The following is a 72089-nucleotide window of genomic DNA, read 5'->3' on the forward strand; positions in this document are numbered from 1 at the left end:
GTCCCCTGATGGTGAGGCTCAAGTATCATTGGTCCAGTCCTTGGAATACTCAGCCAATAGAGATACACCAGGAACGTTTTCTTTCAACCTTTCAACCTTTAAATGTAAAACTTGACTGTTCTGCCCAACATACACTGGCAATTAAAAGTACATATTTGTATAATGGTTAGTTGATGGCTTCTGGTTTTAAATTTGCACACGCCTTTATTATTTACATGTATCATTGTAAGCTGTTTTGATCATTTTTTTAAATGATACACTGATATGTTTAAAAAATAAATAAAAAATACCATCAGGCCCAGCAAAGGAATACATTCAAGGTCATTTAATGCAGACATCCTAGCCCATAATATGAGTTGCCGTAGGCTGTCTCACTGCCTTTCTCCTCTCCATAGCCTTGCAAACAAAGCACACCTTCATTCCTCCAAGGAAGATATGAATAATTACTGATAAACTCCAGGACAGATTGCACCATGCTTTGGAATGCAGTAAATAAATCAGAGGACAAGACAGTGATATTGAGAAAATTGACTGAGCTGGAAAATTGCATCCATTCCAAAAGCTCATGCAAGTGCAATGGAAAGGAAGAAAAATGGAAGCTGTTTCCACTGAGTGGAGTTCCTTAGTCTTCATTGAGTCACAATGCTGAAAGAGAGTCATTGTCATCACACAATGTTCAAATCCAAGAGCCTTCTTCATAAGTATTGCTTATGAAGTTGCTTCTGGGAAATAACATGAATTAGCTGGACTTTTTAGTCTTCATACTGTGGTTTTTTTAATGTGGTTTTAATTGATCTACTTTGTAGGCAGAGTATGTTCTGCAATCCAATCCCATTCACTCAAAGTTAAGCCCAACTAAGTTCAGCAGGAACTTCTATGAAATAGGCTTGGGACTGGGGACTTAACTTTCTTGATGCCTACAAGGCTCAATGGTAGATCATTTGGCTATGCATGCAGAAGGTCCCAAATTCAGCATCTCCAGAAAGGGCTGGAACAAGGCTCCCTGCCAGAAACCTTGGGGAGCCACTGCTAGTCAGTGTTGACCACTCAGAGCTAGATGGACCAATTGTCTGACTCAGTGTAAGGCAGCTTCCTATGGTCCCATGGCTTTGAAACACACCTTTAATTGGTGGGCTTCCCTTGAAATTCTCCATGTCTAAGGGCTATCATTGCTCAGCCTAGGTCCCACCCTGAACAGGAAGGCTTTGTTGCCCTTTCCTTTGTGAAAGTGATGAGATGATAAAATAATAAACACTCAGAACAGCAAATGGTCAGCTTGGCTAAGTAGATTCACTCTTGTAGCTGGGACACCTTTTCTAGCTAGGAAGATGCTTCACCACGTATGGCAGCTGTATACAAAACCGTGAGTTCCCAGTCCTGATCTCTCAACTGCTTGCTTATCAGAGCATCTAGGTTATTCTGCTCTTCCCTATAAGTCATGGGTGGCCCACTTTTGGCCAAGGGAGTCAGACCTTTGCCTCCCTGCACGGACCAGCTTTGATGGGTAGGTGGGTCATGATGGTGTCAGCTGTCATGTTGGCATCAGCTGACTGATAGCAGACCACTACAGTCTTCCCACCCAACACTCTGACAGTCCTGGATCATTCTGGGTGGCCCAAACTAACCCAGGATGATCTAGAGTTATCTTGACCCAACTCAGGTCAAGCACCAATTTCCTTGAATCAGCCCTATTTTAAAGGGCCATCCTTACCATCATTGACCCTTGCCCAGTATACCCATAATACCTCGTCGTGTCTCATAAGGGTTGTTTTTTTTAAAGACCTTTTGACCTGTGAAAAGAAGAAAAGAGATTGTTTAAGAGCTATGGGAGATGTCTTGCGATGAAAGTTTTTAATAGCATCGACCTGCTAAGTTTTATTGAAAAAGGTCAAGTAGTGGCTTGACCGAGGGGTGAGCTCTTACATAAAGGATGAACACAAAAGGTCCCATTTGCTCTGATTAAAGCGAAATCCTGGCACTTTCCCCAATTGAGCTTGTTCAGTCAATGCTGGATGTAAGGAGAATGCACAGAGTGCACAGACTGTGATGGAGGTTTGAAATCCCATGGATTGGGAAACAAAGTGCAGCAATCTCCCTCTTTGCAACAGGTGAGAAGCAGTCATGTCACAGAATGCAGAGTGCAGATTTGAAGCCCCCCTAGCATTTTCTTTTGTCATTTACATTTATACCCTACCTTTCCTCCAGAGCTCGATACTTCCCCTCCTGCCCATTGTATCACCACAACAACCCTGTGAGGTGGGTTAATCTGAGAGCAAGTGGTTGGCCCAAGGTCACCCAATGAGCTGAGTGGGGATTTGAACCCTGGTCTCCCTGGTGCTAGTCCAGCACTCTAACCACTACACCACACTGGCAGAACGGGGAGCCTCTCAGGCTCAGAGGCCAACTGAGGTCCCCCTGGCCTGTTCTGTTTGGCCCTTGGAAATGTCCTCAGACCACACACCCTGCTCAGCCACATTTTCCTTGAGTGTCATTGTTGTTGTTTGCCTAGCTGGAATATATCCTCGAACACTCTAATAGCTCTTGCCTGCCTGGATGAAGGATAGTGAGGGGCGTGCAAGTGTGTGTCAAAATTAGCCCACACAAAGAAAAAGCTAAGGACAGAGCCATATGCTGAGGAAGGGTCAAGTAATGGTAGGGACCAGGGGAGAGGTGAAAATATGAGGGGGTCTTCTAGGGAGTTGAGGCAAAGAAATGGTCGCGATTAGGGGTGAAAGGATGAAAATTGAGGGGGGTCAAGAAATAACAGGCTGTGGTGGAAGAGGAATTAATAAAGCCTTTGGGTGAACACTTGATTTTTAAAGAAAATAAGAAAAGCTAGCCATATATTTTTGGTTGGTTGCACAGTCCGTCCGTTTTGTCTCTGGCCCCACCCACCAAAGGAATGTGCCCCTCCCAGAATGTTGTCTAGAAGATAATGCGGACCTTGAGGTGCAAGAGGTCTCTGTCTCCCCTATACCCATTTTACAAGAATGGTTGCTAAAGAAAACCAGACTGTAAAATACTTCTAGAAGTGTCTGGTTCACCCCAGAAAGTATTTTTCATGAAATAGAGCTGAGCAAGGATTTGCTCATCAGTCCCTATTTCTAAAAAAATGTGCAAACAAATTCAGTCTAAGGTCCCTTGCCTCTGTCCCTTGCTCTTGACACGCTTACTACCCAGGATAGAACAGGAAGGTGTACATTCCAATAGAACACAGCTAGAATGTTCCCCTGAAATATATCAAGAGATCTCTATGTCAGGGGACTGAATAGGATATTTGTAATGGGATCAGCCCTCCTTCTGCCTGTCTGGTTATCTGCATTGGATGTTTGCGATGTGTTATATAAGCACCATGATATCTGGCAGACTAGACTTCAACCTTTGTCTCAGGAGGAGATTAGCTCTGCATTGTACATGCAAATGTTTTATTTAAAAAGCTGGGCTCACTCACTCCACTTGCATGTCTTTTGTTAGAAGCTGTGGACCTCTTGGGGTGTGTGTTTGTGTGTGCATATGCAACCTTATACAGTGTCAAGACCATCTAGTTCAGAACAGCAAGAGTGGGGGACCTGTGGCCCTCCAAATTTTGTAGTCCTGCAGCTCCCACCATCTCTACGCATTGGCCATACTGCTTGCACATTGCTTTCCCACCCCATGCATTCATCTCCCCCGAACCCAGAGCAATTCAACCAAGCCAGCTGGAATCAGCACCACACATTCAATTTTGTTGAAGAAAATATTCCATTTAACATTTGTGAAAAAGTCTGAAGCTTTCTTGTTAGGGATTGTGGGAAAAGACCTGCCAAAGAAATTTAAAAAACATTTTCATGTATGCGACAATGGCGGCAAGAGTATTAATAGCACAAGGATGGAAGAATGAGGAAATCCCGACTAAAGAACTGTGGCTAGAAAAATTGATGGACTATGCGGAATTGGCAACATTGACACACAAACTACATGACAAGCATAACTGTGACTTTAAATATGAATGTGAACCTTTTACAAAGTACTTGAAGAAACAACAAAATGAACTGGACTCCCTTGCAGGTTTTGAATAAACATTCACAAACTCTTTATTGGTAATATACAGACAGATAAATTGAGGATCATTACAATTTTATAACATGCAGACAAAATTATGTACTGAGAAACCAGAGAAAGGAACTGAAGGAAGTCGGGGGGGGGAGGGAGGGTTTTTTCTTTACTCTTTTAGGGGGGAGGGGGGAAATGAGGAGGGAATAATGTGGATTATGTATGTCCGTTAAAATTGTTATGTTGGAATTTTTAATAAAAACACTCAAAAAAAACCCCACAATTGTATTGTCAGTTATCTTGGTTTATTATTATTTTTGCAGACGCATTTCACAAGGTTTCAGAATAGAGCTCAGCTGCTGTTCAGGGTCAAAGGGTTTATCCATACATGTATCAGAGAGTGGGTTTGTAACATTTGTGGTTGCAGGACTGATCTAGCCTGGCTGACAGCAGTTCTTTGGCGTCTTAAGGAGATGTCTCTGTTTCTCAGCTGTGCTGCCAGAGGTCCTTTCAGCTGGGAATCTCAGAGGATGCCCTGAGACCTTCTGCATCCATGCAAAGCAAGTGCTCTGCTATAGCTCTTCTCCTCCAGCTCTTACAGTACCCCGAGTGGCAATGGATTCTGCCCTGTCCATCACAGCTTGTAGGTTCAGCTCCTGGATTTGAAGACGAGAATTCACAAATGCCCATTAGCAGATTGCCAGTTTTTGATTTCCCAAGTTATGGTAGCTGGATGGAGCCATCAGGAAGAATGAATGACAGATCCAGGGCAGGCAGTTTTATTGCACATAGCCAAAGGCTGCCACAATGTAAACAGAAACATTCAACAATTAAAAGGAAATATACTGGATTGATACAAAAAACCTAAAACATTTATATTATCAAGACATTACCTACTCTAAACTATAAAAGTACTTTAATATACAAGTTAAAATTTATAAGCTAAGATTATCACATGGCCACTAATATATTAAGAAATAATGTTAACTGATACAATATGCCCTTGTGAGTTCTTTCAAAAAATTCCCCTCTTCCCCCGCATAGAAAAAGACTACATATTTGGTAAGTTTAAAATACTTTACTTGCACACCCTCCAAAGGTCAAGTTCATGTGCATATCTATACAGCGTTTAGAAAAAGTTACACACACAGTAAAACTTGGCTGAGCATCAGCGGTGAAAGTTCCTAAATTATTGGTCTAGGAACTCAAGAGTGACTTTTAAGACCCATGCAGTCTGAGCTGCAGCAACCAGTTCTGACCTCCTCACACATTGAGCTTCTCTGGTAGATTGGAAGCTTCATCACCTAGTCCCTCCCAAGGGGAACTAAGCCTGTCAGGACAGCTTCCTCTGTGGTGTTAACCCATTAATTAATTAATTAATTAATTAATTAATTAATTAATTAATTAATGCATTAATTAGACTACAATATGTTGGTTATATGAGACTGGTTAACTCACAATATTGATATTATATCTTAAGTATCTCTGTGTTAATTAATGCACATTAAGTGCATTAATGCACTGTGTCATTTTCACATTAGAAAAGCCCTGCTGGATCAAACTAAAGATCTGATTCTTCTCTCCCAGTGGCAATCAGATGTCCATGGGATGCCCATAAGCATGAGTTCTTTAGACTCTTCCACTAAAGATCTACAGCAACTGTTATTCAGAGGCACACTGCCTCTGATACTGAATGTAGTACAGTTTAGGGATGGGGAGAAAATTGATTTTGCTTGCATTTAAAGGTGTTCTAGCTTCTTCTGGGAAGATGCAGCTGGTAGTCGGGGAGGTCTTTTCGCAGGGAAATGTGATACCTAGTTCTCCTTCCTGCCCGATGCCCCACCCACTGACAGCCTTGGATCCCTTCCGGGCATCCAAACTGACCCATGGAGATCTGTGGCTGTCTCAGCCCAAGTTGACTGAGGCCCAGTTCCCTCCAAACAGGCCTGATTTGCATTGGGATTCGGGACAAATCTGGTACACAGTGCTAGAATCTACTCTTTTATTAGATAAATGTACCACATTGGATGTGGAAAGTACTGTCAGAAACAAGATGCTGCAGCAGAGGGACCACATAGGTCCTCTCTCTTTTATGTGCCAAAACCGAGCATTCTTAAGTTAATGTTTAAAATGGAATATGGTCTGGAGTCTGTCAGCACCTACCAGGGTCTGTTTGCCTGCCGAAGAAGCTTCGGTTTATCTCAGCCAGGCCAAGGATGCATGCCCCCTGCCCCACCCCAAAATTAATGATTGATCCAAAAAATTGGGAGTAAATAGATATAAGTGGCATGGCAAACTTTTCCGCCGCCTTTGTGAAGCAGCCCAAGGGAAGCAAACCACGATCATATCATCTTCCCTTTAAACTTGTGCAATTGTCAGGGGACAAAAATGAAGGCCATCGTCATAACTGCCTTGCTGCTCATGTTAACGTATAGCCATGCAATCGAGAGAGGTAAGGATTTTTTAAAAAATATACATATGTATGCAGGCACACATTGTGTGTTGCTGCTGTGGAAACTTCCATTGGAAATTTTGGGTTGCCTCCGAAGGCAAAGAGAAAGGGTTCAATTTCGTTCTTTCTAAGACCCTGTCAAGAGCTTCATAATACGGGCAGAAACGTTTGAGAGGATTTGATGCGCTTGGACAAGAAATTGCTGTTTCAATAGGTTCGTAAACTACACTGATTGCTTCTGGTCCTTGCTTGGCAGTGAGAAAGAAACTCATTATCACTTGCTTGGGAAAAATGTGTTAAGCAAGTGAATTTGTAAGAGTGTTCTGAAGAGAAATATTTTGTGTGTGTGTGTGTGTGTGTGTGTGTGTGTGTGAATTGCTTGGGCATTATATGAACTCCTAGATTGTGTGTTCCCTACTTCCACATGTATGTTAAAAGGTCTGAAAGAGATCCATCCTAGGTTACAATTTGTGAAAATGATTTTGCTCACCTACATCACTGGCACCCCTGCTTGTTCAGAACGTAGAGGATGGAGACCTTTGAACCTCTATGAACCATTGGGTCCATTTAATTAATAAATAAAACAATTTATAAATATTAATAAATATATAACATACAGTGGTACCTCAGGTTAAGTACTTAATTCATTCCGGAGGTCCGTACTTAACCTGAAACTGTTCTTAACCTGAAGCACCACTTTAGCTAATGGGGCCTCCTGCTGCCGCTGTGCTGCCAGAGCACGATTTCTGTTCTCATCCTGAAGCCAAGTTCTTAACCTGAAGCACTATTTCTGGGTTAGCGGAGTCTGTAACCTGAAGCATCTGTAACCCGAGGTACCACTGTAATGTAATAAATAATTGAAATGAATAAAATTTGACGCTCACTCCCATTAGCCCTAGCTAGCAAGTCCAATCATTATTTAGTTTCGAATATTTATTAAATTTGTTAGTTGCTTTGTCTTGCCCAAGGCAAATCAAAGCGCCGTACAAACAAAACAAAACAAAAAAAACCACACATAGATACATTAAAACAGAGTGTTGGGGGTAAAAACATACCACCCGCTTTTAATAGGCCACAGATAGTTAGAGTCCTGGTTACAGAGAAATGTTTTGGCCATGGATACTGGAATTTGAATTCCAGCAACAGCTGAAAGGCCACTGGTTCCTCATCCTCATATTATATAAATGTCCAGAGTCCAGGCAGGCATGACCATCCTCTATATGTTCATATGGGATTCATCTTTCAAACCCCATAAGAAGAACTCCCTTGCAAATACTTCCATTTGTACAATGGGGCTTTCCCCATCACCACCACAAATCCTCTCTCTGAGGAATTCACCATTGCACTAGATGAATGTTCCATCTGCACAAGCGTATCAGTTTACCAGATTAAATGAGCCCACTCTCCTCCCATCCTAAGCACCTTGTACACCCCCAAACTGGCTCTGTGGCAGTTGAGAGAACCCCCCAGAAAAGCACATGGGAAGGATAGCTCCATCCAGAAAGCTGATGTGCTTGTGCAGGCAGAACATTCATCTCTGCATGACATCAAATTTCAACCAATGTCTGGAACAACACCTCCCATCTTCCTTGCCCATTTGCCATTCCAGCTGAGGCTAATAGGAATTGTCGTTCAGCAATATCTTGAGGGCACCAGGTTGGGGAAGTCTGAATTTGATATCCCCTCTAAAGATGAAATAACAGTTTCCTAATTCATCCTAAAAAGAATTCAACAAAGCTGTTTCACTGAAACCTGAACCTCTACATGCACACAATCCCCAATTATGCTCACTGGTGGGTATAATATTTTTTTGTTTGTTGCTAATATAGAATTGAATTTAACAAGTGGCAAAGATTTCAACTGTAGAACTAGAGTTAAGCAAAGAGATTTTTTTCCCCACTATCTCCTGATTTACAAAGCCAGCCACCTACTCAATTCCTCTACCCAACCCATATTTCCCAGTAAATACCAGTTCTGAAAAAGGATTTCTTTTAAAGCATTTTGACACAAAGGGAAAATATTATATAAATATGAGAAGTAGTGGGAGAGGCAAAGGGGAGGGTGGAAGTCTCCTTGCAAAAGAGTGAGATTCCAGTAGAAAATTAATGTTGGATTAGAGAGCAATTCTAAAAGAAAGTTGAGCCAGGAAGGAAGTCTAAATGTGACCCCAACCTTGCTACATTTGTAAAAGAACACCCCTCCTGCAATGCCTAATTTGTTCTTAATATGCAAGTCTATCTTTAATGGTCAAATCTAAGATGGCTGTCTGGAGGATCCAACATTGGCCAAGGCTGCTCTAAGACACCTTGAACTCCAATATTTATTTATATGCTCAGAAAATCAGAATAAGTATTGGTATCAATATAGTTGTAGGTATGTCCAACAGGTAGATCGTGATCTACCAGTAGATCACTGGACGTCTGCAGTAGATCACAGGTAGATCATTGGCTCCCCCCCAAAGAAGCTGAACAACTGTGGCTCCTCTAAAAAAACTCAACATTTTACTTCCTTCCTGAAAAAACTCAACTTTGACCCGAACCCCCAAAAAGGGGGTAGATCACAGCCAGTTTTAAACTGAGAGCAGATCACAGTCTCTTGGGAGTTGGGCACCCCTGATCTAGTGGATATCAACAATCCTTGAATTCAAGAGATAAATCATAGAATTGCAGTAAGAAACCCTGATGATTATATGGTCCAACCCCCATTCAATGCAGCTATCCCATAGAGGGATCAAACCTGCAACCTTGGCATCATCAGCACCACTCTCTAACCAACTGAGCTATCCAAACAGGCAGCCTTCTAGCAACTGTTCAGATATAGCCTTCTAGCATTTGAACTTTCCGGTTGGCCTATCCCAATATGCCACTTGATGCAAAATTGCCCCCCTGTTTGCCCTTCACCTCACCACTCACCTGTGTTAGAACACACTGCACCTCCAGGCATATCCTCAGAAATTTCTGATACTGAGTCCATCTTGCTCAGAATCATCTACAGTGTCTGTCCATGGTTCTCCAGAGTTTCAAGCTCAAGTTTCTCCCAGTCTTACCTGGAGATGCCAGGGATTGAACCTGGGACCTTCTGCATGAACCTTCTCCCCAAGCACGTAGCCAAGCTCAGACGTTGAGTGAAGGAATAGAAGTCCTTGGAATATAATAAGATGCCTTGGTCCCTCTAGCCAAGTAACTGGCAATGACTATCCAAGGGGTCTCTCCCAACCCTAACTGGACATGCCAGGGATTGAATTTAGGACCTTCTGAAGACCAAAGATGCTCTACCACAGAGCTGTGCCCCCTTCTTCAGTTGCTAAAAGCACATTTTATTTCTAGGAGTTCCCAGGGTAAATGCATTATCTGGTGGAATTCCAATCACAAAAGGATGAACCCACCTTTGCCATGAGAATATTGTGCATTCCCTCTCCTTTTGATCTGCGTTCAGACACCGACAAGCTCTTTCTCTTAAGACCTTTTCAGCCATAGAACAATACAGCTCCCCAAGGCAAACGGAGGTGACATTTTCACGTTGCAAGTAGCTAACAAACAGGAACAGGGAAAACACAGGGAGTGGATTAGATGATAAAGAGCTAAATATGCACACTGAAGAATTAAGTATTGAAGCTATTCATACTTTAAAAAAATGTGTTTTGGAACAAAAGAAAGAAAAACGCTGCAGAGTCTGCTTAGAATACTTCCTTTGCTTCAGCAGCACATATATTAAAATTGGAACAAAACAATACAAATAAATTCTACCTCCGCTGTCAGATACAGTGGCTGGAAACTGCAGGAAGGGAGACCATTACTGCCCTCACGTCATAGCCATGCCTGCCAGCTACCCATAAGCATCTGACTAGCCACTGTGAGAACACAATGCTGGGTGAGATTTGCCTTTGGCCAGATTCAGCAGAGCTCTTCTTATGTTCACAGTGTGAGTCCCTTTTTTCTATTATTATTCTGCAATGTTACTTTCACAGCTGGCTGGAGAGATGAAGCTGGCATATTCTGAGTCAAAACTTTGGTCCATCTAGATCAGTATAGCTCTGTGTGACAGAGGCTCTTGGGCTCTTACACTGGAGGACCTTCATTAGACCTTCTCCCAGAGGTGGTCAGGGGTGAGGAACTCCCAGTCTGTGAAGCAGATGAGGCCTGTGGTCCCTTAGAATGCAGCTCACCTCTTCCCAGACTCTGCAGGTGGAACGTTCCACAGGCAAGGCATCAGGTCTTCCACTGGACTATGAAAGAGCAGCTTCCACCAGCCTGGCAACAGGAGAGCCTTTGAAGGATGCATGAGATTGCACCTGCAGTCTTGGGTATGGGAACAGCGTGCTCTGCTTCTGTCCTATGGTTTGGGTGGCACTGTAGTCTAAACCACTGAGCTTCTTGGGCTTGTTGATCAGAAGGCCAGCGGTTCGAATCCCCACGACGGGGTGAGCTCCCATTGCTCTGTCCCAGCTCCTGCCAAGCTACCAGTCTGAAAGCACGCTGGTACAAGTAGATAAATAGGTAACCAGTCCAGTGCCGAGGGCCTTCTGGCGGTTCCCTCGCTGCGAGAAGCCAAGTTACAGGGAACCAAGCAGAGGGCCTTCTCGGTAGTGGCGCCCGCCATGTGGAACGCCCTCCCACCAGATGACAAAGAGTACTACCAGACTTTTAGAAGACATCTGGAGGCAGCCCTGTTTAGGGAAGCTTTTAATGTTTAATAGACTATCGTATTTTAATATTCTGTTGGAAGCCGCCCAGACTGGCTGGGGTAACCCAGCCAGATGGGCGGGGTATAAATTATTATTATTATTATTATTATTATTATTATTATTATTATTATTATTATTATTATTTTCCGTGAGTTCTGGTTTCCGTCATGGTGTTCCGTTGTGCCAGAAGTGGTTTAGTTCTGCTGGCCACATGACCTGGAAAGCTGTCTGTGGACAAAGGCTGGCTCCCTCAGCCTGCAAGATGAGCGCCGCAACCCCATAGTCGCCTTTGATGGGACTTAACTATCCAGGGGTCTTTTACCTTTTCTTTTTTTACCTTTCCCTTTGTTTCTTTCACAGTTGCAACACAAAGATATCCTTGCACTGTTTTGCATCTGCGTTTCAAAATGCACAGTTATCCTGCCATATAGAATGAGGGCGGCATTAGCACAGCTAGGCCCATGATATTTAGGCAAGCTAGGCCAGAGATAGGGAATACAGTGATACCTCAGGTTACAGACGCTTCAGGTTACAGACTCCGCTAACCCAGAAATAGTACCTTGGGTTAAGAACTTTGCTTCAGGATGAGAACAGAAATTGCACAGCGGTGGCACGGTGGCAGCGGGAGGCCCCATTAGCTAAAGTGGTACCTCAGGTTAAGAACAGTTTCAGGTTAAGAACGGACCTTCAGAACAAATTAAGTTCTTAACCAAAGGTACCACTGTAGATGGAAGGGGCCAATATGTATGGCGGTGAAAGGGTGATGGGGCAGAACAAAGCTCCTTTTCCGCCCCCTCCCCAAGGAGGAGGAGATTGTTAAAGGAGGAGATTGTCTGTCTACTTTGGAGAGGCTTCTTGTGTCATTGCAAGTGCACCTCTCCAGTTATTTGGCAAACACATTTGTTCATGTGTTCCTGGGACAGAAGGCGTTCTCTTTATCACTCTCATGCCCTCCCTCATTAAGCCTCAGAGTATTTTCCTGAGCCTAAAGACTACAAATTACATGGTAATTAATGCTTCAATTGCTCTGGAAAGGCAGCTCAAGTGATGCTCTGTTTTTATCAACGTTTTAATTGGATTTTCTTGATGTGATAAATGGAGAGGTCTCCACGTTAAGCAGCCAAATGTGTTTTCAAAGCCAGTAAAAGTTCCGGGAGCTTCTTCATCTGCAGCTCTCTTTGACTAAGCTGTGTCCCAGGCCTAAGCAACAACAACAACTTATTGGTTGTTGTTGTTGTTGTTTGTATACCACTCTGCATTTCACAAGGCAAAATAAAGGACAGTGTCTATAGCGTGCTCCAATGGCTCAATTTGCCATAATTTTGCCTGGGGACCAAAAATGATTTGCTTTTTGACCAGGTCGTCATGTCCCATAATACACACACTCCCCCCCCCCATCTCATTGTTGTGTTAAATCGAGAAAGGTTTGCAGGTTCTTTTTGTAGATGGTGAGGCAGAAGTGGCTAAGAGCTAAGCCAAATTTTATCAGCATATACTTTTTATAGAAATGTTCTGAAATTTCTTTCTTTTTCTCACCCCTCCAACCCCCCCACCCCAGCCCTGACCTCTAAACAAGACTGACTTCTGGCCTTTTGTTCTCGTGTGTTCGCCAGTGACCTCACTTCCTGCCAGGGAAGTGAAGGAAGACCTGTCTTCTCAAAGCATCTTTAGCTAGTAGCTTCTGCGCCCTTCAGTCATGCAAAGAGATACTTAACGAAATTGGCTAGAGCCATTAACTCAATGAATGGATTGGTTTGAGCACTTAAGGATATACCCTTCAGCTGCAGAAGCCCATCTTACAGATATAAAACCACAGGCTTGAAGACATCACACCTAAGCCTTTCCTGTCCTGCCACCAAGCCAGTGTGGTGTAGTGGTTAAGAGCGGTAGTCTCGTAATCTGGTGAACTGGGTTCGTGTCTCCGCTCCTCCACATGCAGCTGCTGGGTGACCTTGGGTCGGACACACTTCTTTGAAGTCTCTCAGCCCCACTCACCTCACAGAGTGTTTGTTGTGGGGGAGGAAGGGAAAGGAGAATGTGAGCCGCTTTGAGACTCCTTAAAGGGAGTGAAAGGCGGGATATCAAATCCAAACTACTACTCTTCTTCTTCTTCTTCTTCTTCTTCTTCTTCTTCTTCTTCTTCTTCTTCTTCTTCTTCAAGCCCATGTCAATATTGTAAAATTGGTCATCTCTAGCCTAAATCAAGATTATCACCTTCGCAAAAATTACTTTTCAGCTTAAGAGAGGAAAACTCCATACCCTCCAACATTTCTTCGAGGAAAATAGGGGTGTCCTATTAAATAATGATGATGATTTTATTATTTATACCTCACCCATCTGACTGGCTTTCTCCAGCCACTCTAGGTGGCTTCTGAAATATATAAAAACATAATTAAACCTTTAAAAAACTTCCCTACACAGGGCTGCCTTCGAATGTCTTCTAAAGCTTGTCTAGTTACTTATCTCCTTGACTTGGGGGGGTCGCATAACTCCATACCCTCCAATGAAAATAGGGATGTCCTGCCATGCCCTCCAACATTTCTCCTATGAAAACAGGGGTGTCCTAAGGAAAAGCAGGACATTCTGGGATAAAATCAGAAACCAGGACGGCTTCTGTAAATCCCGGACTCTCCCTGGAAAACGGGTACAGTGGTACCTCAGGTTAAGTATTTAATTCGTTCCGGAGGTCCGTTCTTAATCTGAAACTGTGCTTAACCTGAAGCACCACTTTAGCTAATGGGGCCTCCGGCGGCTGCTGCGCCGCCGGAGCACAATTTCTGTTCTCATCCTGAAGCTAAGTTCTTAACCTGAGGTACTATTTATGAGTCTGTAACCTGAAGCATATGTAACCTGAAGTGTATGTAATCCGAGGTACCACTGTACTTAGAGGGTCTGAAATTCTCAGAGTGGTTTAAGAATCAATCCCACTTCCCAGAAAATTCAGAGAATTGTAGCTCTGGGAGGCAACTCCTGCAGCCAAGCTGGTACCAAATGTATTGTTTTCCTTTCATTTGGACCATAAAAGCAAGGCCTGGAGTGAGGTCCTGTCATCTGGGCAGCCCAGGACCTCCATCCACACTGACCAAGCTTGCATCCCAGAGAGATCACTTTGGTGCTGCCAACATCACCCATGATTATTTGAGGGATACCATGACTGTTTAAAGTGGTATGGTACTGCTTAAAATGTAGAGTGCAAACAGGACCTGAGACGTTCTCCACAGCCCTGGCTAGCCACCCGAAGCAAGCTCCTCCCCAATTATCCTGTGGCTGCAGCAACTGTTTTTGTAGGCAAAGGTCATTAGAGTAGGATAATGACCCTGAGATAACTGTCCTTCTCAGTTGCACAAGACGGCCTTGACCAAACAGAAAATACATGTGCAGGGTGTACTAGTCCTATGCTAGATTGAGAAATCCTTGCAGGAATTTACCAGAAATAAAAGGCATTTCAGTGCCGGAGTGATGCTCGCTTATTAAGCTGCAGATAAAAACAGGCTGTTGTTGTTGTTGCTGCTGCTGGATAGCATTTGTTCCAATTGCTGCCACTGCTACGCTATAAGATCTGTAAAGTCTCAATAATCTGTGTCTCCCAGTCCTTACTGGTGATGCCTGAGACTGAACGTGGGACCTCCTGTGTTATGATGATGATGATACAAATTAAATTAAATTTGTTATTAATTAAAATTGTATACTGTCCTTCATCTGTAGATCTCAGGGTGATTCACAGCATCAAAATAACATAAAAATAACAAAAGAAAAACACAAAATACATAAAAAACCAAGAACAAAAAAGCACAAACGAATACTACTCCCCCCCACACAAGCACATTTAAAAGGACATAGGATGTTAATCAGCCAAAGGCCTGGTTAAAGAGGAACATTTTTGTCTGATGCCTAAAGGTGAATAATGAACTTCCCCTGGGAGAGGATTCCAGCTCATGGGAAACCACTGCGTTCTCATGTTGCCACCCTCCAGATCTCTCGAGGAGGAGACACACAAAGAAGGGCCTCAGAAGATCATCATTATTTTTAATTTGTATACCACCTTTCTATCTTGCAATACCCAAGGCGATTTACAAGCTGAAGAAACAAAAAATGTACATCTTATAACAATCTAATGCAATACAAAAATGTGATAATAAAACATATCTTTAAAATAGGCAACCTCCATCAAAAAAGTAACATTCAACAATAATTAGAATATTATAAAATAATAATATCAACATATAAAAGTTGATATTTTAATCAATTTTTTAAATCAATTTAATTAAAAGTTGATATTATTAAAAAGTATCAATATATAAAAGAAATCCACTCAACAGTTACAATAATATCTAAACTATAATCAATAAAACAATGCGAAGCCTCAGTACATAAAACAATACAATACACATTGAGAAGCAGAGGGTAGAGCAAGGCAGGTGGAAGGAGGCCTTGCCTGATGGAGTCTCTCCCCTCACAGTTCTTCCTCCAGGAACAGCTCCCTTATGATGATCTTAAGATGATCACAGGGTGGAGGTCAGGGTGGAGACAGGTGGTCCTTGAAGTATTGTTACCCTGAGCCATTTAAGTCTTCATAGGTCAAAACCAGCACTGTGAATGCTCTAATTCTGTGATTCCTCCTCTACAAAAAGTCCCAGAGTTGTGCTCCCTTCTGCAGCACCACCGTCTCTCCCATGGCTACAATTCCAGAACCCAGTTAACCCAAAACCTTGTGGAAGAGTCATAGCTCAGTGGCAGAACATCAGCTTTGTGTGCCAAAAGTTCAATCCCCGGCATCTTCAGGTTAGCTGCGGTTTTCAACCTGTGGGTCCCCAGATGTTTTTGGACTACAACTCCCATCATCCCTGAGCTCTGGCCTTGCTAGCTAGGAATGATGGGAGTTGTAGACCAACAACATCTGGGGACTCAGAGGTGTGTATTCCTGCATTGCAAGGGGGGTGAACTAGGTGATCCTCATGTTTCCTTCCAACTGTATGATTCTATGACTGATCTTCACAAAAGGAGAAGAAACTTTTGAAAACTTGGAACTTGAAAGCAAAAAAAAAAAAATACTTGCGGATGTGTTGGTTGGATGGGGAGGACTAGCATACAAATCAAAACACGGTATGTATCTGCAAATATATGCAAACAAACCTAGACAGCACCTTAAAAAGCAGAGACATCACCTTGCCGACAAAGGTCCATATAGTTAAAGCTATGATTTTCCCAGTAATGATGTATGGAAGTAAGAGCTGGACCATAAAGAAGGCTGATTGCTGAAGAATTGATGCTTTTGAATTATGGTGTTGGAGGAGACTCTTGATAGTCCCATGGACTGCAAGAAGATCAAGCCTATGCATTGTGAAGGAAATCAGCCCTGAGTGCTCACTGGAAGGACAGATCCTGAAGCTGAGGCTCCAAAACTTTGGCCACCTCATGAGAAGAGAAGACTCCCTGGAAAAGACCCTGATGTTGGGAAAGATGGAGGGCACAAGGAGAAGGGGACAGCAGAGGATGAGATGGCTGGACAGTGTTCTCGAAGCTACCAGCATGAGTTTGACCAAACTGCGGGAGGCAGTGGAAGACAGGAAGGAAGGAGTTTGGATTTGATATCCCGCCTTTCACTCCCTTTAAGGAGTCTCAAAGCGGCTAACATTCTCCTTTCCCTTCCTCCCCCACAACAAACACTCTGTGAGGTGAGTGGGGCTGAGAGACTTTAAAGAAGTGTGACTAGCCCAAGGTCACCCAGCAGCTGCATGTGAAGGAGCGGAGACGCGAACCCAGTTCCCCAGATTACGAGTCTACCGCTCTTAACCACTACACCACACTGGCTCTCTGGTCCATGGGGTGCTCTGGTCCTGGCGTGCTCTGGTCCATGGGGTCACAAAGAGTTGGACACAACTAAATGACTTGTTGTTAGCCGGCCTGAGCCCGGCTTCGGCTGGGGAGGGTGGGATATTAATAATAATAATAATAATAATAATAATAATTAAACACATCTGCAAATATAGCCCAGGTTTCAATTCAAACATTCTTTTTAGGAGAGAAATACTCCATGGAATTGAATGTAAAAGTGGATGTAAAAGCCTCCACCATTTCCCCCAGATTCCCCACTTGCATTTAAACCGATGGCCGTCTCTCCGGAGGCCGAGCCGGCACACTTACGCAGCTACTCGGTGAGATTAGCTATTCATTAATAAGCCCTTCAGCACAAATGGAAGCTACGTGAGTTGCAATATTCTCTTTTGAGGTTTCATAATGGAGACGCAGTATGTTATTTCATTGGAATCATATTGACTTCTGTATGTTTCTCCGGATATTTCCAGCCAGAACAATATGCGCTAGCAAATCCTCTTTCTTTCTACAATGTGCATCACAATAGTGCCCTCTTTGGGTTCTTACCGGAACAGAAATCTCCTTCTTCCTTTTGTTAGCTGGCAATGGGCAAGAGAAGCAACAGGATAGTCTAGACCCCAAACCAGCCCGATAAGGCACATCTGCTAAGTGCGGGGTTCTCAGAGTGGGCAATACCACCCCCCTGTGGGGCAGTGCAATTACCTGGGAGGGGGCACTAAGAGGCAGGGGGCACTGAAGGTGTAAATGACTATGAGACTTTGAACAGCTAGTATCACTGAATCAAGTTCATTAGTTTTGTTGAATGAATTAAACTAAATAGTTTCAACTGAATTTTCAATAAATGTGCACCCAATTGTTACTGTCTTGAATTTCATTGTGTTGTTGTCTTCCTTAGTGGGTTGTGCAAACCGCTATTTGAATAATGGTAGGAGGCACAGGGGATATGTTTATGGGATGAAGGGGGGTCACCCTCTACCACCCCCTTGCCTCTTAGGAGTAGTGTGGAGGGGGCAACATGAACAGTTGCCCTAGATGCAAAATTGTTAGGGGCACAAAATTTCAACACCCGGTGCAGTCTCAATGTGCTTCTGTTGTTGGCCTCAGTTCTGTATACCTGAAGGAGCATCTCCAGCCCCATCATTCATCCCGGACACTGAGATCCAGCGCCAAGGGCCTTCTGGCAGTTCCCTCATTGCGAGAAGTGAGGTTACAGGGAACCAGGCAGAGAGCCTTCTTGGTAGTGGTGCCCGCCCTGTGGAACGCCCTTCCATCAGATGTCAAGGAAATAAGCAGCTATCTTATTCTTAAAAGACATCTGAAGGCAGCCCTGTTTGGGGAAGTTTTTAATATTTAATGCTGTATTGTTTTTAACACTCGATTGGGAGCTGCCCAGAGTGGCTGGGGAAACTCAGCCAGATGGGCGGGGTATAAATAATATATTATTATTATTATTATTATTATTATTATCATCATCATTATCAAAAACAGCTTCTCCATGCAAACCAGGAAGTGACCTTTCCTGACAATGGAACAACTCTTCTTTTCTTATCTCTGCACCTGCTATCTCCTGGGCAGGGGTTGGCAACCTAAGGCCCATGGGCCACAAGCTGCCCATGGGGGTCATTTAACTGGCCCACAAGCCACCCCCAAACCGAGCCACCCACTCAGTGAGTCTCCGCATGCTGCACTAAACTGGCACAGCGCCGTGCAGGGACTCGCTTTCGTGGTGCCAGAATTTGCGTCTGTGCAGACGCAGACACCAGAAATCACGTCTGCGCAGACACAGACACTGGAAATCGTGGGGAGGGCGTGATTCGGCCCACAGAGGGATCTCCGCTGGAGTGAACTGGCCCAGGCAAGGTAAACCTTGCCAACCCCTGCTTATGGGTGTCATGGGCGCCTTTAGGCAGTTGTATGCATGTACATACTCAGTACTCTTCCCTTCTTCCCACCCTGCTCTCCAAGCTGCCCTGGGCACTGGCAGCCCACGCTATGCCACTGCTCTTAGTGCCTCCTTTAGTTAATCCCACCTCCTCACACAGGAACCATTGCTCTAAAAGAAGGTGGGTACCACCACTCAGGAAGTGGAACACACAACAAAAAAATTGTAAAACAAGGTCTGAGTAAAACACTTTGAATTTTTCTCTACTGTCAAGCACTGTATAAATTTTATAAAATTCACAGGAATTCACTGTTGGACTGTCTCCTTTCCACTCTAATACCATCTTCAGCAGAACCTATATCCATTGTGAAACAATTTGAAATGTTCAATTTGGTACAGGGATGGAGCAGGGAGGAGGAGCCAGGAGCCTTCCAGTTATCTGTTGGACTACAACTCCCATCTTCCCTGACCGCTGGCTGTGCAGGCTGGGACTGATGAGAGACAGAGTCTAACAACTTCCAAAGAATCACTGATTCCACATCCCTGCCTGTAGAACTCACTTGCTTTTCAAGATCTTGCACTCATTCTAACTTTTTCTCAAATGTTGCTTCAAAAAGACGAAGAATCCTGCCTGCTTTTTGCAGCTTTTGGCACTTCATGGATTGCCTCTCTTTATTTATTTATAGACTTGAGTAATGCACCTTCAAAGTGAATATTATGTATGCTGCATTCTCTAACACTCCCATACTTTCTTATTTTCTTTTTATACTGCATTTAATGAACCTCTCTTTTTTCCTCTGCATCCTCCTCCATTTCTTTTCAAGGAGCCGAGTCTACTTTTCACTCATTTGTTTCCCTTCATTGAAAATACTGCTGGGAGCATCTGGATGGCACCAATATGTTGCTTTTAGTTTTACTTATTTTATTATTTCCCTCAAATACCATCTTCACATTCTCTCCTCTTTCTCTATTCTCCACTTCTGTAGACTAACCTGCAGTTTTAAGAATGCATATGTATTTTATCAGTCTTTTTTTCTAAGATGCTTGCTTTCCAAACTTATACAGGCCAACTCAGTATTGATTATTCTTCTGTTCCTGTCTGTTTCTCTATCTCTTTGCTAGTTTCTACTCTCCAACTCCCTTAGCCTCTGTGCTGAATGGCTTCCTAAAACAGAAGCTGTAATCTTTCTGTTTTCTCATGATTATTGCTCTAAGGCAGCGGTAGCAGAGGGTCATTCCCAGGGTCAAAAGTGGCCCTCCAGACCTCTCTATCTGGCCCTCTCGGAATGCATCCTAGACTAAACTCCTCACTGGTCCTGCTTCACAGACAGCCTCTGGCAGATTGCGTGGATGAGACCAAGAGTGGGTTCAATTTTCAAGAGAAGGCTGTTTCTGTATATGCTGTAGAGGGAACCGAGTGGCAGATGGGGCTCATCAACCTGGGTAGGTAGCCCATCTAGGAGAAAAACTCTGACCCTAAAAGAAAAGGCTATGGCGTAAACCCTACACACATCAGGAGTAGAGTCCCTAAGATTGTTGTGTTAGAATTCCTACTCCATGATTGCAGTCATGGGATTTTTGTCTTTCACATGACGGTGTATGTTTTGACTCCACAGAGTGGGATGTGACGGAGACAGGATGTTTGTGTTACTGTGTTCCGTGAAGTGGGACTATTGTCCTTTGTTCTTTTTCTCTTTGCTGTCTGATGCTTGAGAGAGAGGGAGCCATGTTGCAGTGCTCCGTGTGTGTTTATGTGTAAATAAAGTAGATTAGCCAAAATGCTGAGTTTCTGAGGTCTGTCACGTGCATGATGCACAAACTCTGCAGATCCCTAAGTGTGCCGGTGTCAGTTGGTACCGGCCGCTGTGATGTTCGGGCAGAAGAAAGCTTTTGAAGCTCCCAAACGAAAGACCAGGAGGGAGAGAACATGCCAGTCAGGCATGTATCTCTGCCAGGGTCCTACTTGAGTGTAGGCTGAACTCCTGACACGTTGGATTGCGCCTTCCAGCAGCTCCTAGAGCCAAGCTGGTGCCAAACGTATTGCTCTGCTTTCCTTTGAGCCTCACTGGCGAGGGAAAGAGAAGGGTGTTGTTGTCTGGGCAGCCCAGCACCTCCAGACACATTGCCCAGCCTTGCACCCCAGGAAGGTCACTTCAGTGCTGCTTCACTCCATTGTCTTTCAAAACAGAGAGATGTCAACGATTCACGAGCATGCAGCTTGATTTGCATGTGGGGTGTTTATACATCTTCTCATTCATCTTTCATTCGCCCGACACTTTTCTTGGCATTTTTCTTTTCACTCACCAGGTAGCAAAAAAATTCCATTGTTTAAAGTGGATTTAAACTGCCAGAGTATTTTCACCCACTCTTAACTGCACAAAACTTCCTTGAATCCCACCACTCTTCTGAATAATACCCTTCCCCACCCTCTCACTATATATAAGGGTCTGGTGACTTCTGTTTCAGAGTATCTGAAGAAGTGTGCATGCACACGAAAGTTCATACCCAGAACAAACTTAGTTGATCTCTAAGGTGCTACTGGAATGAATTTTTATTTTATTTATTTATTTATTTTATTTCGCCTGCGAAGAATGACAGTCTCAAGGCTCCCAGAGGAAAGCACAAATCCTTCCTTCATTGTTGCATGGGTTTCCATGCTCTCTCTCTCTACACGAAGCCTTCGTCCGGAATTAATGAGCAGAAACAGCAATTTCCCTTAGAAATTCTCAGCTTTTGCTTCTAGAACATAACATACCCATTTCCAAAATGTGCACTGAGGATGAAAGAAGCAGCAGTAAAAAGGATGCTGGGATTTTTTATTTTATTACATTTTGCAGCCCTATTAGCCTTAATGAATCAAGAGGAGACGAGAGAGGAATTGTGGAAATTGGGGCCCTGGAGGGGAGGAAACGAGAGAGGTGGGTTGAGGATAAAATATCTTCCCCTTGGTGATTGTCAAGACTCATTTCAGTGCCGTAAGCACTCAGTGGCAAATACTGAAACAGTGAGCTGCCTTTAAGTTGTGACTTACGCCTCTCCAAAGGTGTAAGCCATCTTCCAGAAACTGTTCCTAACCTGGAGTTATTGAAGAATAAACAGCAGCATGCTTTCTTTAAGCTCAGCCATTATCAAGCAAGCAACCTCCGCCCCCAATTTTTATTAAATTTCCTGTTTTACATTTTTGAATATTCATTTAAACAACCTTAAAATATCAATGACTTCCCTTCTTCTTCCCTTCCCATGGTTCATTTTGCATAACATAAATCCCTGCATATTTTATATAAGCTAAACCATTGGGTATTCCATTATTGCATCCATGAAAACTTATTTACAAGGTTGAATTTATCTTAATGCTGCCCACGTTTTCAAATATACACAATTTTCCCCCATATATTCAATAAACATTTCCCAGTCTTCTTCAAACATATGTTCTTGTTATCAAGCGGGCAACCTTGCAGAAATCTGGAGAAGGGCACATCTTTGAAAGATGGACAAATGCTTTCAGTTGTGTTGTGGGCCACCCCACCTACATCAGGTGTGACGTAAAAAAGAAAAAACAGAGAACACAGTTGAAGTATGGAACTTCTTCACAATGGTGGTCCCCAGCTGTAATGGTTCTAGGGGTTGCTCGTGCGTAAGTTGTCGCCACTCCTGGCTAAGTTACCTGGGTGAACCCTTTCTGTCTGGACAGCCTCTCACCCGTGGCTGTCTCAATTGCTGGCAGAATCCATCAGTGGGCATTTCTTGAACTTCTTCCAGCAAAGAAGTTCTTTGACGCCAAGTCTCCTCCTACTCTCCCTGTGCGGAAGTCTTCTGCACAGGGAGGGTGTGGGCAGCGGAGGACCCGTGCTCTCCCCACTGCTCTCCGGCGTGGAGTCCTGGAGCCTCCTCTCCGATTCCCCCATCTGCCCCCCTTCACCCCTGGTGTTACGCTGATTTCCTTCCCCAGCAGATGGGCTGCCTCTCTCCCTACTAGGACCCTCTCCGGCATCCCTCTGGAGCCTTCCCTCCGCCTCTGGCTCCGATGGCAGTTCCCTGACACCAGCATAGATTGCATTAAAGGAAGATTAAACAAATTCATGGAGGGGAAGACTTATATATATATATATATATATATATATATATATATATATATATATATATATATATATTAGCAATTTCAACATAACAAATAATCAAACCATATAGTCACATACATTATTTTTCCCTCTCCCCACCCTTCCATCCCTCCCTCCCCCCCCACCAAAGACTTCTCTCAGCTCCTCTCTCTGATTTCTCAGCACATATTATTCTCTGCATGTTATAAATTTATACATATCCTTACGTTATCTATCTATCATGTTATAAACCAATAAATTTGTGTATGTTTATTCAAAACCCTTCCAAGGAGTCCAGTTCATTTTGTTGTCTTTTTAGATAATTTGTAAAAAGCTCCCATTCTTCCTTAAAGTCACAGTTGTCCTTGTTCCGCAATTTGTATGTCAATTTAGCCAGCTCTACATAGCTCATCAATTTTTCTTGCCACTGCTCTTTCATTGGGATTTCCTCATTCTTCCATCCTTGCGTTATTAAGACACTTGCCGCTGTTGTAGCAAACATAAATAGATTCTTTGTTTTTCTTGGCAGGTCTTGTCCTACAATCCCTAACAAAAATGCTTCTGTTTTTTTTGTTTTTTGTTTTTTTTACAAATGTCATTTTAAACATTTTTTTTCCAATTCATTATATAGTGGTACCTCGGGTTAAGAACTTAATTCATTCTGGAGGTCCGTTCTTAACTTGAAATTGCTCTTAACCTGAGGCACCACTTTAGCTAATGGGGCCTCCCGCCACCGCCGCACGATTTCTGTTCTCATCCTGAAGCAAAGTTCTTAACCTGAGGTACTATTTCTGGGTTAGCAGAGTCTGTAACCTGAAGCGTCTGTAACCTGAGGTACCACTGTATATCATTTTCCAAAAAAAATTAACTTCTCTACTTTCCCACCACATTTGAGGGGAAGACTATTGATGGCTACAAAGCCATGATGGCTATGCCCTGCCTCCACAACTGAAGAAAGCAAATGTTTCTGAATACCAGTTGCTAGAAACCACAGGAAAGTGCTCCTCTGCTCAAATCCTGGTCACAGGTTTCCACCAGACATCTTGTTGACCACTGTAAGAACGGGATACTGGACTAGATGGACCACTGACCTGATTCAGCAAGCTCATATTATGTTCTTATTATCAAACTCCATCATGGCTCCGGAGAATTCAATCCTCATATTATTGATGACTGGTGACAATGATGATAACAGTAACTGGGGGTGATATGGTAGCTCTTTGAAATACAAACGGGCTTTCGAATTAATTGCTCTTCCTCCTGTTTGGTTTTTCAGGACGGGATTACATGAGAGACAAAATCTGTCAAGAATTCAACCACTTGGGGAAAGACAAATTCCGTTCTCTGTACGTATTTTTGAAAGCAATGCTTATTCAGAGCCGCACACCTGCTTTCTTTCAGACCAGCCAAAATGGGGTAGCTCTGGTTGTAAAAGGGAGATATCAAATATCTGTTTCTGAACAGGGCTGTCCCTGTTTGGTTTCAAAAATACTGAGCTAAGCCGGGGGGGGGGGGGGGAGGAGCCAGATCAGAACCCAATAACTTAAGGAGAGAGTTTGGTGGATCACACAGCCATTTGGTAAGGCAGGCTGAATCTGAGGGAGAAATAAATTAATAATAATAATAATAATAATAATAATAATAATAATAATAATAATAATAATTTATTTATATCCTGCCCTCTCCAGATGAAGCCAGGCTCAGAGCAGCTAACAACAATAAAAGTAACACAGTTTACATAAAATCACAATCAATTAATTGAAATATATTCTAAAATCAATTCATTCTAAAATCAATTCAGAATCAAATTAATGACAACCATTGGGCTAGAGTTCTATGAGGATTACCAAAGGAGGGGGTCAGACTGTGCCTTGGCCAAAGGCCTGGTGGAACAGCTCTGTCTTGCAGGCACTGTGGAAAGATGACAAGTCCCGCAGGGCCCTAGTCTCTTGTGACAGAGTGTTCCACTGAATCAGGGCCACAGCCGAAAAAGCCCTGGCTCTGGCTGAGGCCAGCCTAACCTCTCTGTGGCCCGGGACCTCCAAGATGTTTTTGTTTGAAGACCGTAAGGTCCTCCGTGGGACATACCAGGAGAGGCAGTCCCGTAGGTGCGAAGGTCCTAGGCCTAGTGCATTGTGGGTGGAGACTGCCAGAATGTGGAATTGAATGGCTTTTTGTGTCTAGGGTTTTGGGGGCTGCTGGTGGTGGCAACAGTATAGCATGGAAATGTTTATTTTATTTTTACCGTTATTAAACAAAATTGATATATTGCTTGATTGCAACAAAGCCCTTGGAATCCCTCCCAACTCCACAATTCCATGATTGTCATTTTGCTTGTCTGTCTGTCTGTCTGTCTGTCTGTCTGTCTGTTTGTTTTGCATTCCGCCCTTCATCCATAGATCTCAGGGTGGTTCACAACATAAAAGTGCAAGATAAAAAACACAAAGTACATGATATAAAAAATAAGAAGAAAAGTAAACCAATGAGCCCCACCCCCTTCCCACAACACATTTTAAAAGGTATCAAATGTTAACCAGCCAAAGGCCTGGTTGAAGAGGGAAATGTTCACCAGGCTCATAAAGGTATATAATGAAGGTGCCAGGCAAACCACCCTGGGGAGAGCATTCCACAAGTGGGAAGCCACCACAGAGAAGGCCCATTCTCATGTTGCCACCATCTGGACCTCTTGAGGAGGAGGCACATGAAAGAAGGCCTCAGAGGATGCTCTCAGGGTCCGTGTAGGTTCATATGGTCCTTGAGCCATTTAAGGCTCCATAGGGCAAAACCAGCACTTTGGATTATACTAAGATTATTATAATACCCTTTCCCTCCTGTTGGTTCGCAGAGCAATTATCATGAACAGCAGGAAGTATACCAACAGCACCTTTGAGGAAGTCAAGAGTATCGCGGTGGAGATTGTCGCCCTTGCGGAAAAATGCTGCGTTGAGGGAGCCGACCCGGAATGCTACACAACAGAGGTACACTTCCACAAGCATATATGTGCACCCAACCCTTCTCAGTGCTAAGTGGTACCAACTTGAGGAGACCATTGGGGGGTATGGCAGGTGACGGGGGGGTTCCCCTGCCCCCTCCATGCCCCCTCATCATGCCATGATCCTTCCAAGTCGAGGTCAGGCCAGCGTGCACTCAGGCAGGCTCAGTGAGCAACAGTTGGTGGCTGCGTGGACGTCAGCATCATGGCCAGGGCACTTGCTGTCCTTCCTCCCTTCCCCCCCAGTCAGCTGGCCAGATTGTGCTTGTCAGAGCTCGGACTGCCACCATGGTAGTTCAGGGTAGCTCCCAAGGGGGCCGCTGTCCCTGCCGTGGGATGGGGCTGCCTCTGCTGGTTCACCCATGTGCTCTGGTCAGACCTCACCTGGAGTACTGTGTCCAGTTCTGGGCACCACAGTTCAAGAAGGACACTGACAAACTGGAACGTGTCCAGAGGAGGGCAACCAAAATGGTCAAAGGCCTGGAAACAATGCCTTATGAGGAACGGCTAAGGGAGCTGGGCATGTTCAGCCTGGAGAAGAGGAGGTTAAGGGGTGATATGATAGCCATGTTCAAATATATAAAAGGATGTCACATAGAGGAGGGAGAAAGATTGTTTTCTGCTGCTCCAGAGAAGCGGACAGGGAGCAATGGATCCAAACTACAAGAAAGAAGATTCCACCTAAACATTAGGAAGAACTTCCTGGCAGTAAGAGCTGTTCGACAGTGGAATTTGCTGCCAAGGAGTGTGGTGGAGTCTCCTTCTTTGGAGGTCTTTAAGCAGAGGCTTGACAACCATATGTCAGGAGTGCTCTGATGGTGTTTCCTGCTTGGCAGGGGGTTGGACACCATGGCCCTTGTGGTCTCGTCCAACTCTATGATTCTATGATTCTATGATTCCTGCTGGGCTGCTCCATTCTAAACTGTCAGAGATTGGCGAGACGGATGAGGAATGGTGGAGATCACACACACCTCTTCTTCTGACGCTGCAGGAGAAGAGGGATGCAGCACTGATAGCAGGGGTTTGAGGAGTTTGAGGAAGGTCATGTGGGAATGTTCAGGGATGCAGGAGGGCATCTATTGTTTGATTATATCCTTTCCAACTTGTGTTAACAAGTTCTACAATTTAGCAGAGTAACATTCCTCTTTTTAAACTCAGCGGATGCGTTTGCTCAGGCTCACCAAAGCCTCTAGAATAACTGTTCTGGTATTTTCCCCTTATTCCCTCATAAAAGATAAGACACGACGCAGTCTTCTATAAAAGTATAAAAAGAATTTACTCACATTCTGTTCACAATTGGATCCCAGAAGGCAGACTTAGCTCAGAAAAGTAACACACACTTGGAAACTATCACATAAAGAGACAGTCCCTTTGTCCTCTCTTGGCTGGAAGCCACGAGAGCATCTTTGGCTAAGCAGATGTTGCTTTTTTGATGCATGTGGTCAAAGAGAGAGAGATGGCTGTCCTGCCCTGTGCTTTTGTCATTACCTGCACAGGTGAGGCCACGCTCACCTCTAGTCACATGCAGAGGTAATCTGTCCCAAAATTCAATGTATTTTTCAAAAGGTTTTTCAAAAAAACATTTTCACAGTGTTTTTTATGCGCGTGTAGATTCCACCTAGATTTCCCTTTGATCAGACAGTGCTTTTTCTTGTGATCTTATGTATCAGAGGCTGTAATACTTAGGCAAACCTATAACCTTTCCCTCTTTTTTCCTTCGCTCTCTCTTCCTCCCACCCAGTCTTTGGCACTCTCGGCCAAATCCTGTGACCCAAATAACCCTTTCCCGAAGCATCCAGGGACAGCTGCCTGTTGCCGTGAGGAAGGCCTTGAACGAAAGTTGTGCCTGGCAGCTTTGAAGCACCCACCCAAGGAGTTCCATACATATGTGGAGCCATCCAATGAGGAACTATGTGGGGCCTTCAGAAAGGACCCCCAGGACTTTGCAGACAGGTGAGTCATGTGTGCATTTCAACTGTGCCACTTACCTATCCCATTCAGGCACCAGAGTCCATCTCTGATGGCTGTGCCACTTACCTGTCCCGTTTAGGCACCAGAGTCCACACACTGATGGCTGGTCCAGGTCTCATGGGCTCAGGGGAGCCATGGAGACAGATCCCTGCTGTTGGAGAGAATGCTAAAGGTCCTAACTCCTCCATCTACTGATTATCCTATCATAATATAGTCATACCTCATGTTACATTTGCTTCAGATTGAACATTTTCAGGTTGCGTCCTGTGGCGACTCGGAAGTACTGGAAAGGGTTACTTCCGGGTTTTGCCACTCACACATGCTCAGATGCGCAAAATGACGTCACGCGCATGCACATAAGTGGTGAATCGTGACCCACAGATGCGGGTTGCATTCTGCTCATGTTGCAAACGGGCCTCCGGAATGGATCCCGTTCGCAACCAAAGGTACCACTGTAGTTCTGCTGAGTCAAGATCATTGATCCAGCTAGCTCACTCCTGTCCACCAACAGTAGTCTGTGGGGTGGGGATTTTTCAGCCTAGAATTAGTTTTCTACTCTCAACAACAGAGAGGAAAAGCTGGGACCTTCTGCACTCAAACCACGTGATGTGCTCCACCCACTGAGCTATGGCTCCTTCCTGGGTCTGTTATAATGCAAATATACCACCCCATATATTTTCCTTCTAGAAACTTGTTTTTTCTCCAGTTTGCCCAAAGTTCTTTCCAGTGAGGTGTTTGTGAAGCAAGAAAGAGCTTTAAAACCACAAACAGGTTTTCATCTCGTTGTTTTGCACAGCTGGGGATTTAATATTGGAGGGATTTGGAGGTTGGATAGGATATTATTTATTATTTATCCTTCCTCTTATCACTTCTATGAGTTAACATCCTGTTAGGAGAATTTAAAATTTACCATCCCTTTGCAGCATAAAATGTGGAAACTCAGCACTTGGAGAAGTCTGACAGCGGAAATAGCTGCAAAGATTTCGCTGACCTCACTTGTGATATGCAATCACTTATGTTCTCCTTTGTGGTCCATTTTCTAGGTTTCTGTATGAGTTTTCCATTGACCATAGTCATACACCTTTGCCACTCTTGATCGCCTCCACAACGACCTACTTGTCCATCGTCGGAACGTGTTGTACCCATGCGCAACCCACAGTCTGCTTCTTAAAAGAGGTTGGTGCTTTCTTTCTCAGGACTAAACGCATTGCATTTCCAATTCAGCTGCGGCCCGATGCCGGCAGCCATTTCCCTGACAAATGAACTTTAAGCACCAAGCACATCAAATGCCTTCTCAGTGATGCTTCACAATTTGTAGCATTGCCAGCCACCTAAGGGCACCATGTTGTGCATATTTGCAATGGGTTTTTAGAAGAAGAAGAAGAAGAAGAAGAAGAAGAAGAAGAAGAAGAAGAAGAAGAAGAAGAAGAAGAAGAAGAAGTGCCAGAACTCACACTTCCCTGCCATTGTGCATTCCTTGGAGTCTGGATCTGCTGCCTGTGTGGATCTTGCCACCTGAGGCAGTTGCCTCACCTTGTCTCATGGGTGGGCTGGCCCTGCTCCCAACCTCAGTATCTGTCAAAAGCTTAAACCCACAGAGTTAGGAACATAGGATACTGTCTTATACTGAGCCAGTCCATTGGTCCATCTAGCTCAGGCTTCCTCAACCTCGGCCCTCCAGATGTTTTTGGCCTACAACTCCCATGATCCCTAGCTAGCAGGACCAGTAGTCAGGGATGATGGGAACTGTAGCCTCAAAACATCTGGAAGGCCAAGGTTGAGGAAGCCTGATCTAGCTCTGTATTGGCTACACTGATTAGCAATGGCTCTCCAGGGTTTCAGCCCAGGAATCTTCCCAGACCTACCTGGCAATGTTGGGGCTTGAACCTGGGACCTCCTGCATGCAATCAGATATTCTTCTACTAGGCTACAGACCTTCTCCATTGGAGAAGTTGGGTGGAACTCACTTTTTGCTGTCCTTGACTCATGTGCAGAACTATTCAAAGTACAGGCAACTCCCAATTTACACGGCGGTTATGTTCCAAGGTTCCATGGTTACGTGAAATTGCATATATTGGAAACGCCATTGGAAAAGCCTGCAAACACCCTCTAAATCTCCGGAAACCCTTGAAAAACCCAGCAGAACTTACCAGACACCAAACTCTCACTACAATCGCTCCCTCCAAACCTCCTAGCTCAAACGCCAACTCTCCACAGGCCTCAAAGGTCGGTGCAAAGGCTCCTGGGATTGCCAGGATTTTGCAAATTTTGTCCTTTCTGGGTGCTTTTAGGGGCGTTTTTTGCCATTTTTAAAGTCGCTAATGAGTTCGGCACAATGCGCATGTTCACAGTCACGGTGCCCATTGGATGTGCGTAAATTGGCCGTTGCCTGTAATGCAGTTGATGGAGAGACACCACAGAGATTCTCACATCTCTGTGAGGTAAACATTTGATTCTCACTGTCAGGATTTACGATCTCCCTCTCACACCAAGAGACGGCAGGCCGGCGTTTTCATAATTTTCAGATTTATTGGTATTTACACAATAGTTCATTACGAGCACGCAGCTCAGTCTTCCGCCCTCAGTAGGTCAGATGAACCCAATGGGGGGGTGAGCTCTTTTCCAACAGGAAATACACCATCTGCTCCTCCTTTTGTGGGCTTGACACCAAGCCTGAACTCTGGCCATCCTTCTAATATGAGGGGATCCACGAGCAGCTTGTGCCTCCTCCCCTGAAAGCGTGTCTGAGAGTTGCGGCCCCTCTGCCTGCCTGACACTGTCCTGAAAATTTACGACTTGCCTTCCGGGATGGGAGTGTTAGGATATAGTTCCATTCCACCTTGAGAACAGATGTGTGGATTGTTGTATGTCACATGTCTGTTTACTTCCAGCACAGTCTGCTGGGAACTTCCGTTGTATATTGCTTTTGCTATACTGCTGTTTGCTTGGACACGAAAGGGAAGCAGACATGTTTTTCCCTTTGTTCCTGATGCTGAATAAATGCCTGTAAATAGACTTACACATGTCTCTGTCCACCACTTTCGTTGCAAAGAGTTCTTATCTCTGCTGGCTTCCGCCCGGCTGCCGGCCGGTGGCTGGAGCCAGCTGGAGGCCTCCCAAATAACAATAACAACAACAACAACAACAATTTATTATTTATACCCCGCCCATCTGGCTGGGTTTCCCCAGCCACTCTGGGTGGCTTCCAACAAAACACTAAAATACAATGACCTATTAAACATTAAAAACTTCCCTAAACAGGGCTGCCTTCAGATGTCTTCTAAAAGTTTGGTAGTTATTTTTCTCTTTGACATCTGGTGGGAGGGCATTCCACAGGGCGGGTGCCACTACCAAGAAGGCCCTCTGCCTGGTTCCCTGTAACTTGGCTTCTCGCAATGAGGGAACCGCCTGAATGCCCTCGGCACTGGACCTCAGTGTCCAGGCAGAATGATGGGGATGGAGACGCTCCTTCAGGTATACTGGACCGACTCCCTGGACGCATCCCAACAAGGAGGGGCTCGCTTCACTCTCCGCATGTGAAGGAAGCAACGCTCTGTGTCCTCCTTCCTGCCACTCCCCTTGTTCCTCAGAGCTCTCTCTTTCACTCTGGGAAGGAATTTTCCTAACACCCATTTTACGGGTTGGTATTCTATGACGGAGTACTAGGACTTCCTCGTGACCACTCGCCTCACATCCCTGACAACTAAATTGAGTGAAAATGTGTGATTGCAAAGCTCTGTTATATTTCGGATTCCTGTTAACAGGAACTTCCAGATCTGCTAGAAGCAGATCCCTTCACTAAGTGTGTCAAGTGTTTGATCTCACCTCTTTCTTTTATGCTGCAGAAGCTGGAGAGGAAGTCTCTCATGATGCTCACTGATCTGTCCAACAAAGCGTGCTCCCGCTATTCCGTGTTTGGGAAAGAGAAAACAAAACTCAGGTACAAAGCAAACCTTCTGCATCCTATGTATTTATGGCAAGTCAGAACTTTACCTGTTGAATCTCTGAATTTTTGGTAGTTCCTGTTCATTGTGAAAGCTTGGATAGATCTATCTGGGTTGGAAGAAGCAAACTGCAATGGAATTTCATGGGATAGTACCAAATTTGCTACCATATCCAAATGTGTCTTTCAAGTCGTGTTTTTCAAATGCAGCAGGACATAAGAATTCTGTCTAGGGCACACACAAAAATGATTCACTTCATATCTAAAGGTAAAAGGTAAACCTACCTAATTCACATGTTGCAAAACAATATGAGAACTGAAACACAACCATCGTTCCAATAAATAAATAAATCACACTTTACTGAATTTTGCAATGCAATTTTCAACTAGACAATAATATAAGGGGGAGTTTGCATAAAAATGAATGTATTAGAGAAAATAACATGCAAACATGCATTATGTTAAGGGAAATGGTTTACTAAAACTTGAACATTAGCCCAAACTGCATACAAAAATGTGTTTGTCTGGCGAAATTCACACTAAAATGCTAATGAATTTTCATGAGGATTTAAACAAAAAATCACTAATTGCTGGAGAAATGTGGAGAACTGAATTTAAGAATGGAAAAATGAGAAACTGGGAGAGCCACAGTCTCCCTCTCTCCTTCACTCAGGAGCTTCCAAGTTGGGCCAGAGGTTCCCTATAGTATAGATCCTCTATAAACCTTTTGGTTCTCCCATCCACTGTGTCCAGGTCACTGCCTGAAGCCAGATCATGACAATAGACCTATTGTTGCCTGGACACATATTAGGGACTGGGATTCTTCACACGTTTAGCTTAGCATGGTTAGAATACACCACACTAAATGTGGGAAGGTCAGAGAGTATCAGAGGATTTGGGAAATGGAGCCAGTCACTGCCCCCTTTCCTACACTGCTTCAGACAAGAATGCCATATAGGGCTAATAGGCATGTTGCAGCAATTCTGTGAACTGTCCTGAGACCTCTGGGTATAGGGCAGTAAATAATAATAATAATAATAATAATAATAATAATAATAATAATAGGAGCTGCACGGCCAGGGGAAAAACAATGCTGTCCAGGGTTGTAAAGACTGCAGAGAGAATAATTGGCTGCACTCTTCCCACCTTGGATCAAATCTATGCTTCCAGGTGCCATAAGAAAGCTGCAAAGATAGTGCAGGATAGTGCACACTCCTGAAATGATCTCTTTCAGCTTCTGCCTTCTGGAAGAAGGTAGAGAGTTACAAAGACTAGGACTAGCCGCCTGAGAAAACAGTTTCTACCCAAATGCAATTCTGGTTTTAAACTCAGTATAAGGAGTCTCTATAGGAGTACAGTGGTGCCCCGCAAGACGAACGCCTCGCAAGACGAAAAACCCGCTAGACGAAAGGGTTTTCCGTTTTGGAGGCGCTTCGTAAAATGAATTCCCCTATGGGGTTGCTTCGTAAGACGAAAAAAATCTTGCATCCCCCCGCGGGTTTTTTTCGCTTTTTTCTTCCTTTTTTAAAGTCGCTAAGCCACTTATCAGCTGTTCCGCTGATAAGCCGCTTAACAGCTGATCGCTGGAAGCCGCTTGACAGCTGTAGCGCTAATCCGCTAAGCTGTCAATGGGCTTGCTTCGCAAGACGAAAAAACCGCTATACGAAGAGCCTCACGGAACGGATTAATTTCGTCTTGCGAGGCACCACTGTATATTGTATTTTAAAATGGGGTTTCAGAGTTTTTAGGGGTTTTTGAATGGACCATTTTGGGATAGCTACACTAATTTAAATTCCCACTTATTTTCTCTGCCCATGTCTAGCTATTTCATAACATATACTCAGAAAAGTCCAAATGCTTCTGTTGAGGATATCTTATCCCTTGCTGAAGATGCTTCGGAAGTGCTTGCCAAGTGCTGCGATTCATTGGAAGAAGACTGCGTCCAGAAGGAGGTGAGCGTTCAGGAGCAAAAGGCCGTTTCACATTGATGACCGTTGTCATTCTGTTGAAAATAGTAGAGCATTCTGTGTCCGACAGGAATGGCGGAGTCCTCTTATCTGCAGAATCAGGTGAGATGGCTCTTGCTGGGTTGTACCGCTTCCAACTCCACATGGAAAAGAAGCAAATCAGAGAGATGGGCTTTAACTGGGCCTTCTCAACTAGTCTTCTATGTGCTGGTTTTCCATCTGCAGAACAATTTTTATATGGGGCATTCAGAACTGTGATCCTGCTCTCCACTGGTTCCAAAATGGTACAAGACAGGAAGAACTATGTCATGTGATCATGCCGACTACGTAACACAGATTGAGCCATATACTTGGAAGCAAGTTCTACATATTTCAATACTTACTTCCAAGGAAGTGTGGATTTAGTGCAATGAGTCTATGAATTCCAAAAAAGAATATCCAAAAGTTTACCTATAGGAAGGTAGGCATGTTTCAATCAGTTCATTTTTGGTTTGGACAACGTATAGTGGTACCTCAGTTTTCGAACGTAATCCATTCCGGAAGACCATTCGAGTTCTGAATTGTTCGAAAATGGAAAACTCAATATGGAAAACTCAGTACGGAAGCCGTGTGGCATGTTCGACTTCCGAGGCGCATTTGAAAACCAAAGCGTTTACTTCCCGGTTTTTGGCATTCGAGTTCTGAAATGTTCTTCAACGGAGACTTTCAAAAACCGAGGTACCACTGTATATGTCAGGGCTGGTTCAGATGTAGGTCAGCACTCAAGACGTAGAGACAAGCAGAAAAGTTAGCTCTTTATTCAAGAAAACAGCATCCCAAGCACCAAGGACTGGCCCCCATGGAATAGTTGCCAGGACTGAAGGTCCTTGTATAATAATAATAATAATAATAATAATAATAATAATAATAATAATAATAATAATCATAATAATAATTTATTATTTGTACCCGGCACATCTGGCTGGGTTTCCCCAGCCACTCTGGGCGGCTTCCAACAAAAGACTAAAACACAATAACCTATTAAACATTAAAAGCTTCCCTAAAGAGGGCTGCCTTCAGGTGTCTTCTAAAAGTCTGGTAGTTATTTTTCTCTTTGACATCTGGTGGGAGGGCGTTCCACAGGACAGGTGCCACTACCGAGAAGGCCCTCTGCCTGGTTCCCTGTAGCTTTGCTTCTCACAATGAGGGAACCGCCAGAAGGCCCTCAGCACTGGACCTCAGTGGAAGGAGGTGGAGACGCTCCTTCATGTATACTGGGCTGAGGCCATTTAGGGCTTTAAAGATCAACACCAACACATTGAATTGTGCTCGGAAACATACTGGGAGCCAATGCAGGTCTTTCAAGATCGGTGTTATGTGATCTCGACGGCTGTTCCCAGTCACCAGTCTAGCTGCCACATTCTGAATTAATTGAAGTTTCTGGGTCACCTTCATTTATTTATTTTTATCCTTCTTTTTATTGATTATTTCCAAAAAGCATACAAAGTAACACACAAATACAAAAAAAGAAAAAAAATACACAGAAAAGAAAAATTAAAAATAATAAACAACAATTATCATTTCCATATCATCCATATAACATAGTCATCTTTTGCGGGACTTCCTTCAGCCTGTCCGTAAATCATTCGAAGCAATAAATAAGGTTACACGTTTCATTACTTATATTGTCATTATGCCGATTCCTAATTCCTGTTTGCTTTGTACAATAACTCTTAGTCTTTCACAGTGCGTCTCTAAATCCCTTTAGCGTTATTTGTCCTTCACTAATACATTCCAGATAATCTACATACTTTTCCCAATCTTTGGTGAACACTTGGTGTCTTACGTATCTTACTTTTCCTGTTAATAGATTCCGGGTCACCTTCAAAGGTAGCCCCACATAGAGCAGATTGCAGTAGTCCAAGCGGGAGATAACTAGAGCACTTCCCACTAACTCTCCTCCCCAGCTGGATGCCTCCAAAGCAGCCTTAAACATGGAGGCAAGGGAGGAGGGGAGCTTGCTGCAGTAGGAAAGGCAAGCTTGGTGAATGCTTCTGCTGCCTCTAGCCATGAGTTATTTCTGCATCTGGCTCCTCTCTCTCACTCAAGCCTGCTGCTTCTTCAGCCTCCAATCATTCTGCCCCTGCTTCATCCTCTGACTTGTTCTCAGTGTCCCACCACCACTCCCCGGGTTCTGAGCCTTCCTCCTCTGAGATCGCCCTAGGGCAGGTATAGCCAAACTCGGCCTTCAAGATGTTTTGGGACTACAACTCCCATCATCCCTGACCACTGGTCCTGTTAGCTAGGGATGATGGGAGTTGTAGTCCCAAAACATCTGGAGGGCCGAGTTTGCCTGTGCCTGCCCTAGGGGGTTCTGCCACTACTCTTCAGCCAGTCCTTGATGGTATATTTCTCCCCTGGGACATTTCAGGTGAAGCAGGGACATATGGCTCTTTTTTATCTTGAGTAAAGTCACTGGTTTATCTACTTTAGTATTGTCTACACTAACCGGAAGTTAAGTCTCTGGCGGAGATGACTGGCAGAATTCGAGACCTGGGAGAAGAAAGGATCGAAGAAGATTGGAAGAAATTTAAGATTTATTTACAGAAATATTGTGATTTAGTGGAATGTTAAGAAGGATGCTTGGTTATAAATAATTGGCCATCACTAAAGTGGATCGGAATTTGATGATAAGTGAGATTAAGAGAAACAAAATTTGTTGGAGAATTGTTATATTATATTTAAATGAGTGGTTACAAAATTGCAAATAAGATGATAATTTGCTTGGAAAAATTTATTAACGATGTAAGTGGGAGCGGGAGACGTGAGGAAGTCTAAAGAAGTTATGAAATTTTGTTAAAACAAAGCAATGTTGTTTATTATTTTTGTATTTCTTTTATTAAAAATCCCAATAAATATTTTTTTTTAAAAAAGGAAGTTAAGTCTCTGGGGTTTCAAACAGTGGACATTTCCAGTCCTGCAAAGCAGATGCTCTACTACTGAGCTATGGCCCTTTCCCAAAAGGTGGATTTTAAAAATGTTGAGTTAGTTAATTACTTTGAAATTGGCCTCTGTGGCTGGACACGCCACATGAAATTGGTCCCTCATCCTTCCACACGAACCATCGCATGTGGTTCAGTTTTGTTGCGGAATCATTGGCTGCCTTTCCTCCCCAGGTGTCGAACCACACTGCCAAAACCTGCAATAAACTCTCAACCCAAGATAAAAGAATTAGCGACTGTTGCCTAGACAATGCTGGCTCCTTGCAGAAATACGTATGCATATATTCCTTGCCATGGGACAAGAATACCGACAGTTCAAATGTTGCGCGTCCGACTCCTGAATGCCTGTGTAATGTGGACTGTAGACAGCGGGAAATTTATAAGTAAGTGTGCCCCTACACACACACACACACACACACACACACACACTTTCCTAGAGATAAGCTTTTTAATTAGCTGTAATTTAAATGTGCTTATTCATTATTGGCAACACCTGCTGGTTCCAAACTCAAAATTGCAAACTGACCTTAATTCCCACTTCAACATAAACCTGCGTCAAAAAGGTGGGAGAACCCACTTATATGCTTTTTTCCCACCCGACTTGAAGGTAACAGGACATTTCTTAATTCATCAGTGATAGGACTTGTGGAAGAGACTGGGGCCTTAGGCACCAAGGAAAAACATTTAAGTTCTCCCAGACAAGCTATGATGTGTTGTAATATGCAGGACTGAAACTGAATGTGTTTATTTTGAAGAAAAAAGTAGCCACGCAGCCCTAATTATCATTATTATATATCTATTTTTCACAACCTGCATTTTCCCCCGGACAGGACTCAAATGCAACTTACAGTTAAAAACAAGAACCGGTACAAACATTTTCTCAAAGAAGCCAGTCATTTAAAAACAATTAAACATTGATAAAATTAAAACTCTATACATATGTGAAATCTGTTAAACCCAGTGCTTTTTTTCTGAGGGGACACAGGGGTACACATACCCCTAAACATTTTGTGAATCTAAGTTTGGCCTGATTGAGGGACAGTATTTCAATATGAGTATTTTTTTTTTTTTTTAGGGAAAAAGCACTGGTTAAACCCATACCAATAATTAAAATAGAAAGAGAACAGTATAGTGGAACCTCAGGTTGCGTACATGATCCATGCAGAAGGCACGTTCGCAATCCGCAGTACTGCGTCTGCGCACGCATGTGACGCGATTTGGTGCTTCTGCGCATGCGCAAAGTATGATTTAGCGTTTCTGCGCATGCATGAGCCCCGAAAACCAGAGGTAACCCGTTCTGGTACTTCTGGGTTTTGGCGCATCCGTAACCTGAAAACGCGTAACCCAAAGCATCTGTAACCCGAGATACCACTGTGCCAGCCTTGATCCAGAGCCTTGGGTACTAATTCATTTGTAAGGTGAGGAATGAACTGGAACTAATTCCTTCCTAAAACAAACTTTTCAAGTACTTATTCATGAAGAATAAAAGGTTAGCTGCTTGATAAAAGTCCTGGTTAGCTGCATATATGGTCATATATATATATGATATATGGGACGCGGGTGTCGCTGGGACATGGGTGGCGCTGTGGGTTAAACCACAGAGCCTAGGACTTGCCAATCAGAAGGTCGCGGTGAGCTCCCGTTGTTTGGTCCCTGCTCCTGCCAACCCAGCAGTTCGAAAGCACGTCAAAGTGCAAGTAGATAAATAGGTACCACTCCGGCGGGAAGGTAAACGGTGTTTCCGTGTGCTGCTCTGGTTCGCCAGAAGCAGCATAGTCATGCTGGCCACATGACCCAGAAGTTGTAGGCCGGGTACCTCGGCCAATAAAGCAAGATGAGTGCCGCAACCCCAGAGTGGTCACGACTGGACCTAATGGTCAGGGGTCCCTTTACCTTTATAAGAGCATAGGAAGACCTAGCGCAAACGTTCTGTGAAATGTTCTGAGACGCTTTTCTCTCTGTTGCAGCTATATACACCGCTTTGCCCAGACATTTACGTATGCCCCAGAAGCTCTTCTCGTTGCTCTCTATGACGATAGCCTAACAGTGGCAAACAGTTGTTGTGGCACGGAGGACCCCGCTGCTTGTTTTGCCGGAAAGGTAAGATGCAATATAGTTCTGAAAGCTTCTTTTCATTTCTAAACAGAAGCCCAGCCAGCTAGCATCTGCATTTTGTTTTTGCTTTTTTATTAAATCATTTTTATTGATTTTCCAATAGAAAACACCCAATTAATATATCCAATCATAATGCTCCAATTAAATAAATTAAAATAAAAAACTAAAATAAAAAAACACCAAGTTATGGTCCAAATTATAATTATTAATTTTTTGGAGCTCCCCACGGTCTGGATCTCTGAAGCATATCTCCACATCTCAGTCCTGACTCTCCTCTTTGTTTCCATATTTTCCACATCTCGATTTTGACGCTTTATAATTCTCCGTCCCTGAGTCCACGATTCTCAATCATGTCAAACATCATGTACTTTCATCCGTCGAATACAGCTTCGTTAGTATATATTTTTCCAACTGTCTTTGCATCAGCGCAGCTTCCTCTGTCTCCGTTCCAATCCGGGATGTTGTCCAAGCCTGTTATCTGAAGTTTAATGGCTCAGCAACTTCCAATCATTAATTGCCCAAACCTTCCTTTTGAGCTTCATTCAACCAGTACCTTCCAAGTTAAATTGTTAGGCAAAACTGTTTGGAATATTACAATGTAGATAAACCTTATTCCACAGTTATCAGTCATTTGACGATCCATCAGCCTTTGGAGACCGCACTCTCCCCCCTCTGGGCCCTAGAGGGGGGGCTAGCAGCTGCATTTTGGACCAGATGAAGGTTGCATGTCAAGGGCAGCCCCATATATAGTGTGCCCTAGTTTTAAAACCTGAAAGAGCCCGGTCTGAAAGAGACATAGAGTTGGAAGTAATCCATCAAGGGTCATCTAGTCCAACCCCTTTCATTGCAGCAATCTCAACTAAAGCATCCATGACACATGGCCATCCAACCTCAATCTTACTTTCAGGATAATGGGTTCAATCCCTATGTTGGGCAAAAGAGGGCGGTTGGACTAGATGACCCATGTGGTCCCTTCCAACTCTTGGATTCTATGATGTAATAAACGAAAATCTGCCCTTATTCCCTTATGTGGGACACAAGAGCCCTTATAGAGCCCTTTGTAGGTTCTCCATCGGGCGGAGAAAAGAACAGAGGCCAACCAGAGAATATTGAGAAGCAGAGCAGCTTAGAAACCTGATCTTTATTGAACTGTTGCAACAGGGTGCTCCCCTCACATGCAGGAAAGGAGAACAAAGGTGTGTCTGCCCTTATATAGACATTTTAAATTGCCTGCCTTGGAGTCCAAGACCACCCTCAGAAACATCATACCTACATCACAGAAGAGGTGATCTACAACAGAGTGCATTGTTTATCTCCTGTCTGGCAAGTTACCTGTTAATGGTTACTTGATTGGATACCCTGGAGAGCCTAGCTAGTCTTTTGTAATGACAAATACTTAGTTCCTGAGCCAGGTCACAGGCTCACCCTATTCATACACAGACAAACCCTTAAGACAGGATTTGTGAAGGAAAAGGCTCCCCCACCTCCTCCCTCCTTGCAGAGAAAACATGTGGTCAGTTTGGGAGTGAAAATGGTTTCAGGGTGGTCCTCCTGTGCTGCTCCAGACATGTGGTCCACACATCTATGTATGCGCCTGCTTGGTACATTTATGAACATTTATATTATATATATATATATATATATGCAGGTTTTGGTGTCCTCGGGTGTCTTCCCGTGTAAAAGTTGGGGTGTCTAGGCGACGTTTCGACGAGGTCTCACTCGTCATCTTCAGGCTGGTGCTTTCGGCTTCTTGTTACTGGAACAGAGCAGGATCTCAGTGTTTGAGTTCCTATAAATACTGTTGAGGGGGTGTGGTGTATAGCCTCCAATGTTCTGGGCAGAGAGGAAGTTCCCAGGCTAGTGTGCCTTTTCTTCTTTTGTTCCTTAATTACTTGAGGGATATCTTGAGTGATTTCTTGAGTGATATCCTGAGTACCACTTAGGTGGGTCATTAGGTGTGGATTAGTTGCTAAAGTCTTTGTGTCTTGACCTCTTGAACTTTGTGAAGAGTTTTTCTGAGAAGATGGCTGTACTGCACTTAGTTGTGCTCTGGCTTGGCTTCGTGTATAGGGGCGAGCTGTGGTTTTGTGGCCTGTGTCAGCCAGATCTGTGTAGGGATTGCAGGGGGGTGCAGCATCCGGAGGTGCCACCATGGTTTGGCTACTGGATGGTGTCTGTAATTTATCTGTGGAGAGGGTCTGGGTTTGGGTCTGGTGTGGTTGATTGGTGATGGCGTTCTGTGTGCCTCTGGATCTGGTGTCAGTTTTTGTGGGGAGGGCTAATTTCCAGATGTCTGGCAAGCGGGATGTGTCGTCACGCTTGTTCATGTTGTGAGGGTGTTTCTCTATCTCGATGGCTTCCATGATTATTCTCTTGTGGTGATGTTCCATGTTAAAGAGCAATTTGGAATCTGCAAAATTAATTTCGTGTCCTGTTTCTTTCATGTTGTGAGGGGGTTTATCATTGAAATAAAAAAAATTAAGGTCATATATATATATATATATATATATATATATATATATATATATGACCTTAATTTTTTTTATTTCAATGATAAACCCCCTCACAACAGTGAATCTCACTGAGTTACCTTGGGCCAGTCACGAGCGATCTTCTGCCTCCATGGGGTCTCCAGAATATGGCATGGCATATTAACATGAAAAACTGCCCTAAACGAAACCATTTCCGCTCCTCATTTCACATTAAAAATAAAATAAAAAATATGAGGGTAATGTGGGCTTCTAGATATAGGCTTCTAGACTCTAACCCCCATCAGCCCCAGCCAGCATGGTCAAGGATGATGGTAACTGTAGTCCGACAAATGACTGTATGACCACGTTCCCCATCCCTGCCCTAAAGGGAATGCTGAAAGAACTAGTACTGCAAACGGAAACCAGTTAGTTTAGTCTCAGCCTGATTATTATTGACTTGCTGTGACACGGAGACAGGTTTTTTCACTGGCGGCATCAGCATTGCAGAATTTCATTATTGTTGAAAAAGCACTTATATACTGCTTAATATGACTGCTGTTCTACATTTTTCCTTATGAACTCCAGAAACCACCGACAAAGTTATTTGAGTTGCTTTCAAAAGGAAATGAAATGTGCGGAGCTTACACAACTCATAATTTCCTGGATTTCAAGAAGAGGTGAGAGCTACCTTCTAGATAAGGAGTGGTTGTATAGTAAGCCCGAAATTTGTGGGCATTCAGTGTTTTGCACGTGGCAAAAATAAATAGGTGGCAGAAAGCAGTCTGGGTTTTGGGGAAAATGACTTTGGCGATCCCAGCCACCATTGAACCCAGTGTGTTATGACTACAGTGGAATCTTGATTCTCGAACGGCTTAGTTGACTAACAAATCGGCTCCCGAATGCTGAAAACCCGGAAGTAAGTGTTCCTGTTTTCAAACATTTTCGGAAGCCGAACTTCTAGTGCGGCTGTCAGCTATTGTTTCTGAGGTACCTGGGCCAATTGGAAGCCGCACCTTGGTTTTCAAACGTTTTGGGAGTCAAACGGACTTCCGGAACAGATTAAGTTTGAGAACCAAGGTACCACTGTATAAGCAATATTGGCTTTAGGCATGATCCCCAGAATACACTGTAACCCCCATGTAATTTACAGTGGTACCTCTGGTTGCGAACAGGATCCGTTCTGGAGCCCCGTTCGCAACCTGAAAGGAACGCAACCAGCATCTGTGCGTCTGCATACGCGCGGGTCATTTGTGCGTCTGCGCATGCGCGAGTGGCGAAACCCAGAAGTAACCTTTTCCGATACCTCCGGGTCGCCGCAGGATGCAACCTGAAAAAAACGTATCATGAAGCAAACGTAACAAGAGGTTTGACTGTATAGGCGTAGCTGTATTTCTTAAGATTTTATTTCAGCTTGTAGATTGGAAACCTCAATTCCTTTTTTTAATAAATTTTTATTAAGTTTTCTTTTACAAATAATTTTGACAACCATGTTTACAAATTTACAATTTTTTGAACTTCCACCAGCACCTCCCTCAATCATCCATTTTTCATATCTTTACACATTTTCTATGTAATATTGCCGATTTGATATTAACCTTCCATCTCAGTTTCATTCTTACAATATACCTTGTATTATCACAAAGCCTCTTTAAAACCCACTAGCGTTGTCTGTTAATCACATATAGTTTTCAGATATTCCGTAAACTTTCCCCAGTCCTCAAAGAATTTGTGATCTTTCTGATATCTAATTTTTCCAGTCATTTTATCCAATTCTGCATAGTCCATAAGTTTCATTCTCCACTCGCTCAAGGTCGGTAATTCCTCTTGTTTCCATTTTTGGGCCATTAGTATTCTTGCTGGGAAAACCTCAATTCCAGGTGCCAAAGGCCACCCTCCAAGTCTCCCTGTCTGGTCCTCATGCCTCTCATCAGCCACACCAAATTCTTACTCTGCTTTTCACTGTCCTTGAGTGTTTTTGCATGGCTGGGATGTACCTGATTATGTTTCCTGCTTGTCTGGATGAAGGGTAGAGAGGTGGCATGTTAGAAACTACCCTAGTTCACAAAGGTAAAAATTTATATCCATTACTCCACCCACTTTACCTGTCTCTTCTGATCAATGGCATGTGCCCCCCCACCCCAAAAATGGTTGGGTTGTAAAATGTTCCCTAACCCGATGTAGATGTTAAGGATTCGATTTGGAGGTGGGGTTCCATACAAAGTGCTAGCGACACAGCTGTATTGCTTTCTCCAGTTTTAATCAAAACTGGAATAATCAAAACATTTTATGATGCAACAAAACCAAGAACCAGTTGGTGACACGCCATTAAAAGGTTCAATCCAAGATCAGTCAAGAAAAAGGGAATCTTGTTTTCATAGGTGCAATGTAGGCTAATAGAAGTGAAATTTCACATGTGATCAGAACCAAGTAAAATCAGATTTGGTAGGAACCTGCCAGTCATCTGTTGGGTTTCTAAATATACATTTAAAAAATCCACTATGTAGCAGTATAGTCCATTGGCTTAGTAGTGCCTCATGAAACACATATTGAATGAGTCATCCCCCCCCCCCCGAAATTGCAATATGCAAGGCCTTCTTTAACCAGATATTATGCCCATTCTGCAGGCTAAGAGAGCACTACCACAAGGCACTTCCCAGTGCCTCTGAAGATACCATTTCTGTGCTGGTCGAGCAAAGGTCTGCATTTGCATCCACCTGCTGCCATTTGAACGCACCTCCATCGTATTGCGGGTTGAAGGTAAGAAGTCGTCTCTCTAGCTCAGCAATTCAAGGAAGCAGCCCTTGGATTTCTGGTTCCTAGGACCTACTAGAGACATTGCTGAAATGTCCAGGAAATGTATGTCCAGAAGTATGGCAACCGATGTCTAAATTTTGGCGAATTTCATAAAAAATAAAAACTTCAATCTCTTCTGAGATTTCGCAACAACTTTGCCCCAAAAAAGAGCTCAACGACTTTTTGTTTCTGAATTTTCACTTTTTGAAATATGGCAACCCTAGAAAATAGAGTTATGAAACATTCCTCCCCCCCCCCCCCATTTTCAGGTTCAAAGTGAAGTGGCTTACACATGCACCGGGGATGACTGCTTGGCCCAGAACTAATTGTGAGAATATGATTTGTGTCTTCTGGAGCGGGGAAGGCTCAGGTAGGTAGGAAAGCAAAAATAAACTCTGTTTGTGATGCAGGGTACGGTGTTGTGCCTGTGTATGCACTGAGAAGTTTTTATTTCACAAACATCTCTTTGGGATGTGTCAGGAGTCCAGTCCCCAGCTTGATAACACAGTGAGCGTAGTTAATTAAAAAGGATGATTTATTGTCAAAACAAACAGATAGCTTCAGATGGCTTTAACACAGCCTCCTCCATCATCGATCAAGATGACCCTTCTGAAGATCTCTTCCGGTTACAGAAGATATTGAACTTTCTCACTTTGCGCCCTTTGCTTTGTTTTCTGTCTAACAGCCCTCCCTTTAGCCTATTCTTAGGAGGGATTGGCTCAGCTCCCATCTCATCTCATTCTAGCCAACGCTCGTCCTGCATGGCAGTTAACCCTCTCTGCTCCTGGCTGCTTTCTTCATTTGGCTGCAAACCTTCACTGGGAGCTGGCTGCAAGTCTTCCCTGGGAGCTGGCTCATTCATGACAGGATGCTACACCTGTGCTGTTGCAAGTGACTGAGAATTAAAAGTGTAGCATGGCAAATCCTTTAGGCTGATCATGTATTTCTCTGCACAAATGTATTCAGTGCTAACACTGCACAAGTATATCTTTGCTAATTAATTCATCCCTTTCCCACAGCCATGAAAGAAACATTCTTTTTCATATTTGCAGGTGCAGCGAGAAAAGACTTTCTGTGACTTCAGATTGCACACAGACCCTAGATTTTGCTGAGTCAACACTGCTGACCTCTGAACACATCTCTTTGTCTAGTTTTCTAGAAACCTGATTAGGGCATATTGGCATCTTAATAAAAGCTGTATTCATATTTCCAGCCTTGTGATTGTTTCAGTACAGGTGGGGGGGAGGGGAGAGAGAGCCTTTAAAAAAAACGTTGTCTAAGTGCATACCTAGAAATGATAAGAAAAATAATCCCATTCATTATAATTTACGGATTCTGCTTACGTTGTTTGTATAGCTCTTTTGCTTCAGAGGGTGAAATGCTTTGCAGTTGTGATTCGGCATCACACACAAAAACGCCCATTTTACAGACAAGGGAACTGAGCCAGAAAAGGAGTGGTGGCAAAAGCAGAATCATGCTAGACAACAGATTCGAAACCATGTCAAAATAAAAATAGAAAATTCATAGGAGAACAAAGGCCAGAAGGCAATGTTGCCAGGCAGACTCAAGGAGAACTCAAGGAGAACACCTCAGATGAAAAGAGTGACTTATGTACTTTAGTATCTATTGTTCAGTGCATGTGATATGTCAAAGCTTGCCAGAGGTTCTTTCCCACCCACTCTTCACCATCCTTTCCCTGGCTGGTGCTTTTCAGATGTTTTGAACTACAGCTCCCTTCATCCTTGAGTTGTAATAAAAAATACTTGGAGGGCACCAGGTTGGATAAGGCTACTTTACACTATATATCCAGCTGTGGCCTAGTAATCCTCCACACACATTTTATATGTGCTAGAGCAGGGGTCAGCAAACTTTTTCAGCAGGGAGACGGTCCACTGTCCCTCAGACCTTGTGGGGGGCTGGACTATAATTTTTTTTTGGGGGGGGGGAGTAAAATGAATGAATTCCTATGCCCCACAAAAAACCCAGAGATTTATTTTAAATAAAAGGACACATTCTACTCATGTAAAAACATGCTGATTCCCGGACCATCCGCGGGCTGGATTTAGAAGGGATTGGGCCGGATCGGGCCCCCGGGCCTTAGTTTGCCTACCCATGTGCTAGAGGTGTGTTCTTCTTGCTACATTTCCAGAGACCTGGGAGAAAGGTTGAGGCCTAATGCATGTGTTCACATTAAATAAAATAAAAAAGACATCCTCAAACTTTTTCTAAAAAACAACAGGAACAGGAGCAGGACTGTCCACAGTACATAGGGGCAATTGAAGCCACCACTCAAAAGGTCCTGCTCCAAGCAGCTACCAATCTAACCTCAAGAGGAAATAGGCATGCTTGGAGAACTTGTTCTTTGTGGATTCTGATTTGAAGAGCTAATCTGATGCACACCTCCTGAGCTAACATACTGTGCAAAACTGAAGTCCCCTTTCATCAGAGGCAGATTTCGGAAGACAATCTTTCTGGTAGCATTTAAATTTCTGAGGTAAGCGACACTACCCCCAAGTAAGGTAAAGGTAAAGGTACCCCTGACCATTAGGTCCAGTCGTGGCCGACTCTGGGGTTGCAGCGCTCATCTCGCTTTATTGGCCGAGAGAGCCAATGTACAGCTTCCGGGTCATGTGGCCAGCATGACCAAGCCACTTCTGGTGAACCAGAGCAGCGCACAGAAATGCCGTTTACCTTCCCGCCAGAATGGTACCTATTTATCTACTTGCACTTTGATGTGCTTTCAAACTGCTAGGTTGGCAGGAGCAGGGACCAATCAACGGGAGCTCACCCCGTCGCAGGGTTTCAAACCGCTGACCTTCTGATTGGCAAGTCCTAGGCTCTGTGGTTTAACCCACAGCGCCACCCGCGTCCTTTACCTACCCCCAAGTATTTCATCCCAAATATCAAACTTCAGAATGCAGGACAGGTTTTGAGATAGGAGATGAATCTCAATATGCCACAAGGAAAATGGAATAGGCCCTCTGAGTTCTGGAAGACTTCCCAACATCTATGTAAGGCAAGCTAGAAGACCAGCCAGCAGAAAATGAACCAGGGAGGAAGGAGGGGCAACAGACCTTCCCATTCACATTGTTTGTATATCTGGGTCCAAAAGGTTAATCAGCTCAGACTAAAGTTACTTAATATGTGTTGACTTGTACCATACAAATCAGCATTGGAAAAGGAGCTCAGCCCTTATTATGAAACACGTCTCTATTTAGCCATTCCCATGGTTTGAGGAATCTGTAAGCTTTTGGGACGCAAGAGGCAGAACTAAGTTGAGTCAAAGTTGCTGCTGTTGGCAGAAGCTGAGCCCCATGTACTCATGCAAAGACAGACAGGCCTTAGTCTAGCACCAGGTCCCTATTTGAAGGAATACCCTGTGTGGTCCATGCCCTATGCAGCCAAGGACCCACATACCTACGGGACCGCCTCTCCTGGTATGCCCCCGCAGAGGACTTAAGCTCCACAAATAACAACACTTTGGAGGTCCTGAGCCTCAAGGTGTTTAGATTGGTCTCAACTAGGGCCAGGGCCGTTTCAGTACTGGCCCCAACTTGGTGGAACGCTCTGTCACAAGAGACTAGGGCCCTGCAGGAATTGACATCTTCCTGCAGGGTCTGCAAGACAGAGCTGTTCCGCCTGGCCTTTGGTTTGGACTCGGTCTGACCCTTATGTTTCCCTCCCTTTAAGGTTTTGATGAAGCTGCATTTTAACTTGTATTTTAAATTGGTATCCCCCCCCCCTATTTCTCCTATTATGTTTTTACTGTGATTTTATTGGTATTAGCCGCCCTGAGCCCTGGCTCTGGCTGGGGAGGGTCGAGGTATAAATAAAATTTATCATTATTATTATTATTATTATTATTATTATTATTATTATTATTATTTTAAAGACAACCATAAAAGGAAGACCCAGTGTGGTCTAGTGTTTTGAGTGCTGGACCAGGACCATGGAGACCAGGGTTTAAATTCTCCTTCAGCCATCAAGCTCACTAGGTGACCTTGGGACAGTCGCTCACCCATCTCACAGGGTAGGACGATAGGTATGTACACCCTCTAGAGCTCCTTGGAAGGCCATGGAGATGCTCTTCCACATATCTGGACAGTAGAGAGAGAAGGACACAGATCACCTGGCCACAGTTTTCCCCAGTGTAGTGAAATGTGTTGCAGTGGTTGACAGCCCTAAAACCTAAGTTTCCAATAAGGAACATGGGTAGGCAGTGGCGTAGCGTGGGTTGTCAGCACCCAGGGCAAGGCAAGTAATTTGTGCCCCCTAACCCATGGATTTTAGCACTCAGAGAGCTGCGAGTGCAAGCGCAGCCCCCCAGATGTTGCGCCCGGTGCAGCCGGGCCCCCCTGCACCCCCCCACGCTACACCACTGTGGGTAGGCAAACTAAGGCCCAGGAGCCGGATGTGGCCCATTGCCTTCTCAATCCAGCCCATGGACAGTCCGGGAATCAGCATGTTTTTACATGAGTAAAATGTGTCCTTTTATTTAAAATGCATCTCTGGGTTATTTGTGGAGCCTGCCTAGTGTTTTCACATGAGTAGAATGTGTGCTTTTACTTAAAATGCATTTCTGGGTTATTTGCGGGGCATAGGAATTCATTCACCACCACCCCCGCAGGAAAAAAAATAGTCCGCCCCCCCCCCAAGGTCTGAGGGGCAGTGGACCAGCCCCCTGCTGAAAAAGTTTGCTGGCCCCTGCACTAGAATATCAGGTTCCTAGGATTCTTGAAGAGATCTCTAGTCCACCAAAGCCTGAATAAACCTAGTTTTATTTCATGAAGAAATGTGTATTCTTATTGTTTTAGCCTGCAGATGGCAACATTGCACTATCTGTGAAATAACAGCTGCAGGTCACAGCTCTAGTCTTCCTCTGGCCTCCTGTCTCTTCTCTTTGGGGCAAAAGGAAAGCTTAGTAAAAATCTGACCCACTGCTTGAATTCATTATGGAGAGTATCTGGCTCACCTCTCTCTGCCTAACCGTGGGGCAGGTTTTGTCCTGGATGCTTTGCTTTGCTGCGCTCTGGAGTCTGTTGTGCATAGTCTCAATATATTCCGTTTACCAGCAATGCTCCTTTTTTGTGGTACCTGCCCCTGGACAAACAATTGCATTGTTTTTATGGTATATAACACTTTATAGAGCAATGTTCTATTGTATCACATGATATGGCATGCATGCACCTTCAACTTTGCCTCCTCCAGCCCGCTCAAATGTTTTATGTTGGGGACGAAGGGTCCTTGACGCCTGGGAGTTGGCTCCTATGCAGGAAACTATAAAACCTCTGCAGAATTCCACTCTGACATCAGAGTCAATTGCATCAAGAGAGGAGGAGGCGGCTAAGAGCTCAGAGGTTGAGATGGAGACCACAAGAGCAAATAGATTAGAAGCTGCCAAAGGGTATGTAGGGGTGAATCTACACACGGGGGGGGGGGGGGACACCACTAAAAATAAGTCATAAATTAAATCGTTATAACAAACGAAAAAACCTCTACATAAAATCGCATAGAAATGTTTTGTGCTCTACAGCACCATCTGGTGTTGCATGTCTATAATGCATTTCAAACACTGGTTTTTTGTGTGTGTGTTTTGTTTTTTGTTTTTTGGCTAATGTAGCTGAGTCCTAAGACTGTTGGGGAGTGTTCCAGAGGTCACTGAACATCTACTTTCGATATGTCGCTGTCCATGGTCAATGTTACCAGCTTGAATAAAGCCAACATTGTGGATAAAGCTCACAGTGGACCACGCTAGCTGTGCATAAGTTATAATTTATGGAAGGAGTGATAGAACAGAGCATGCACAGCAACAATTTGGAGCAGGGCCACTTTCCCCAGTCTTTGAAAGCACTTCCAGACAACCTGTTTATTGAACAATCATCCTGATTTGGTTGCATGGTGCTTAGATGATGTTGCATCAAAGCAAGTGTTACCTGTCTACATTCCAGCGCGTTCCAACTTCACTTTTCTTATGGATACACAATAAAAAAGACCTTCTGATTTGAAAGCAAGAGGAGTGGAAATGGCAAAGAACCCTTTTTAAAGGCAGAATCCGGATGTTCAACCTATCTGGAATGCTGTAGAAGTGAATTTCCTGTATTGGCAAGTGGGGGCTGAAAGGTCCCTCCCAATTCTATGATTCTCAGATATTCAATATAGGAAGAAGGTATTTGAAAAGCGCTACAGGATTATAGCAGGGGCGCCAAGGCAATGTTCTACCGAAAACTCATTTCAAGTCCCAGCTGAATGATTCCATTGACCTCATAAACCCAGTCCTCAGGCCAGGAGGCAAAGAAATTGCAGGGGACATTTCAAAGAAGAGTGAAATCATAAGGAAATCCCTGAGAGACATGCAGGATCTCCAGGCACAAACAGGATCAGCTGTCAGAAGTACGGCATGGTCCCATATATCTTGGTAGCCCTGGCCTTTTTCCTTTTGTTGGGCAAAATTAGGGGCGATATGTTGCCATGGGAACTATAGAGCTGGCCAATTGCTTCTTGGGACAGAACAATCAAAGAGGGGACAGTAAAGGTTGGGGAAACCAAGCTGGATCTCTGTGTGAAAAGAATAGACTAGCAGTTTGAGGCAGAGTGAGAAAAGATACAGAGAACTATAGTTTAGACTCAGGGGGAAAAACCTTTTGTTTTTTCTCCTTGGAAATCTGAGGTGAGGACAGGGGGTTGTGAGGGTGTGCTGGGGGGTTTAAGCTATGCCTTCAAATTAACTTGTATGGGGTTTTTTTGCGGGGGGAGGGTGCAAATATTCAAATATAATGTGTCGACTTTTAGAAGCAACTGATTTTTAGAGAACTCATCTCTTCGTCCCTAGTTTATCCCTTTCCCATGGCTGTGGGAGAAAACAGATTTTCTTAATTTGTTCTGAAGTTGGGTGTTTTTTTAAACAAAAAACGCCTAGGTGCAGTGTTTTGTATAAGCTTCTGAACAGCATGTTCTCAGAGACCTTGATACTTAATAAGAGCATTTTGATTCCTTTCCTCCAAGCATTCCTGACCACATTTTCTTACTTTTTTAACCTTTTTTCTTTGGGGGCTGACAGTTCTCTGACCCCTACAGATTAATCGTTAAGTGAAAAATGTGAGATTTGGAACCATAGTAGCCAAATCCTAGGGGCCAAGGGGTCTTCGGTCCCCAATAAAATATTTGAGGGGTCCGGGGGCCCCAATGTTGATGGGCAAATTTATTCAAGTTGGCACCCCTGGTTCCTTGAAGCCATCAGTTTTAACTGCTCTAACATCACAGTTCAGGCTAGGCAGTTATGCAAAAAAAATTCACATGGGAAGCAGGTGATAAATTCGCAGTTGCATTCAGTGTGATTCTTGCTCATGTATCTTTCAGCTGCTTTTCAAATTCTCATCAATAACCGCTAGCTGAGTAGGCAAAGACATCTGAATGGAAGCATTTATTGCTGGCATAGAATCTTGACTTGAGATCACGGCCTTTTTACGCAGCGTCCATGTCAGTAGAGTTTCTCAGAGACCAGAAGGCACCACATGGGGAGTGAGGATCGCATGAACAGAGAGAGGGAGAAAGAGAAAATGCCATTTGTCGTTTCTAAGTAAACAACACTTCCATCATTTATTAAAATAATGTTCTTTCCATCCCAGTCTCATATCACCAAAGGGCGGTTCAAAGTGTGGGAAGAATAGCTTGGTTTATCAATGCATCAAACATTAACTTGCTTAGACCTATAAATGCTGCTGGTTTTTAACTAAGGTTTGCTTCTTTCGTTCTTTTAAAGGGATATTTCCTTAAATAGCCTTTTATTGTCTCTGGTGGATAGAGGCGCTGGGCCTTTAACAGCGCTAGAACAGGCAGAAACCTACAGGTGAAGCTTTTCTCATCCCTGAACTGTTCCATTCAGCAAACCTTCCTCTTAATATTGCTATTCCTCAGCTCCCTATGTCAACCAGTCACTGTAGACATAGTAATAGATGTGCGACTGCCCTAGGCTTCCCAACTGGTCAAGTTGGGGGGCAGCAACAGCCCTGCCTACCCCCTGGGTCACTTTTCTTTCCGTAGTACAAGTAGGAACTGCAACAAAATGTTGCACTGTGAAGTATTCCTGTTTAGCACGCCAGCCATGCTCCCCACCATCAGCCCAACACATACCCAGCATCTTGTGGCCACTGAGCATGCTCAGTTCTTGTTGGACATTTTGGGAGGGTTCGTTCTTAGAGCTTTTTCCTAAAGCTGTTGTCTCGCCACCCTCGGGGGCCAGTCTCCCCACCGTGCCTGCAGATAGCTTCTTCTTCAGTGTGGATGGTTGCATTTGAGCTTCAGAAGAGTGGGCAGCCTGAAGGTGGCTTTTCTATAAATATATAAATGGAAATAAGCGTTGGTTCATTAAGTTTATATCTCCCTCTTCCTCCAATAGGCAGGAAAAGGAGGGAACCTGCCAAACTCCCCTCATCTCGTTGGCATAGTTGTCAACGTTTCCCGTTTTTGAAGGGAAATTCCCTTATTCCGAATAGGATTCCTCACAAGAAAAGGGAAGAGTTGACAGCTGTGCTCACTGGGCAAGCAGAAATTCTTGTGCTGATTGAGTCTCAGTACAGTGTTGAGTTCTTCCCTTTACAACAGGGTAGTGCAAACCCCTTCAAACAGACAGAACACTGATCTAACTTCGCAGAGACCTGAGTTCAAATCCCCACTCAGCCATGATACCCACTGGATGTGCTTGGATCCATCACTATATCTCAGCCAAATCTACTTCACTAGGGTGTTGTGAGGATAGAAGTGTCCTCCTGCTCCTCCCCCTTGCCATGCCCTGTTCTGGGGGTTTCTCCCAACCCTCCCAGAATAGATTTGTGGGAGGTGTGCAGGAAAGAGAGCAAAGAAAGTCCTATTGCACTAGCTGGAGTCTTTGCATTGGCTTCTGCTAGTAGAGCGGGTTAGTTTTGCAAAGCAATATTCTCTAACACAATGCAGTTGGGTATGTTACTTCCACCAACAGATGCATTGTTGTGGACACATCACCCTAATGTATGCTTAATTCTATGCACAATTCAAAGTGTTGTTTGTGACCTCTAAAGGCCTAAATGGCCTCGGCCCAGTGTACCTGAAAGAGCATCTCTACCCCCATCGTTCAGCCCGGACACTGAGATCCAGCGCTGAGGGTCTTCTGGCAGTTCCCTCACTGAGAGAAATGAAGTTACAGGGAACCAGGCAGAGGGCCTTCTCAGTAGTGGCACTCGCCCTGTGGAACACCCTCCCATCAGATGTCAAGTAAATAAACAACTATCTGACTTTTAGAAGATATCTGAAGGCAGCCCTGTTTAGGGTAGTTTTTAATGTTTGATGTTTTATCGCTTTATTCTTATTATTATTAATATTCTGTTGGGAGCCACCCAGAGTGGCTAGGGAAACCCAGTCAGATAGGTTGGTGCTGTTGTTGTTTATACGGATTACTTGGCCAGAGAACTTAACTGCAAAATTCAGAAACGCGCAAATTCTGAAGGGTTGTTGCATTTCAGTGTTGCATATTATTTTGGAAGATGCAGATTTGGTTGATACACCTTTAAATGCAAACGGAATTCAATTTATCCCCCACTGCGACCCACCTGGACATAATCCTGGTGCTTAGGTGCCTCATTCAGACTCTCCCGAAAAAGTAGCCTTGTGATCTTGCAATGTTTCGGTTTGGGATGTCTGGCAAAAAGTTTTGTTTGACATCAAACACTCGCGTAAGCTTTTTTTGGCACCTTCTCTTTATAGTCTGTCTCCCCCCCCCCCCGACCTTTTTTCTTCTTCTATTTTTGCAGTGGGTTGGGATGATCTGAAGGAACAGGATTTGCACCGCTGAAGTAATGTTATGTTTTATTAATAGCAAAGGCCGAGCTATCAAGTTAAATGTCACCTTACAGTCAGCTCCTTGGGCTTCTAAGATATCACGGGTCATGGAGCTAGATATTGAAAGGAAAAGTCTGGCTCAGAGCATGCTGAGTGCAGACTGCTGTTTCCGTGATGCTATGGCAGGATGTCCAAATGTCGGGGAAATGGCTCAGTTCTCTCTTCACTGTTGGAGGCAGGATGCTTCGGAATACTAGTTACTGGAGGGGAGCATGCTGTTGAGCTCAAATCCAGATTAGAGGACCATGGAACTATGGAGTTCGTACCCACAAGAAATAGTGATGGCCACCAACTTGGGTGGCGTTAAAAGAGAGTTAGACAAATCCAAGGTAGGTCTATCAATGGCAACTAGCCATGAAGGCTATGCTCTGCCTCTATGGTCTGAGCAGGGCTGGATTTAGGTTTGATGAGGCCCTAAGCTACTGAAGGCAATGGGGCCCTTTATATGTCCAGCTGTCCTTTGTCAACAACAAATGTTCATTTTTTATGTTGAATATTCGCTATATGGTAATTTATGGACCTAATAAGTATCTAAAGTCATTTGCACATGTTGCCATGCAGAATTTAGGCACCCTATATATAGAAATGCCAGGGACGCAGGTGGCGCTGTGGGTTAAAGCCTCAGCGCCTAGGACTTGCCGATCGAAAGGTCGGCGGTTCGAATCCCTGCTGCGGGGTGCGCTCCCGTTGCTCGGTCCCAGCGCCTGCCAACCTAGCAGTTCGAAAGCACCCTCGGGTGCAAGTAGATAAATAGGGACCGCTTACCAGCGGGAAGGTAAACGGCGTTTCCGTGTGCGGCTCTGGCTCGCCAGAGCAGCGATGTCACGCTGGCCACGTGACCCGGAAGTGTCTCCGGACAGCGCTGGCCCCTGGCCTCTTAAGTGAGATGGGCGCACAACCCCAGAGTCTGTCAAGACTGGCCCGTACGGGCAGGGGTACCTTTACCTTTACCTTTATATATAGAAATGAGCAAACCAGTGATATTTTAGGGAGCAGGCTAGCAGGCAGGGCCCATGACTTACATCATAGGAGCCTACACAACACAAAACACTGTTGCTGTATGTAGGTTTTATTTTATTTGTTTTTTATTTTGGAAATGTACATCCAGGTTTTTTCCCCTTTAATTTTTTTTGGGGGGGCCCAAGAGAGTGGGGCCCTAAGCTATAATTTGTTTAGCTTATACGTAAATCAGACACTGGATCTGAGGCTCTCAAGGTCTTCCAAGCAACCAGGGACTGTGCTTGTGTGCCACCTGCCTTTCCTCCACCCTTTTTATGCCTCTCCTGGTTCTGGGAGACCACTGGGGAAAGGAGCTTGTTGCAGCAGAAGGGGGAGACACTTGTGACTCTTCACCAGCCAGACTCCTCTCTGCCTCTTAGCTTCCCTCCTCCTACCCTCCTGCTTCAGCTTCTGCCTCTGATTCTGCCCTTCTCTCTGCCACAGACTCTCCCAGCTCACTAAGCCCTGTTACCTCCTCAGCTTCCAACACCTCCTCCTCCCTCTTCTCCCACTACCACTCATCATTGTCCCACCACCACTCCCCAAGCTCTGAGCTTTCTTCCCTTGATGGTTCCCCAGCTGGTTCCTCCCACATTTCCTCTGCATCCAACCAGTCCATGACAGAGCCCCTCCATCGTAGGCTCAGGTTGTATATATGTGTAGATAAACCATACATCATAAAAACACCACAGTCTCTGCTGTCCCTCATTCCAAGGGAACTGAACCCTGAGTAAGTGGCTAGAACCCCTGGCGCCACTCACCTCTTGGAGATTGAGGTGGCCTGCAAAAAATATGTTAGGAACCAAAACATGGTGGGGAGATCACATTTTTAAGGTGTGTGTGTGTGTTTGCTGGGTGAAAAGTCTCTGACCTATCCTTCTCCCAGCTGTGTTGTTCTTGTTGTTTATAAATTTAAGCCTATCCTAACCCAAAGTCCAAGGACGTGGGTGGCACTGTGGTTTAAACCACCGAGCCTAGGACTTGCCGATCAGAAGGTCAGCGGTTTGAATCCCAGCAATATGGTGAGCTCCCGTTGCTTGGTCCCAGCTCCTGCCCACCTAGCAGTTCAAAAGCACATCAAAGTGCAAGTAGATAAATAGGTACCGCTCCGGTGGGAAGGTAAACAGCGTTTCCGTGCACTGCTCTGGTTCACCAGAAGCGGCTTAGTCATGCTGGCCACATGACCCAGAAGCTGTACACCAGCTCCCTTGGCCAATAAAGCGAGATGAGCGCCGCAACCCCAGAGTTGGCCACGACTGGACCTAATGGTCAGGGGTCCCTTTACCTTTAACCCAAAGTCTACACCTAACCATTACCATAAGCAGTGCTATTTTTCTAGAGAAAAGATGCCAGAACTCACCACGAACGCCTCCCTTGCTCTCTTATCATGGCAATGGTGCCCACCTGAGAGGTGCTGGAACTGAGGCTGGGGGGGGGGTAGCCCTAACCATAACTAGCCTAACCCCCTAATCCTTGGACAAATGTGGCTTAGCTCTCTGCAGAATGATGTGGAATAACCCATCAAGAGATGTACCATGTGATCGCATGACCTGATACAGAGATCAAAAGAACCCTCCAGCTCTCCAAAGGCTGAAGATTCCTGTTGTTAAGAGCAGAATGGCTTCTAACCATCTTCTCCAGATTGTTGTATGAAGCACGCAGGTTATGAAAGAACCAAATAACTCTCAGAAGCCCTTCCTCCTTCTGCTGATATGTGTCAGCCTATGCCTAAGGACAGCTTCAAAGACCCATCATTCATATTTAGAATGCCTAGCATTTCATTCATTCCTAATATAAAGTTATTGAAGGTAGCGAACTATAATACTTTGTGGATGAGATTTTTTTTTAAAAAAAATGTTTTCTTATTGACCCAAAGAATTTAAGTTCACTGTCCAGCTCATCTCCTAGTTAAGATAGCTTCCATTTCACAGACATGAAAAGGGAGTTGCTTGAGAAGCACCAGTTAAGGGAAATAATTTGTGTCTCTTGCCTTTGAATATAAACGCTCAATATGAACTTATGAGCTAAGTCAAAGGAGCAGGGGTGGCGCTGAACTGTCCTCAGATGTTATTTCTCCAAAGAAGTTTCTCTGAAGCCATTTTCACGTGATGTGTCTAGACATCTCAGCACCGAGGGTGGTAGCCAACTAAGTTTTACTCAGAGTTGACCTGTTAAAATTAGTGGCTCTAACTTAGTCATGGTCATTACAATGGGTCTTCTCTGAGTACGACTTAGCTGAAGACCACCTATGGACTAGAGAAGGGAGGGAAATTCACAAGCTCATCAGAGCTCATTCTCGTAGCAAGAAACCAAGAGAAACTCTGAAGTAGAAGTCACTCTTTCCTCCCATTATCAGATAGCACCCTGTAGCCCTCTCTGGGTCAAGCGAGTTCCATGGCCAAAGAAACCAAAATCCTGCAGAGTTGCTGCAAAGAGAATAAATTAACATACGAAACAAAACCGACTGTGTTCTTAGATAAGTAAGGTATACTATTCATGTATCAAATCATAAATTTCAACGGAAGTAACTCATAAAGTTCAACAAACGAACAAAGCAGAAGACCCAGTGGATCTACTACTATGCCATAAGATCCACTGTCCTATAATATCACATATGAGCTTTAACTACTGATGAAGCCCAGGACAGCAAAACAAGGCCAATATTCCAGAAATCCTTGTCTTAGACTCTGTGAAAGGATTCTGTGGAACTGCTACAACCTTTCATGTGAATTGTGTGGACCTTATGAACAGACAGGTGGAATAGACACTATTACATGGATGGACCTTATGCATGAACTGACTAGAGAATGATCTGATCCACTGGGTTTTCTGCTTTGTTTGTTTGTTGAACTTTATGAGTTACTGCTGTTGAAATTTATGATTTGATACATGAATAGTATACCTTATTTGTCTAAGAACAAAGCCAGTTACGTCTCGTGTGTTTATTGAGTATGCTTTACGTGACCATAGGTTTGTTTGTTGTTGTTTTGAAAGAGAATAAATTAAGCAACATTTCACCTGATTACTCAGTGCTGCTCAGATGTCGGCAACAGGTTTAGCTAGTAGGTCCATCGCAGCCCTTCAGGATGACATTGGCTTAGCTTCCCTGATGTCACAGAGGGTCTGAGCAACCATTGGGTCCTTTGGCAAAGTACGGAGAGGAACTTGGGAGACCTTTGAATTCTTCGCTGTAAAATGAACCACTCACATTCCGTGAACATGTCATGCACTTCCAAAACAGCTCCTTGCTAGTGCAGACAGGCTTTGGAGCCATTTGATGTTAACAGGCTGACAACATTTGCTGCTTGGGTAAGCAACGCTATGTAAAAAGGCATGCCGTAATAAGTCAGTTAACCTATAAAACGTCTTTTAGTTACTGCATAAGACAAATACTTTTAGAAGATTCGGAGTCACTTAGTTGTGATAAACAAGATCCACAGAACAAATATTGAATTAAAACGTGTGTTTTTTTCACATAAAACATTTTCCTCCAATATCAACCAAACTAGATGCTTTCAGATCTCATCCCAGCAGCAGAATAGCTACAAATTTAGGGAACTGCCTTTCTATCAGTAATGGGTCACACCCACATCATGCATTTAAAGCACATTTAAAGTGTGTGGCTTCCCCCCAAGGGATCCTCAGACCTATAGTTTATTGATGGTGCTGGAAATCGTAGCACCGTAAGGACAAACTACAGTTCCCAGAATTCTTTGGGAGAAACCATGGGCTCTGAATGTGCTTTAAATGAATGCTGTGGGTGTTATCGTGATCCCTAACACACACCATCTCTGCTTGAATTAGCTTGTCTCGGAAAGGCTGTTCCCACATAAGCTATTGAAGAATAGATTGGGGGGTTATCTCAATAAATCTGAATTCCATCAGCCTGCCCCCCTCCCCTTCAGGGACCCTGAGTCCAATCCCTGAGCCTCCAATGACAAACCTCCTTTCACCCACTGCTTCACCAAACCCTCTTTTCCTGCCCTCCAAGTTTCCCAGTAGCAAAAATAGGCAAGAGATGGGAAGAGGAAGCAGGTGGGCATCCTTGCTTTTCCTGCTTTCCAGAACCACCACCCTCAAGATAACATAGCACCTCGGACAGAGTTTTCAGGAACGTGGGAAGCACCTACTATCTTTTCTGGATCTAGAAACTACACACACACACACACACACACACACACAGTGATGATACAATGGGCTAAAGATTTTGGATATAATATTCAGTTAGAATCTTGGGAAAGGCTGTGGAATGAAGGTATTGATTTTACTGCATCCAGTGCATTTAAAGAAAATGAGGTATAGATGGTATTTAACACGATCAAAACTTGCTAAAGTGTATAGGACAAGATCTAACAAGTGTTGAAAATGTAAAGAAAAGGAAGGTATCTTTTACCATATGTGGTGGGCTTGGACAGAGGTAAAGGCTTTCTGGGAAATGATATATAATGAGTTAAAGAAAATGTTTAAAAACACTTTTGTTTTAAAAAAAAACCAGAAACCTTTTTACTGGGTATAGTAGGTGAAGAAATACCAAAATAAAGATAAAAGACTGTTCATGTATGCAACAGCAGCGGCAAGAACCCTTTTAGCCCCCAAAATAGAAACAACAAGAAGTACCAATGAAAGAAGAGTGGAAGATGAAAATGATGGACTTTGGAGAACTGGCAAAGCTGACTGGAAAAATCTGAAACCAGCACGATCAAGAATTCCAAAAAGACTGGAGTAAATTTACACAATATTTGAAAGATCATTGTAAGCAATTAACAACACTAGTAGGGTTATCTGAAGATTTGTAATGAGGAATTTTTTTACCTTTCTGCATTTGTGCAGAAAATTTTGAGGTATTTTGCAATGAGTTATATTAGAAATGGAAAATATATATAATGCTGTGATATAAAGGTTATTTTTGAAAGCCAAGAGGTGGGAAGGAAGGAAGACTCTAGGCTCTAAAGAGCCAAAGAAGTAAAGTGGATAATAATGATGTGATTATATATGTTTCAATGGAAAATTAATAAAAAATATTTTTTTTAAATAGAAACTCCACACACACGTACACCAAGGCCCAGAGGGGTGCTGCAAGTCTCCTAGTCCAGACTGACTGGGGCCTGAACGGGAGCACTCCAGTCAGGGCTTGAGCCAAGATACTCGGCAACATTTGGTCGCAGATCCCAACTTGCTTTTAAAAAAATTATTCCAAACAAATTGCAGTCATTCTGCAACCTCAGGCATGGATGGATGAAAGAATATCGCCAGCAAACGCAGTAATGGCACAAAGCCATTGCCAATTGTTCACATTCTTCTCTCTCCTTTCCTCTCATTGCTTTTGCTTCCTTTGATGCAAAGTTTGCAAGAGGATGAAGCTGCATAAAAAAAGGATGTATTGCATTTTTCAGTTAATTGAATATGGCTATGAGAGAAATAGAGAGAGATCAATGTGGCCCCAAACAATATATAAAGGCTCAATTCAGCCATCATAGGTTGTCATTATTTGCACTGGATTTAGAACAGGCATGGGAAATGTGTGACCCCTCTCAGTGTCATTGGACCACAACTCCCATCTTTCTGGAGGGGGAATGAATGAATAAAGCCATCCCTGACCATCTGCCATGCTGAATGGAGTTGGTGGGAGTTGCAATCCACAACAGTGTGGCACAATGGTTGGAGTGTTGGACTAGGACCTGGGAGACCAGGGTTTGAATCCTCTCTCAGCCACAAAGCTCACTGGGTGACCTTGGGCCAGTCACCATCTCTTAGCCCATGGGTAGGCAAACGAAGGCCCGGGGAGGGCGGATCTACCCCAATCACCTTCTAAATCCGACCCGCGGATGGTCCGGGAATCAGCGTGTTTTTACATGAGTAGAATGTGTCCTTTTATTTAAAATGCATCCCTGGGTTATTGGTGGGGCATAGGGATTTGTTCTTTCCCCCCAAAAAAATATAGTCCAGCCCCGCACAAGGTCTGAGGGACAGTGGACCAGCCCCCTGCTGAAAAAGTTTGCTGATCTTAGCTATCTTAGCCTTACCTACCTTAAAGGGCCAGAAGTGCCTGGCATGCTCTGGTCCATGGGGTCACGAAGAGTTGGACACGACTAAATGACTAAACAACAACAACAACACCTCAAAGGGTTGTGAGGCTGAATTGAGGAGGAGAACCACTACTGTAGTTTCATAAAGGGGGCTGATAATATTCCTTTTAAACCACACTGTCACACAGAACCTCTTCTAGGTGGCATAAAGTTCATAGACCTCATAGAGATTTCTATCTTGGGAGTGTAGCAGCAAGCAATGGGGAACTACCACATTCTCACTGTGCCAAAAGGCAGAAGCTGCCTCAACCTGCCATTTTTTATTTTTAAGCGAAATTATCAAGATTATAAACATTTGCATAATTACTGATTTGGCAACCGCAGGATTTTTTTTAAAAAAATATGAATCAGAGTGTAGCTATTTCAGAGTTCAGCTCCCGCAAAGAATTCCAGTTTGCTGAGCGTAATTTATGTTGCTCACAGCAAAGTTACGAAATGTGGCTTCTCCAGTTGCAGAATGTTTTGATCTTCAGCAAGTTCTGATTTGCAATGATGAGGCTCAAAAACATTAGAAAATAAATAAATCTTGTTTACTGCACATTGAGGTGAATCTCAGGACTGAGTGTGCCTGGTCTGCAAACAATGCAGCAAGATTGCCCAACTTGCTGCTCTCCAAGCTGTTTTCTACCACAATTCCCATCAGCCCCAGCAAATATGACCACACTGTCTGGGGCTGATGGGAGTTTATAGTGACCATGGACCATTTATAAAGATCATCCCCCTCTCCTTGAAAGATTCCATCAATGGTGTCTCCGAAAAATTTTACACATCACTTGGGAAGAAAGGTGAACTAATACCAGGGTACTGGAAGAAGCAAAGATCACCAGTGATTCTTCAACATTAGCTTTGTTGGACTGGTCATGTTGTGCAGATGCCTGATTATCGTCTTCCAAAGCAACTACTCTATTCTGAACTTAAAAATGGAAAGTGTAATGCTGGGGGTCAACAAAAGAGCTTTAAAGACTGTCTCAAGGTAAATCTTTAAAAATGTAGTATGAACACTGACAACTGGGAAACACTGGCCTGCGAGCGCTCCAGTTGGAGAAAAGCCATTACCAAAGGTGTCATGGGCTTTGAAGACACTCAAACTCAGGACACAAGGGAGAAACGTCCTAAGACAAAGGCACACTTGGCAAATCCACACTGTGATCTGTTCTCTCCCGGAAACCAATGTCCCCACTGTGGAAGGACATGTGGATCCAGAATTGGCCTCCACAGTCACTTACGGACTCATTGTTAAAACCGTGTTTATGGAAGACAATCTTACTTGTCTACGAGTGATCACCAAAGAGAAAGAGAAGAAAGATAATTCCCCAAACATCTCTTGTGTTGCAGGTTAAGGAAGGCTGAACTGGAGAATGAAGCAGGTGACACACTGACCTCCAGTAACCCGGTGAGAAGATGCAAGACTATATGTACACACAAATGTGCCACATAAGGTTTACATCACACTTGCGAGAAATCAATCTTATAGAAATATAGGAAGTGGTCTTATACTGAGTCAGACTTCAGGTGCAAAAATCTTATCATTCTCATGTTACCTGTAGAGGCCAGGAACTAAATACCTTCTTGACACAAGGAAGATACTCGGACAGAAGATCTCCAGGTTGATGAACTATATGGAATTGACGGAAATGACTGGCAGAATCCAAGACCAGGGAGAAGAGATGGTGGAAGAAGATTGGAAAAGTTTAAAGTTTATATATAGAAATACTGTATAATTAATGAGTGTTAGAAAAATTGTTGGAATGAAATTTTATGGCTTTAGTAGAAATGTTATAAGGAGTTAAGCATAAATAAGTACTTTAGCATTAATAGAAAATAAGGTTAAAAACATGTTAAGATATTTATATGACAAAAAATAGAGAAAGATGGAAAGGAATTGCTGAAACAATTAATAGAAGTGGAACACAAAAAGGGAGGTGAGAGGAGGTCGATGAAACAAGGGAATGAAAGATAGAGTAATGAAATGGTATGATGTATGTTTTTTAACCTTGATGGCAGAAAATGAGGAGGAATTAAAGAACCTTTTAATGAGGGTGAAAGAGGAGAGCGCAAAATATGGTCTGAAGCTCAACATCAAAAAAACGAAGATCATGGCCACTGGTCCCATCACCTCCTGGCAAACAGAAGGGGAAGAAATGGAGGTAGTGAGAGATTTTACTTTCTTGGGCTCAATGATCACTGCAGATGGTGACAGCAGCCACGAAATTAAAAGACGCCTGCTTCTTGGGAGAAGGGCAATGACAGGCCTAGACAGCATCTTGAGAAGTAGAGACATCACCTTGCCAACAAAGGTTCGTATAGTTAAAGCTATGGTTTTCGCAGTAGTAATGTATGGAAGTGAGAGCTGGACCATAAAGAAGGCTGATCGCCGAAGAATTGATGCTTTTGAATTATGGTGCTGGAGGAGACTCTTGAGAGTCCCATGGACTGCAAGAAGATCAAACCTCTCCATACTGAAGGAAATCAACCCTGAGTGCTCACTGGAAGGACAGATTGTGAAGCTGAGGCTCCAGTACTTTGGCCACCTCATGAGAAGAGAAGACTCCCTGGAGAAGACCCTGATGTTGGGAAAGATGGAGGGCACAAGGAGAAGGGGGCGACAGAGGACGAGATGGTTGGATAGTGTTTTCGAGGTTACCACCATGAGTCTGACCAAACTGCGGGAGGCAGTGGAAGACAGGAGTGCCTGGCTTGCTCTGGTCCATGGGGTCACGAAGAGTCGGACACGACTGAACGACTAAACAACAACAACAAATGTTTTTTAAAATGTTGTTTTGTTTTGTTTAATTTAGTGTGTTAAGGTTGTGTTTTGTACTGTTTATATTGTACTGTATTGTCTTTGTTTTTCTCTCTTTTGTTTTTTCTTCTTGTCTTTTTTCTTGTCTTTTTTTTCTTGTACGTTTTAAAAGTAATAAATATTATTTTTAAAAAAAAACAAGGAAGATGCTCTGCCCCTGAGCTGCAACCTTCCCCAAATCTTTTAGCAAGCCAGCACCTATTCTCCAAAACATCCCACCTAATAATATTAGGGTTAAGGTTGTGCCTCAGCTATACTGTTTTCAGCACCTTCTAAAAACTTTTTTTGCTTAGGCAAAACTACCTGGGCAATTTTATTTTGTACATTTGGATTGGGGGGCGGGGTTGGTCATTTTGTTGTGTCCACTGTTTTTGAAGTCTGTTTTAATTGCTATTTAATAATGAATATTTTATTGCATTTTAGGTAGACTGCTAAAAGGTTGAATTGTATATAAATTTTGCTAAATCTATAATCTGCATAAGGAATATTCTGGCCACTAAAGCTGTATACAAGAATCCTGGGAATTGTAATTTATTAAGGGTGCTGGGAACTGCAGCTCTCTGAGAAATGATATTTGCTTCCCAGGGTTCTCCGTGGGAAAGCCAGGTATTTTAAGTGTGTGCGTGTGTGTGTGTAATCAAGGATGCTCCATCATCCATTCACAATTCACAAATTCCCTGGAGAGAAAATTCTTTCTCACAATTTCTCAGTAAATAATGACCTTGGCTATTTGCTCATTTGTGTGAACAAATGACACCTTACTTTCCTGTTGGATCTTGTGATGTTCTATTGATATTTTGCTACGATCCTGTTCTTCAACACACGTGGCGTTAATGAATATTTGGAAACCACTGACATAAGGTGCTCTGAGGTTACCTCTGTATTTGCAGAACCCAACTGTGATCTGGACATTTCCCACAGGGTTAGTGGTAGGGCACACATTTTGTATGCAAAAGGTCCTAAATCCAATCCTCACCTGCAAGAAACAAGGGCATATAGGTTTGAGGTAGCCATAAGCAAAATGTCCTCTGGTGGCCCATTTCTGACTCTAAAGTTGGCTAAGAGGCACTGCTTAAATTTCCCACGATACCCTGGAGTGCCTGACATGGCCTCACTCCAGGGCATTATGGGAAATAAAAATAGCAGGCCGAAGGTCCAGTTGACCAGAATTAGGCAGATAATGTTGATGGGTCCTACTCAGATGCTAAAGTCACAACAACTGTTCTCAGGTACCAGATGCCTGGTGGGAATGCTAGGAAAGACCCAGGAATGTATGTTTCCGAGCACAATTCAAAGTGTTGGTGCTGACCTTTAAAGCCCTAAACGGCCTCGGCCCAGTATACCTGAAGGAGCGTCTCCACCCCCACCATTCTGCCCGGACGCTGAGGTCCAGCGCCGAGGGCCTTCTGGCGGTTCCCTCACTGCGAGAAGCAAAGCTACAGGGAACCAGGCAGAGGGCCTTCTCGGTGGTGGCGCCCACCCTGTGGAACACCCTTCCAGCAAATGTCAAAGAGATAAACAACTACCTGACATTCAGAAGACATCTTAAGGCAGCCCTGTTCAGGGAAGTTTTTAACGTGTGATATTTTACTGTATTTTTGGTTTTTATGCAAGCCGCCCAGAGTGGCTGGGGAGGCCCAGCCAGATGGGCGGGGTAGAAATAATAAATTATTATTATTATTATTATTATTATTATTATTATTATTATTATTATTGCCAGGACAGGAGAGACTCAATACAAGGCTGTCTTCTTCTACCTTGGATCTTTAAATGTTGGTGGACTACAACTTCCACTGTCCCCACTGCCAGCTGAGCTTAGCCAAAGGTCAGGAATGAAGGTAGTTGGACTCCAGGTTGAAGAACACTGATATTAGGCAGCTTCTTATACTCAAAGCATTTTGACACACAAATATTTTACTGATGTTATGGCAAGAGAAGAACTCATCTGTGGATTGTGGCCTTTTTCTGGGCTGGCTGCCATTTGAGAGCGAATGAACTTTCCCCCACAAAAGCCCACTAACCTTTCGCTGGTTCTAAATAAGAGCAAAGCCTCTAAATGCCACGAATGCACCTAAAGTTCAAGGAACTCGGGTAATCTCTCATGCAAAATTCCCACAAGCACAGAGTCACGCTAGCCAGCTACCCAGCAACAACCTTCGGTGGAGATTACACAACCTTCATCTCTCTCTTTTTTTTCCATTAGAGAAAGGTTTTTGCTAATACTTCTCTGTACAACAGCCAGAAGCCTCCCGCCACCCCAGGCTTGAATTTCCCAATGAGGCAAATGGCTCATTTGATCATCTAAGGGATGATCACCAGACCCAATTCCTTTGAAGGGGAAGGATGCGCTCTTGCCAGTGAGAACAGATCTCCTAGACATCCCAGTTAGCACCAGAAGAGCAAGCTCAAAGCTTTATCTGTGGGTGGGTGAATGGTGAGCTTCCCCGCTACACCATTTGTCGCTTTGCACAACTTTGGGGGCCACCCCTTAACACTAACCAGCTCCAAGCAGCGGGTGAAGACAACGGAACATTTGCCTTGGCAAGAGAGGCAAACGGAATTGTTTCACAGTGGTGTACCAAAGCCAACACCATTTCCTCCCCATCCCCCATACATTTACATTTATATTTCCTCAATCCATCATATTATTCTTTTCTCCCTCCTCCCACTTCTCTCTGCCCCCACTCGATTTCCTCCACATTATACAATTTACAATAATCTTTGCATTTTACAGACTTCTCAAATAATCTATATAGTCTTATTATCTTTCCTTACTAATTTTTCTTCCATCCAGTACTTCACATTTTAATCTAGGCACATTAGCATATCTTTTTTTGGAGCAGTATTTTGCCATATATTCATCAAAACATTTCCACTCCTTTTTTAATTTTTGATTCAACTGATTTCTTATTATAGCAGTTAATTTTGCCAAAATTAAATATTCATTTAGTTTACAAATCCATTCCTCCTTTGTGGGTATAGTTTGTGATTTCAACCTAGCAGCAATCACTATTCGAAGAAGAAGAAGAAGAAGAAGAAGAAGAAGAAGAAGAAGAAGAAGAGAAGTTTGGATTTGATATCCTGCCTTTCACTCCCTTTAAGGAGTCTCAAAGCGGATAACATTCTCCTTTCCCTTCCTCCCCCACAACAAACACTCTGTGAGGTGAGTGAGGCTGAGAGACTTCAAAGAAGTGTGACTGGCCCAAGGTCACCCAGCAGCTGCATGTGGAGGAGTGGAGACGCGAACCCGGTTCCCCAGATTACGAGACTACCGCTCTTAACCACTACACCACACCGGCTCTCACCATTCTATTCCATTCTCTCACTATTCTATTCTCACTATTCCATTCCATTCTATTCTATTCCATTCTCTCACTATTCTATTCTCACTATTCTATACCATTCTCTCATTATTCTAGCAGCTGTACTCGCATATAGAAAAATACACACACACACACTGTGGAATCTCTTCATCTATCAATCCAAGGAGATATGTCTCTGGTTTCTTTGTTATTCATATTTTCAACATCTTCTTTAGTTCTTCATGTAAGGTAAAGGTAAAGGGACCCCTGACCATTAGGTCCAGTCGTGCCCGACTCTGGGGTTGCGGCACTCATCTCACTTTATTGGTCAGTGGAGCCGGCGCACAGCTTCTGGGTCATGTGGCCAGCATGACTAAGCCACTTCTGGAGAACCAGAGCAGTGCACGGAAACGCCATTTACCTTCCCGCCAGAGCGATACATATTTATCTACTTGCACTTTGACATGCTTTCGAACTGCTAGGTTGGCAGGAGCAGGGACCGAGCAACGGGAGCTCACCCCGTTGTGGGGATTCAAACCGCCAACCTTCTGATTGGCAAGTCCTAGGCTCTGTGGTTTAACCCACAGTGCCACCCACGTCCCTAGTTCTTCATCCAAAATTTCTTAATTTTCTCACACCTCCACCACATATGTATTGTTGTTCCTATTTCTCCACCACATCTCCAACAGAGGTTGGATTTCAATTTATATATCTTTGCCAACTTAACTGGCGTTAGGTACCACCTATAGAACATCTTTACAAAATTGTCTTTAATTGTATAGGTAAGGTAAAGGTACCCCTGCCCGTACGGGCCAGTCTTGACAGACTCTGGGGTTGTGCGCCCATCTCACTTAAGAGGCCAGGGGCCAGCGCTGTCCGGAGACACTTCCGGGTCACGTGGCCAGCGTGACATCGCTGCTCTGGCGAGCCAGAGCCGCACACGGAAACGCCGTTTACCTTCCCGCTGATAAGCGGTCCCTATTTATCTACTTGCACCCGGAGGTGCTTTCGAACTGCTAGGTTGGCAGGCGCTGGGACCGAGCAGCGGGAGCGCACCCCGCCGCAGGGATTCGAACCGCCGACCTTTCGATCGGCAAGTCCTAGGCGCTGAGGCTTTAACCCACAGCGCCACCTGCGTCCCCCTTCTTTAATTGTATATGAGGCAGTAAATCGTATATCCTCTCGCCAGAGTTTCTCCCATTGCTCTAGAGAGATAGTATGTCCGAGATCCTGAGACCATTTAATCCTAGTTTCTTTCACTTCTTCCTGCAACCTTGGTGTCATTACCACCATGCTCTAATCAACTGAGCTATCCATTTGAATTGTGGATCCCTGTATGTTACAGTAACACACCAGAACCATTGATATATTTTTCTCCTAATCCTTGACCAGTTCTGACTCTGTTGCTACTTCAACGATAATGACCGTTCCCCACATCAAATGGGGGCACCTTTTGGGTGGTTGCACGCAACACCCTGGATCCCAGTGCAACTCCTGGTAGTTCAGGCTGCCTTCACCCTCCCCAGGCTGGATACCTGGAGGTCTCCACCTACCTCAGCCAATTGCCCAATCCTGCCTGGGGAGGCGTTGCCAGAGGATCGGCCAGGTAAGGAGAGGGACCGCTCTGCCCACACAACAGAAGGTGAATCTTACCTGTGAAGCAGCAGTCAGCTTCCCCACCCTGCCTTCCATCAGTTAAGTCTTCTTTTGCAGGTTAACCTCTTCTCCACAGATATGCAGGCACTGCTATGTCATAGTCACTGTTGAAGGGCTGGAAAGGAATTTTCCTGCATTGGCAGGTTTTGCCTTCCCATAGCAAAACGTCACAACTTTGGCGGTTTCAGGCCTTGGGTGGAATCCTTTAGTCTATCTTCCTAAATGGGGGGGGGGGGTGAAGTGGTGACCCATTCCCCCATTAAAGCAGTGATCCCAGGGTTCCCCGTTAAAGGGGTCTTGAGGTGAGGCATTGGGCATACGCTGAGAGGTTATCATTGTTCTCCCCTGAGACGGTGGCAAAACGGGGAGCAGATTCTCTGCTTGAACATATGTTCTCCAGAGCCAGCCCTATCCCCACACACTCTGGATAACCCTGATGTCTCCCAGATCCCTGGCTGGGGACTGGGAAGGATAAATGCCCAATGCCTGAGCCAAGGTCTCCCTACATCTGAAACTTAATAAAGTTGTGGCCAATTTTAATCCCATAGCATGTTGTATTGAGTCATTATTCCACTTGGGGGGTCACCTGGGGTTGGGGGAACTCCACCTGTCCACGCAATGTATAGATTTTTAATAGTATGTGACTGCTAGTTGTAGCGATTCATTGGCCATTGTTGGTGGTGCGCCCTAAGAATTCTGCCTATTCCAGTAACACATCAGAACCAAAAACACCCAGCGTGTCCTTATGCTACAAGCAAACCCATGGATTAAAACCTGCTTCCTTTCAATTAATCAACTACTGGTATAATTTTAGCTATCAAACTTTGTAGCACTATTTGTTATCCCCGCAAGTTGTGCTTCCACACCTGATGGGCTTTTTTGAAGGCAATATTCCTTCAAGTGTCATTGAAGTGCTTAAGAAGAAAAATCAACACTGGTGAATGGTGAAAGTTGTTATCTCCTCCTCCTCTTCCTCATTCTGCTCCTCCTCCTGTAGGGAAGAAGCCAGCTAATTCTTGATTCTACTTTAAAGAACTTTTCGTGCTCGAGAACATTTCATGAGAAATGTTGGTGGAGAACAGAGTGTGAGAAGGAATTGGATGCCGTGCCAGATCAAAGCATGTATTAATGTGCTGTAATTGAAAAACAAGAGAACACCGAGAGACTTATCTTGGGCAGCTGAGGTCAGTCCGACATCTTCTAATGGAAGGGGGAATGGTACTGACTAACTTCCAAGGGAAACTAGGAGACACCTTTTTAGACAGCAGGGCAAGGCCATCCTAGCATTTTCATCTTGCCTGGCATCTGCAAGCACCTTGCTATGATAGCAAGCTGCAAGGAAGACTATTTAGACAGGCGTGTCATAGACCCATAGACTCATAGAACTATAATTCTATGAGTGATCCTGACATTGCCTGTCACACACGTATCTTATGCATGAGCACTGAATTGGAGTGCAAATGAAATCCACTGGGGTGCCAACTTGAATAAAATATTGGGGGGGCAGGTAAGCCCTGCCACACATAATTGATCACATGATGCAACTTATGCACACTACAGTGGTACCTCGGTTTATGAACTTAATCCGTTCCGGAAGTCGGTTCTTTTTTTCCCCAATTTTTAAAATTGATTTTCCACATTTATCACAAAAATAACAAAACGAAACACACAACAAGGAAAAACACATCACACTACAATAAACTAAACACAAAGAAAAATTGTTTCTTCAAATACCTAATTCTCATAACATTAATAGCTGACTTCCTCGCATCCCCTCTAACTGAATTTCATTATGTCACCTATATAACAGTTCTCCAAATTCATATTTCTAATAATAATGACTCCTTACATTTACTAACCTCTTCTCCTTTATTAGTATTTTAATCCTTAATATTTAACATATTCTTATTCTACCCCTAAGCCTGTTTATTATTTCCAAGAATTTTCTATTTATCTTATATCACAATATTTAGCTACATATTCTTTAAATTTCTTCCAATCCTCTTGTATCTCCTCCTCTTTCTGGTCCTGGATACTTCCAGTCAGGTCGGCCAGCTCCAAAAAGTCCAACATCTTCATCTGCCATTCTTCTATTGCTGGTATTTCTTGTGAATTCGTTTTTGGCTAATAAAAGTCTTGTCGCTTCCAGAAGTCGGTTCTTAAAACGAAACCGTTCTTAAACCAAGGCACGCTTTCCCTAATGAGGCCTCCCGCCGCCTTCCACTATTCGGATTCTGTTCTTAGACTGAGGTAAAGTTCTCAAACCTGGACTTCTGGTTTTGCGGAGTTCGTAAACCGAATCGTTTGTAAACAGGACTGTTCTTAAACTGAGGTACCACTGTATTTGAATGGCAATGACCATAAACTTTGGGGAGGCCTCAAATATTTTATGGGGGAGTGGGGCAAAGACCCCTCGACCCCCAGGGGTTGGCTCTTATGAAATCCATTGAGCATGAGCACACACACACAAACACACAGGCTCAATCTCTGTGTGAAAATAGGAGGAGTAAGCTGGCAATTCCACCCTGCATGGTTCAAACAGAGGCCTGCCTTAAGTCTGCTGGATTTTTTAAATGTCAGCTGGAATGTGAAATGGATTATTGCTGAGCAGATAGCAATGCCCCTCATGCAAGGCAGATTTTCATGCTTTGATGGAAAGGGGCTGAATTAACAGTTTTTTCCCATGGGCTTGCTTGCGAATTATAAAATAATGTGCAGGTGAAACAGGGCAGGAGTGTGGAATGTCTGGGTCACACCAATCCAGGACAGATTTAGGTTCACTGGAGTTAGATAGTCACACGCCTAGAATTCTGCGGTCAAGCAAAATTTTCTCTTACAGTCATACAGGGAAGGGAAGAGGAAGAGGAAGGAGCAGGGGATTCTAGTTCTCTCTCCATCATTCTACCCGGAAACTGAGGTCCAGCACCAAGGGCCTTCTGGCGGTTCCCTCACTGCGAGAAGCCAAGTTACAGGGAACCAGGCAGAGGGCCTTCTCAGTAGTGGCGCCCTCCCTGTGGAACACCCTCCCACCAGATGTCAAAGAGAACAACAACTACCAGACTTTTAGAAGACATCTGAAGGCAGCCCTGTTTAGGGAAGCTTTTAATGTTTGATGTATTACAGTATTTTAATATTTTTTTGGAAGCTGCCCAGAGTGG

The 72089-nt window shown here is 43.9% G+C and overlaps 1 protein-coding gene and 1 long non-coding RNA gene across 2 annotated transcripts; both read left to right on the top strand.

Annotated features, from left to right (window-relative positions):
• The first annotated feature begins 6325 nt into the window (after positions 1–6325).
• On the top strand, positions 6326–45421 carry GC (GC vitamin D binding protein). Its single transcript, XM_081925112.1, has 13 exons — positions 6326–6484; positions 24259–24328; positions 25828–25960; positions 27716–27927; positions 28989–29121; positions 31791–31885; positions 33711–33840; positions 37011–37219; positions 38804–38936; positions 42008–42099; positions 44047–44179; positions 44485–44585; positions 45268–45421. The coding sequence occupies exons 1-12, from the start codon at positions 6421–6423 to the stop codon at positions 44539–44541; spliced, it is 1461 nt and encodes a 486-aa protein (XP_081781238.1). The 5' UTR covers positions 6326–6420; the 3' UTR covers positions 44542–44585; positions 45268–45421.
• A 217-nt stretch (positions 45422–45638) lies between these two features.
• On the top strand, positions 45639–46373 carry LOC309378318. Its single transcript, XR_014172015.1, has 3 exons — positions 45639–45861; positions 46037–46074; positions 46339–46373. It is a non-coding gene; the product is annotated as an uncharacterized lncRNA (long non-coding RNA).
• Positions 46374–72089: the final 25716 nt, after the last annotated feature.

The sequence above is a fragment of the Podarcis melisellensis genome, assembly GCF_964234715.1.
Source record: "Podarcis melisellensis genome assembly, chromosome: 9".
In the NCBI taxonomy this organism is placed as follows: domain Eukaryota; kingdom Metazoa; phylum Chordata; class Lepidosauria; order Squamata; family Lacertidae; genus Podarcis; species Podarcis melisellensis.

Bases quoted from the DNA above. Each gene is read 5' to 3' on its own strand.
- GC (XM_081925112.1), top strand. From the start codon at position 6,421: ATGAAGGCCATCGTCATAACTGCCTTGCTGCTCATGTTAACGTATAGC. The intron at 25,961-27,715 runs GTACACTTCCAC...CCTCCCACCCAG, and splicing joins CGGAATGCTACACAACAGAG to TCTTTGGCACTCTCGGCCAA. The intron at 29,122-31,790 runs GTTGGTGCTTTC...TTTATGCTGCAG, and splicing joins CAGTCTGCTTCTTAAAAGAG to AAGCTGGAGAGGAAGTCTCT.